This window comes from Artemia franciscana, unplaced genomic scaffold (assembly GCF_032884065.1).
Source record: "Artemia franciscana unplaced genomic scaffold, ASM3288406v1 Scaffold_1408, whole genome shotgun sequence".
Taxonomy (NCBI): domain Eukaryota; kingdom Metazoa; phylum Arthropoda; class Branchiopoda; order Anostraca; family Artemiidae; genus Artemia; species Artemia franciscana.
Window position 1 is genome coordinate 1 of NW_027062817.1, and position 72,089 is coordinate 72,089.

The 72,089-nt window shown below is 33.8% G+C and overlaps 1 protein-coding gene across 1 annotated transcript; it reads right to left on the reverse strand.

Annotated features, from left to right (window-relative positions):
* Positions 1-837: 837 nt before the first annotated feature.
* On the reverse strand, positions 838-29,189 carry LOC136042520 (uncharacterized; the record flags this gene model as incomplete). Its single annotated transcript, XM_065727483.1, has 6 exons — positions 29,106-29,189; positions 11,475-11,590; positions 7,148-7,310; positions 5,354-5,467; positions 3,524-3,718; positions 838-1,017 (listed from the first exon to the last, which is right to left on the reverse strand). Coding segments are annotated over exons 1-6 (771 nt in total), but the record flags the coding sequence as incomplete, so codon positions are not given.
* Between the last annotated feature and the right edge of the window lie 42,900 nt (positions 29,190-72,089).

Genomic DNA, 72,089 nt, shown 5'->3' on the forward strand with positions numbered 1-72,089 from the left:
ATTAAAAGATATATTAAAACTAATAAACTTAAACTAAATTATTAGTCTGGATAATGATCCAAATGATCCAAATTCCTGCTAATGCAGGAATTAATTCAAGAACGAGAAAGAGATCACAGTTCACAGGTAAATATTGTAATTTAATTATGACGTACTTGAATTACAAAAACAATCAGTATTTCCAGGTTATTCCTTTGTCCTTTACGTTATGATAACAACAGCACCGACTTTCAAGGTGTAATCATCTATACTGAACACATAGAGTGGGTGGGAGGGAAAAAGTGCGTCCCCTCAGCCAGTTCAGCTTACGGTGTGTTTTCAATAAAATGGGTTATTTGACCTTCTGCACCATATTGTTACCAAACTTTTGGTTTATCAAGATTTATTATCTTTGCTTAGGCATCATATTTGAATTATAAACCAAAGGAGATAGCAGCAGGTTAATGGTAATTCAGCTGTGCTATATCCAGGATTTTTGTTGGAGCGAGGGAAATACAAAACAAAACTTTCAAAAAGCCTCAAAAAATATTTAATATGCATTGTTGATGTTTTACGAGTCATAACAGTATTATGGGGGGGGGGGGTATGTTCATTTTAAAATAAACACACATTATTACGTATAGGAATGGGTTCGTCCCCTCCTCAATACCTAGATCTTTACGCTAAAGTTTTTTTTAGTACCTTAAAAAGAGCTATTTATTTTGATTGAACGGCATTTGTGATTCCTTTATTTAATTTATTTAATTACAAAAAACTCATAATTAATTCATGGACTGAAATTCATTCTATTCATTCTACCATTAATCATCATATTTTTTAAATCATAAAGAAGCTCACCTGTAACTTATTTTCTTCAAGCCACGATTTTATGGTCTTTATTTGATGAGTTAAGGAAATCATTGTCACAGATATATTTTCTAAATATTCTTCATTTTTGGACTTCTGCCTTATGACTTGTACACATTTATTTATTGTATCCACTTCTTTTGTCACACTCACTAGGTCCAATTTCAATTCCTGGAAAAAAATATAAAAGAATTGCCAAATTTGTCATAAAAAGTAGATATCAACATTTATATAAATGTATAACCAGTAGCATCAAATTCCAATCACTCTTGGCACCAGAAGAAGAAGAAGAAAAATAACTGTATTTCTATGATACAACAAACTACGAAGAAATATAGTCCCAGAAGCCATAGTAATTATGGTCAACTACATAATTTTCAGTCAACTGATATCAGATTACTTACAGTTCTTTATTTAAGTAAAATAAATAATAATAAATATATAAATAAGAAAATAGATAACTATAAATATAAATAAATATAAATAAATAAATAAAATAATAAAAAATATATAAATAAATAAATAATAGATAAAATAAATAAGCGTGCTCCTTCGTGAAAATACCTTAAAGGCAAAAATGCTTGTCCAATGAATGCTTGAATCTATGTGTGGTCTATTAGAAACGCCCATATCCCCAGTGGCAAAGGTACACTTGGGCTCAAATTTCCACAAACTTTTTTAATTTTTCAGGCTAAATTGTAGGATAATTATTAAGTATTTTAGAGATTCAAATATTTTATAATGTTAAAATATTAGATTAATCAAAGCTGTACACAAACTTTGAGCCAAATCGGATGAGAGGAAGGGCTCACAGTAAGCAACTAGGTTTTGAAAACAGAGTCAGTAAGTTAAGTAAAAAGTGGCAATATGCTTGGTTCATACAGAACAAGTTTACAAATACTCAAAAATTTAACTAGAAAATAATTCGATTCTTTCTAAATCAAGAAATATTTTAGTTTCATCTACTGTCTAACAAATGCTACAATATTTTACACATTCTACCCTCAATAGATGTTAAGCCTTTAAGTACAAAAAAAAGAAAATGAAATGTTTTAAACAATTACACCTAGGGGTTAAAAGACTGAATTAAAAGTGACGTGTCACTTATTAGTGAACAAGCGCGTTTGCCACCATGACTATCCTCACACCAGTCACACGTCCATAGTGACTCTGGATGTTCAAGTAAGCTTATGTAAAACATTAACTTTTAATCTAGATGTCATGAGTGTGGTCATTCATCAAGCCCTATTGCTAAATCTCTTTTGACACTATTGATTTTGAAATTTTACAAAGTCGTTTACAATATTTAGGTATTAGAGGATCTTTTTTGAATTAAATTGACAAATTTTTATTTGGAAAATCTGTTAAGAGTTATTTTAAATGATATCGTTACTAGTCAGTTCCCTGTTAAATATGATGTTCTACAGGGTTCAGTCTTGGGCCAGCTACTTTATTTATTGATTTCATGTTGACAACAAGAGGTTTTACATGCCGGATTCAAGTCTCACGCTCTTTGCCGGTGATACTGCTACTAGTTTCTCTAATCATAGTAAGGAGGCTCTATTGGAAAAGGTTAAGAGTGTTTGAACCGCTTTTATATGTGTTTAAGCCTTAACCCTTCTATGTTAATGTTAATAAAACGCATTTTATAGCGTACAGTACAATAGGAACACAACCCTATTTTTTGGAAAATTTAGCCTCGCGCAAAAACCGCACAACAAGATGAGTGATCGCAATATCTTGGATTTAACTTGGATTGTCGTTTGTCATGGAAATAAAACAGGGATTTGGATGCTTCGAAAGTTGCCAGAGCAGTTGGAATTATTAGAAGGCTGAAATATTCTCTGCCTAATAATTCTAGCTAACAATTCTTATTCAAATTTTATAAAACAAGGCAGCAAAACTAATCAGAGGATATGTAAAAGAGGATGATGACACGTGTTCATTTTTAAGAAGCAGAAGATTATAAAAGTAGGCCAAATAAGATATTATCAAGCCGCTATTTTTGTAGCAAATGTTCAAATGATGTATGTCCTGAACTATTTCACTCACTTCATACAAGTAATGTGAATGTACTTGGTTAAAGTACGAGAAACGCCAAGGATTTGGTTATAGTGCACCGTAGTAGTACACCGTGTGGTTTTACGATGCAATATTTAGGACCGTGTGCATGGAATTCTCTTCCGCCAAGCATTAGACCGGTTGAACACTAACAGCGTTTTAAAAGTAAATAAAAAGGTAAATTCTGGGTGGGCATGTTCAAGCCCCATAGTTCTCTTCTTTTCCTGTGCGGCTTTTCTTTTTCTTTTTTTTTTCTTTTTTTTTTTTTTTTTTTTTTTTTTTTTGACGACAGAGTTTGTTTTCTGGCTCTTTTTCATTTTTTTGTTGTTGTTGTTAGTACTTTGTTTTTGTAATTATTAGTTGTTACTATTCACTCAACCCCAGTTTGTTTATCGTGTCTAGTTTAGAAAGACTGCTGCTATTATTTATATGTCGAAGTATTATGGTTATAAATGAATATATTAATCTATTCATCTATTATTATAGCATGGTACTGAATTGTTTATTTTTTTTTCTGGCACAACGCTCAAAACTTTGTAAAAAGTTCTCTTAAATTTTGAGTTATTGCCAACTGCACAGTTTCTGCTCATTCAAACTACATGTAAAAGGCACTTACGTTCAGAAATTCTATCAGTGAAGATGGCTGTAGGCTCTTTTCTCTCATTCTATTTTCTGTTGTTTGCATCCAACTTTGGAATGACTCAACACCCAGCAAATATTCACCACGAACAGCTCGTCCTTGGCGTGCCTCTGATTCCTTTTCTTCTATTTTCACACGAATATTCTCAGAGAATGATTCCAGATCCCCGATCTACGGAAAGGTAAGACAAATAAATGTAAAACAAATGAAAAAGGTGGGGGCATGTACCTAGAAGTTGCTTCATTTGGTTATATTTTAAATCGTTACTAATTAAATCCACGTCACACTAACTCATAAGAATTCAGACTATATATTTGATCATCTTAATTAAAAAGGCAGGGTACAATACTTTTATCAAACAGGATTTCACCCCTCCCACCTTCCCACTGAGCACACTGGGTAAATTTATCTACTGAACATCACAGTATCTCAACTGATTCTCAGTTTTAAGAAGTTTATGGGTTTTCTAAAACAGTTTGAGCCTTGTCTTTTCGCTTCAAGACATTCTTGAAAATAAAACGTTCGAAAATAAAATCGTTTCCACTAGTTTTATAGACATGAAATGAAATTATATTGCCTAAAAGCCACAAAGTTTTTTTTGCCTTTGTATATTCACAATTTATAATGAAACTATAAGCATATAACAATAATAATAATTTATTTATAACCAAATGCACAAAACAATGTGAGGATCGTAGAGTAAAAAGAGAGAAAATGGAATAAACATCAGAAAAGAAAACAACTTCATTTAGAACACATAACACAGAAGTACAACAAAATCAACAGAACAAACGGGTGAGAACAAAGGTACAAAGGAACAACACAATAAGTACAACAAAATTAACCAGGAAAAATGTCAACAGAACAAACAGATGAGCCCATGATATGGGGTAAGCCGTCGAAATGCTTGTGCCGATAACTTATCACGATGCTCCTGTAGTTTTGCAGTTATGTCGGGAGCTTTGTATTTTTGGATTACTCTCCAATTTTGATACGATATATGTTTTGGATGATTTTGTTTCTGACCAGTTTTAGTCATTTTGTTATCTTATTTTTGGAATACAAAGATTAGATGGTGCCACAAAGTCTATGAATTCATTAAAATTCTTTTTATATGTACAGCTTAGATTAAAATTAATCCCTGGCATACCCAAAACAAAGTTTAACTTCTATTTCTCCTAAAACAAGGAAACAGTTTTGTTAATATTATAATCACTATTTTTTTTTTGTATTCGCTTGATAGATTGGTACCAGTCATTATTGTTTATTATCAAAAAATTGCTGTTTTTTCTTCACTTCCTAGGCTGTAGCTCTAATGTGAATCCAGCAGGGTAGCTCACCACCACCTTATGTATGGTCTAATGGGAAAACACATATGAAAAGCAGATTAGATGCAATGCATTGCTTCTTGGTAACATATTGAAATTATGAACGTTCTAATACTAGTTTAGCAATTTCAAGCGGCTATTTTTTTTCCAGTTGGTGATTTGGCAAAACTTGAATTTTCTTCTTCCAAACTTAGAAAATGTGAATTTAACTTAAAGGCTGATTTTATAAAACATCAAGCTACGTTTCAAGCTACTTCAAGCTGTGCTCCTTTCATTTTCGTTAATACACTGCGGCAGGTTTTGATTGTCCTTAGAACTAATGAACTGATTTCGTTTCAGTCCGATATAAACTAATTAATGACCTCCCATAAATCTTACTTGACCCGACCGTCAAGTATAAATGGGAGAGTGAGACCCCAATAGTACAAAAATCCAAACTATTCATAACAAAGAAATACTAGAGAAGAAATTTGAGTACCTTCCGAAAAACTTCTGACGGCATAATTTCCTCAAAACAGAAGTACTTTTGTGTCATTTGATCGACCAGTTCTTGAATATATTCCATAACTGGCAGCAGCTTTCCTGTGAATGCCTAGGGGATAAAAATAAACGTTGAAAATTCTGCCAATAAAAATAAAGGGAATAAAAGCTATGGCATAGTTGGTAGCTAATCAGGAATTGACTCAAGTATATGCAGCAGGAAGTACTACATGAAAACCAAGCTTAACCATTAAATTCCCAAAGAAACCCCGAATTTACTACCATAGCATATAAATTACGATTTAATTAGTAAAAAGAAAATACGTGACAATCGTCTACTGTTTTGTTCAGGAAAAAGAATTGTCGACTCCAATGCATTTATAACATTTAGTAACAATAAAAAGGTTATGGTCCTTTACACTAAGCATAGAAATACCGATTAATACAGATATCTAATGTATAAAAAATAGACAATGAAGGTTAATTCATTTGTTATTTCATTTCTTGTGTGTAAAAGGGCGTGAAGTACAACATACTATAACCACCAACGAAGGCAACTTCTTTCACAGAGAGCTCAACCTATTTTGGCGTTTAAATTTACCTTCATCGCGTATAAAATTACATGTTCAAAATTGGGTATAACCGATTATTTTATTTTCTAAACAGGACTGGCAAAGTCAACTCTAGTTAATATTTACTTACTGGGGTTGAAACTGACCATCCCCAGTAAATCTGGCCCCTCAGTTCTCGTAATCTCATAAGTGTGGGGACAAACCTAGAAATTTCAAGCAGATTTAAGTTCTTTTGTAAAAAGATCAGGAAAGGAACATAAGCTCTGGAAAAACGACGGTACAAAGACAGGCTAAGGCTAAGTCTAAGCCAGGGCATTCCATAGCCCTACTGCAGACAGGGTCGGTAGGCAAACAAGCTCGGCATATGCTGTGGAGATTTGTGCCATTACTTCATACTGTCACTTTGGAATGATGAGCTAAGTCTCGATTCAATTCAAAACAAGCTAAGACCTTACTTTGTGCTTCAACAAAATAGGCCTGTACTAGGACCTTAATCCATTTAAATTGAAAACTTTTTTTTTACTAATTTAACATAATATTTTCTCAGCAAAAATTTTCCTTTCAATTGCAATTCATTCGGAAAATCATCATCGAGTCAAACTATCAAAACATTGATTAGCTGCTTCTGAATTATTATGTCTTGTTGTGTTCAGTAAAGCACAAATGACGCAGGTTTCTTCAGTGTGGTTTCACGAAATCCTTCTTGAGACAGTGTCTGTCCGTTTAATGTTTAGCTTGACCATTTCTATTTCTGCCCCTTTTAGGTTTCGTTTAGTCATTCCCAGTAAACTATGTTCTTCAAAGTTTAGCTTATCACAGGAATTTAATTCTGTTCGTTTTGTGTTTTAATGTAGCTCATTAGTTCTGTTTAAGAAACAATTCTAAGGGTTCTTTTAAATTATTAGTAAGCATTAGACAAGCATATCTGATCACCTATGCTTTGCATGATTTTCAAGAACTCACCAACTCCCCCAGGAGAGAAAAATCAGAGACAAAAGAATTCAAGTAAATAAATGCTGGTTTAGCTCAGAGACGCAGGGAGTAAAAGCTCATCAAAGAAATTTCCTTACCCCTGAAATTTCAACATGTAAATGGGAAGTAAACGACAGGTGTTCATTCCAGTGGGTCAACAAAAGAATGACACCATTGCACCGTTAAAAGTTTGTTTTTCATAGTACTTTCTTCTTCTATAGAAAAGGTCTCTACGCGAAAAATTTTACCTCTATTTGACTATCTGCAATAGACAGTTTTGCATCGAAAGCGTTAAAACTGCAAACTTCAGTTAATAAGGATTCCATATCCGTGGAACTTCTTTCAAGATTTTCCAATACTTGAATTTCGGTTTCAAAATTGTATTTCTTAGGTTCTAATAGCTGATTAAGTCTGCAAAAAAGAGGAAATAAAACTTCCTACATAAAATAATTTGAACAGGATTTAGAATACTTTATCAAAAAAATAAAAAGAAGTCACAAAACTGCTATTTAACATTCCTGAAAGTTTAAAAACCTGTTAGAGGCCATTGGGCTATGGATTTCTAGTCTATTTACGAACTTGTTATTTTTGATAGAGTTTACTTATACTCTTTCGAAGGAATTCTTTTCGATTTAGTTTTATAGAAATGAAGTTTTTCAAAGAAAAGTGAATAGCCAAATTAAAATCCATGACGAACAAAAAGAAATTTATTTAATAATAACCCAATTTAAGACGGACAAAAATTATTTCAATAAATAAATAGTCAACGTTACATCGAAAAGTTGTATTTGACATTTTCAAACTTCTCAAATAAATGCAAAAATACCGTTTTCCAAGATGCTTTCAAAGGGAGGATAAGGGGGTGATGTATGTTTCACCACACTTCCATCTTCCAGATTCTCCCTTTGAGAGCTTGGTCTCGACTCTCCCTTTCACAGCTTAATAAAGGTTTGCCCAATTATTTCAAAAATTTGACCATAGCAGATTAGACCATTAGGCGTCAAAAAGAAACCAAAAACGAACAAAAATCACAATTTGGCACAAAATTTGAATGGTCTATTATAGTCAAAAATGTCAGATTAGGTATCAAAGACGCCATATTTTCCATTTCAAAATTATGATTATTGTAAAATGGTGTTGAAGAAAGCGTTATTAAGCGACAAAAGTACAATAATTAGAGCACTTTTTTCAAGAGGAGGCATTCCATTTAAATGAAGAAAAAAAAATTAAAATGTAATTAGTTTAGATTTTTTTATTTTAAGAAGATTCACATATTCTGAAGAAGGGGTTGCTTTTCCAAGAATTTATTACCAAATCGTATAGTAGATTGGAGTCAAGAATCTTATTTCGGTTAATAACTTTAAAAAGGCATAAGGTACTTTCGAATGTAAAAGAAAGACAAGAAAAAATAGAGAAAATACTAAAAGAAGAAAAAAAAAATAAAGAAAAAGAAAAATTTCAAAATCAAAGAATTTCTTTGGGGAAAAGAAATTCTCCGATTTTGAAATCACAAAATTCTTTTATCATCACAGGCCGTGAAAAATATGGTTTTCTATCATCGATATAGAAAGATTTGGAGAGTAACAGGGGAATAGTTGTATTTTTCACTGAAGAAAATGCATTTTTTCACTTCAGAGAAAACTAGAATTTCATTTCTTTTATAAAATATTTGACAGCTTGCAAAACTTTTGAACTGTGGAGCTCTTTGAAAACTATTCCTGCCGTGATGAGCTTCGACACAGATAAGAAAGAAAAAACGAAAGCAAAGAATTATTTTAGCACAAGTTGTGGTAAAACATCATTCAAAAACAATAAAAAAAAACTACATTAGATCAAACAGTTCGTGTAACGAACTGTAGTAAGGAGCGACCCGGCTCAATAGAAACCAAAACTCTAAAAAATGAAATTTTGATACCAATAGCTACATCAAAAGAATCGTATTTTAATGCTGATTTTAAATATATAAGTTTCATCAAGTTTAGTCTTACGCACCAAAAGTTACGAGCCTGAGAAATGTGGTGTTATTTTAGAAAATAGGGGGAAACACCCCCTAAAAGTCATAGAATCTTAACAAAAATTGCACCATAAGATTCAGCGTATCAGAGACACCTACTGTAGAAGTTTCAAGCTCCTATCTACAAAAATGTGGAATTTTGTATTTTTTGCCAGAAGATAGATCACGGATTCGTGTTTATTTGTTTGTTTGTTTGTTTGTTTTTTTTTTCCAGGGGTGATCGTATCAACCCAGTTGTCCTAGAATGTTGCGAGAGGGCTCATTCTAGAGGAAATAAAAAGTTCTAGTGCCCTTTTTAAGTGACCAAAAAATTGGAGGGCACCTAGGCCCCCTCCCACGCTAATTATTTTCCCAAAGTCAACAGATCAAAATTCTGGGATAGCCATTTTATTCAGCGTAGTTTAAAAACCTTATAACTATGTCTTTGGAGACGACTTACTCCTCCACAGTCCCCGTGGGAGGGGTACAAGTTACAAACTTTTACCAGTGCATAGTAATGGTTATTGGGAAGTGTACAGGTGTTGTATTCAGGAGGATTTTTTGGTTGGGAGGAGGGGTTGAGAAGAGGGGGATATACTGGGGGAACTTTCCATCGAAGAATTTGTCATGGGGGAAGAAAATTTCCATGAAGGGAGCAGAGGATTTACTAGCATTATTTAAAAAAAAACAATGAAAAAATTAATATGAAAAAGTTTTTTTTTCAGCTGGAAGTAAGGAGCAGCATTAAAACTTAAAACAAACAGAAACTATTTTCCATATGAGGGGCTCACCTCCTCCTAATACCTCGCTCTTTACGCTAAAATATTTTTAGTAATGTCAACTATTTATTCTACGGCTTTTGTGATTCAGGGGTCATTCTTAATGAATTGGGACAAAATTTAAGATTTAGCGTAAAGAGAGAGGTACTGACGAGGGGGCGAACCCTCTCATATGTGTAATAAAAACATGAGAATAAAAATTCTTTACGTAAGCTAGTTTATAAGTTACGTATATCTTTTACTAATAAAAAGATTGGTAAAAAATTAAAAGTTCTATTTGCCTTTTTTATTAACCAAAAAATTGGAGGGCAACTAGGCTTCCTCCCCCGCTCTTTTTTTCTCAAAATCATTCGATCGAAATTATGAGAAAGCCATTTAGCCAAAAAAAATAAATATGCAAATTTCGTTTTAATTATTTCTCTGCGGAAAGCCAAAATCAAAACATGCATTGATTCAAAAACGTTCAGAAATTAAATAAAAAAAAACAAGTTTTTTCAACTGAAAGTAAGGAGCGACATTAAAGCTTAAAACGAACAGAAATTACTTCGTATATGAAAGGGGCTGCTTCCTCATCAACACCCCGCTCTTTACGCTAAATTTTTTTACTGTTTTAAAATGAAGAGTTTAGAGAAAGAGTCAAACTTTAGCGTAAAGAGTGGGGCGTTGATGAGGAAGCAGCCCCTTTCATATACGAAGTAATTTCTGTTCGTTTTAAGCTTTAATGTTGCTCCTTACTTTCAGTTGAAAAAACTTGTTGTTTTTTTTATTTAATTATCAATAAAGTTTAGCTGTAAATAGTTGGTCTTAAATTGACAGAGATAGCAACAGAAAACAAAATGACAAAAAAATTAGCCGTAATAATAGAAAAAAATTTAACACTGATAAAAGAGTAATAACTGTTACAACCGTTGGAAAACTGAAAAATGGGTATTTTTACAGAAACCTTTTTGTAATTGTAACATGTATGATTTCGAAAATTTTATTTAATTGGAATATTTTTAAATTGAAAAAATGCTAATATAGGTCCTATTACACACGAAATGCTCGTTAGGCACTGAGGATTTACTTTCATTAAATATAGAAAGTTTGTGGCACACACGCATTACATTACTTTACAGTCATTGTTTCAAGGAAAAAAATGGAGCTCTGCACAGTTAAATAAAAGAATGAATAGTGGTTAGCTACAGTTCTAAACTGTATCTTTCTTTGCTTAATCCCACCAATTCATGCTTGAGAGGACTGTTTTGCTAAAGAACCAAACGCCCCCCCCCCTAAAAATAGCGATTGTAAAACCTAGACTGAAATGCATTTTCATGGATTGCATGGGTACAGACTATATTTTACTTAGATACCCTAAAACTAGGAACCCAATTATAAATTCAGAAGATATTAATTAGAAAGAAATTTTTTGTTACTCCAAATGTCTGGAGCGTAGATAACTCCTATTGAAAAGACATTTTTGGTTCATTTTAGAATAATTATTAGAAAGATACAACACAAACAAAAAGTGATATCAGGCTCATAAATGTCACCAAAGAGAGTAGAATTGGCCGAAACCCATCTTTTATTCTTTTTGTCTAATTTGTTCATCTACTATAGTTTGATTCTTTCTTCTTCTTGTTGAATTTCCACTTTTTCTCATTATTGCAAAATTAGCTTAATCTGACTCTTAGCTTTGGCATATAAATAGATACAAACAAATGAATAAATAGATAAAACATATCTTTGTTCTTTGATGCTAAAAAAATAATAATAGGCAATTGGCGATTGTCAGGCATTTAGCAATTGTAAAACAATACTTACTTCTTGTGTCGGTCATTTAAACCGTCTAAATCTCCTTTTGAAGATGGTGGCTCCATTTCAGACGAGGATTGAAGATGGTCAAATATGAGTTGCAACTTAAGCTGGATGTCCTTTTCCTGTAAGGAAAAAGACTATTAGCTCAGAGGCTCCATAAAGTTAGAGGTTCACCCTGACTTCCACTGGGCTATCAATTAGGAGATTGGGGAGTTTTAGCTTACAAATTGAACTAATAATACCAAATTCCTGCCAATAAACTTTCATAGATAAAACTGTAGGTCAATAGAGTAATAGATGATAATTTACAGCTATTTAAGCCGAAAATGTAGTAAACGAATTAACAGGCCATGAAGAAATCAAACAGTTCGTGGTAACGAACTGAGAGAAAGGAGCGACCTGGCTCAATAGTGACCGAAACTCTAAAAAGCAGAATTTTGATACCAATAGATATATCAAAAGAATTGGACTTTTATGCTGCTTTTAACTATACAAGTTTCATCAAGTTTAGTACTAACCAAAAAAGTTACGATTCTGAGAAAATTTGCCTTACTACTTTCTAGCTACAGTACTTACTACTGTAGAGGTTTCAAACTCCTAGCTGCAAAAATGTGGAATTTTGAATTTTTGCCAGAAGAAATATCATGGATGCGTGTTTATTTGTTTTTCGTTTTTTCACGGATAATTGTATCAATTCAGTGGTCCGAAAATATAGCGAGAGGGCTCATTATAACAGAAATTACAAGTTCCAGTACTATTTTTAAGTGACCAAAAAAATTGGAGGGCGACTAGGCCTCCTACAAAGCTCATTTTTACCCAAAGTATTTCAAATTTTGAGATAGCCATTTTGTTCGGCATAGCCAAAAAATCTAATAGCTATGTTTTGAGGACGCCTTAATCCCACACAGTCCCAGGGGGAAGCAATGCAAGATATGAACTTTGCCCATTGTTTACATATAGTATTGGTTATTGGGAAACATACAGAGGTTTTCAAGGGTTATTCTTTTGTATGTCAAGAAGGTCGGGAGGGGAGAGGGTTACGCGGTAAGGTCTCTAAATTGAGGAACTTTTCAAGGGGGGAGAGAATTTTCTATGAAGGGGGCTCTGGATTTCCCAAAACTATTTGAAAAATGATCAGAAATTAAATAATAAAAAAACAAGTTTGTTTAAACTGAAAGTAAGAAGCAACATTAAAAGTTAAAACGAACAAAAATTGTTACGTATATAAGGGGGTGCACCTTTTTTTAGTACTTTCAAAGAGCTATTATTCTAATTAAACAGCATTTGTGATTCAGGGATCATTGTTAATAAATTGGAACAAATTCAAACTTTAGTGTAAAAAGCGAGATATTGACGAAGGGGTGAACCCCCTCGTATACGTAATAAAAATACACGAATATATAAGTTGATTGCGTAAGTTAATTTTTAAGCTATGTATATTTATTACTAACAAAAAGTTCGTAGATGAAAATAAAAATTCTAGTGGTCTTTTTAAATTACCAAAAGAAGAGCCTTTCTCATTGTGTAGATTAAAAATCTTTATAATTTCTGGTTTATTATAGAACTGAAGCCATTCTGACCCCTATCATGAGAAGTCCTGATGCCCATTCAACGACACGGGCAAAAGGATCACAGTAGAAGATACTTTTCACATTGCATTAAGAAGATCCAATTGTGTATGTCTTTGTTAAACAAGGAAAAAGAATAACTGAATTACATGTTTACAAGAGTTATGGTTACAAATTTATAATTATAAATTTTATAATTATAATTAATATTTGTAAATTTATCTAATTGATATTAATTTATAAATTCTATGATTAATAATTATATAATTACAAAGCAAAATAAAAATAAATAAAATAATAGTTACCGAAATTATAATTATCCATTTATTGGATTTGTTGCACCCATAAAAGCTGCTAGTAGTTTACTCTGATGATTTATTGGGATTTTGCAAGGAGTTGAGAAGGGACAGTCCCAATCGTACACATAATATTTTCAAGTTATTTGTTAGGTATAATATGGATATTTTAGTCTATTAAAAAAACTTTGTTTATTTGTTGTCAAAATATAAAAACTTTAGCAACAATTTCTGATGCGACGAAAGATCAATATAAATTCTATATAAGAGTTCTATAATAAGATATATATATATATATATATATATATATATATATATATATATATATATATATATATATATATATATATATATATATATATATATATATATATATATATATATATATATATATATATATATATATATATATATATATATATATATATATATATATATATATATATATATATATATATATATATATATATATATATATATATATATATATATATATATATATATATATATATATATATATATATATATATATATATATATATATATATATATATATATATATATATATATATATACATAAGTTTATACTATATTTTCTATATAAGTTCTATATATTAGAAAGGTCTATATAAGTTTTATATAAGTTTTATATTAAGCTAAATATATAATTGTCAATCCCTTACAGATATATCTTATAATAAAAAAGAGGATAAGGTTTGACCGTGTGAGCCCAGTGGTGTGACACTATGGTTTCTCGTCGGATTACATTTAATCAGATATATATTAAATCATATATTAAATCAGATTAGATATATATTAAATAATATTAAATATACATATTAAATCAGTCTCACATTTTACTATCAAAACAACAGCTAGGAGCTCATATGGCGCTTGTGACGAGGTCGGAAGAGCCAAGAGCCAAGAACTCATATGGTATGAGCTATAGCGAAATTCCAAGAATCAATAGATTGCTTTATAAGGAAAATCAGAGGCTTGATGCCGGTCGGGATTTAAAATAAGAGCTCTGAGTCACGAGGTCCTTCTAAATATCAAAATTCATTAAGATCCGATCATCCACTCGCAAGTTAAAAATACCTCATTTTTTCTAATTTTTCCTCACTCTTGAGCCTCCCACATGTTCGAATCGGGGAAAACGACTTTATCAAGTCAATTTGTACAGCTCCCTGACACGCCTACCAATTTTCATCATCCTAGCACGTCCAGAAGCACCAAACTCGCCAAAGCACTGAACCCCACCATCTAACTCCCCAAAACAGAGCGGATCCAGTCCGGTTACGTCAGTCAAGTAACTACGACATTTACAAGAATTTTCCAAGATTTCTGGTTTTCCCCTCCAGCTACCCCTCCCAATGTCAACAGATCTGGTTGGGATTTGAAGTAAGAGCTCTGAAACATGAGTTCCTTCTAAATATCAAATTTCATTAAGATCCGGTCACCCGTTCTTAAGTTACAAATACATCAATTTTTCCAACTTTTCCAAATTAACAACCCTCAGCTCCCCCAAATGGAACAGATCCGTACCATTTATGTCAATCTCGTATCTATGACTTATGCTTATTCTTCCCATCAAGTTTCATCCCGATATCTCCACTCTAAGTGTTTTCTAAGATTTTTGGTTTCCAAGATTTCTGTTTCCCCCTTCCAGCCCTCTATGTCCCCGAATCCGATTCGAATTAAAAATGGAGCATTTGAGACATTAGATTCTTCTATATATTAAATTTCATTGCAATCCGATCACCCATTCGTAAGATACCTCGGTTTAACGTTTTCCGAAGAATTCCGAACGTAGAAATGAAACGTTTTCAAGAATTCCGGTTTCCCCTTCCAACTCCCTTTAATGTCACCAGATCTGGTTGGTATTTAAAATGAGAGTTTTGAAGCACAAGATCCTTCTAGATATCAAATTTCATTAAGATCTGATCACCCGTTCGTAAGTTACATATACCTCATTTTTTCTAATTTTTCCGAATTACTCCCCCCCCCCAACCCCACCAGAGAGAGTGGATCTGGTCCGGTCATGTCAGTCACCTATCTTGGACTGGTGCTTATTGTTTCCAACAAGTTTCATTCTGGTCTCTCCGCTTTAAGAGTTTTCCAAGGTGTTCGCCCCCCCCCCAATGATGCTGGGCCCAGTCGGGATAAAAATAAGATATCCAAGTTTTGAGATCCTTCTAAATACGAAATTTCATTAAGATACGATCACTCTTTCGCATGTTAAAAATACCTCATTTTTTCTATTTTTTTTTAGAATTAAACCCCCCCCCAACTCCCCTAAAGAGAGCAGATCCGTTCCGGTTATGTCAATCCCATATCTAGGACTTGTGCTTATTTTTCCCACCAGGTTTCATCCCGATCCCTCGGCTCTAAGCATTTTCCGAGGGATTAGGTTCCACCCCCGCCCAACATCCCTTTCACCGGATAAGGTTGAAATTTAATATAAGAGCTCTGATACATGATATCTTTCAAAACATCAAATTTCATTAAGATCGGATCAATCCTTCGTAAGTTAAAAAACCTCATTTTTCTAATTTTTCAGAATTAACCCCCCCCCCCACCCCAAAGAGAGCAGATCCGTCCCAGTTATGTCAATCACGTATCTAAAGCTTGTGATTATAATTCCCATCAACCCGATCCCTCCACTCTAAGCATTTTCCAAGATTTTAGATTCCCCCCTCAATTACCCCTAATGTCACGGGATCCAGTCAAAATTTAAAATAAGAGCTCTGAGACACGATATGTCCCTCACACGATCAATCCTTCATAAGTTGAAAATACCTCATTTTTCTAATTTGTTCAAAATTAACCCCCCCCCCCCAACTCCCCCAAAGAGAGGAGATCCGTCCCTCTTATGTCAATCATGTGTCTAGGACTTGTACTTATTTTTCCTACCATGTTTCATCCCGATCCCTCCACTCTAAGCGTTTTCCACGATTGTAGGTTCCCTCCAACTCCCCTCAATGCCACCGGATCCAGTCGGGATTTAAAATAAAAGCTCTGAGAGACGATATCCTTCCAAACTTCAAATTTCATTAAGATCCGATCACTCCTTCGTAAGTTAAAAATACCTCATTTTCTCCATTTTTTTCCAAATTATCCGCTCCCCCACTCACCCCCCCCCCCCGTATGGTCAAATCGGCAAAAAGACTATTTCTACTTTAATCTGCTCCGATCCCTGGAAATCAAACAGTTCGTGGTAACGAACTGTGAGAAAGGAGCGACCTGGCTCAATAGTGACCGAAACTCTAAAAAGCAGAATTTTGATACCAATAGATATATCAAAAGAATTGGACTTTTATGCTGCTTTTAACTATACAAGTTTCATCAAGTTTAGTACTAACCAAAAAAGTTACGATTCTGAGAAAATTTGCCTCACTACTTTCTAGCTACAGTACTTACTACTGTAGAGGTTTCAAACTCCTAGCTGCAAAAATGTGGAATTTTGAATTTTTGCCAGAAGAAATATCATGGATGCGTGTTTATTTGTTTTTCGTTTTTTCACGGATAATTGTATCAATTCAGTGGTCCGAAAATATTGCGAGAGGGCTCATTATAACAGAAATTACAAGTTCCAGTACTATTTTTAAGTGACCAAAAAAATTGGAGGGCGACTAGGCCTCCTACAAAGCTCATTTTTACCCAAAGTATTTCAAATTTTGAGATAGCCATTTTGTTCGGCATAGCCAAAAAAATCTAATAGCTATGTTTTGAGGACGCCTTAATCCCACACAGTCCCAGGGGGAAGCAATGCAAGATATGAACTTTGCCCATTGTTTACATATAGTATTGGTTATTGGGAAACATACAGAGGTTTTCAAGGGTTATTCTTTTGTATGTCAAGAAGGTCGGGAGGGGAGAGGGTTACGCGGTAAGGTCTCTAAATTGAGGAACTTTTCAAGGGGGGAGAGAATTTTCTATGAAGGGGGCTCTGGATTTCCCAAAACTATTTGAAAAATGATCAGAAATTAAATAATAAAAAAACAAGTTTGTTTCAACTGAAAGTAAGAAGCAACATTAAAAGTTAAAACGAACAAAAATTGTTACGTATATAAGGGGGTGCACCTTTTTTTAGTACTTTCAAAGAGCTATTATTCTAATTAAACAGCATTTGTGATTCAGGGATCATTGTTAATAAATTGGAACAAATTCAAACTTTAGTGTAAAAAGCGAGATATTGACGAAGGGGTGAACCCCCTCGTATACGTAATAAAAATACACGAATATATAAGTTGATTGCGTAAGTTAATTTTTAAGCTATGTATATTTATTACTAACAAAAAGTTCGTAGATGAAAATAAAAATTCTAGTGGTCTTTTTAAATTACCAAAAGAAGAGCCTTTCTCATTGTGTAGATTAAAAATCTTTATAATTTCTGGTTTATTATAGAACTGAAGCCATTCTGACCCCTATCATGAGAAGTCCTGATGCCCATTCAACGACACGGGCAAAAGGATCACAGTAGAAGATACTTTTCACATTGCATTAAGAAGATCCAATTGTGTATGTCTTTGTTAAACAAGGAAAAAGAATAACTGAATTACATGTTTACAAGAGTTATGGTTACAAATTTATAATTATAAATTTTATAATTATAATTAATATTTGTAAATTTATCTAATTGATATTAATTTATAAATTCTATGATTAATAATTATATAATTACAAAGTAAAATAAAAATAAATAAAATAATAGTTACCGAAATTATAATTATCCATTTATTGGATTTGTTGCACCCATAAAAGCTGCTAGTAGTTTACTCTGATGATTTATTGGGATTTTGCAAGGAGTTGAGAAGGGACAGTCCCAATCGTACACATAATATTTTCAAGTTATTTGTTAGGTATAATATGGATATTTTAGTCTATTAAAAAAACTTTGTTTATTTGTTGTCAAAATATAAAAACTTTAGCAACAATTTCTGATGCGACGAAAGATCAATATAAATTCTATATAAGAGTTCTATAATAAGATATATATATATATATATATATATATATATATATATATATATATATATATATATATATATATATATATATATGTATATATATATATATATATATATATATATATATATATATATATATATATATATATATATATATATATATATATATATATATATATATATATATATATATATATATAATATATAATATATATATATATATATATATATATATATATATATATATATATATATATATATATATATATATGTATATATATATATATATATATATATATATATATATATATATATATATATATATATATATATATATATATATATATATATATATATATATATATATAAAATACATAAGTTTATACTATATTTTCTATAAAGTTCTATATATTGGAAAGGTCTATATAAGTTTTATATAAGTTTTATATTAAGCTAAATATATAATTGTCAATCCCTTACAGATATATCTTATAATAAAAAAGAGGAGAAGGTTTGACCGTGTGAGCCCAGTGGTGTGACACTATGGTTTCTCGTCGGATTACATTTAATCAGATATATATTAAATCATATATTAAATCAGATTAGATATATATTAAATAATATTAAATATACATATTAAATCAGTCTCACATTTTACTATCAAAACAACAGCTAGGAGCTCATATGGCGCTTGTGACGAGGTCGGAAGAGCCAAGAGCCAAGAACTCATATGGTATGAGCTATAGCGAAATTCCAAGAATCAATAGATTGCTTTATAAGGAAAATCAGAGGCTTGATGCCGGTCGGGATTTAAAATAAGAGCTCTGAGTCACGAGGTCCTTCTAAATATCAAAATTCATTAAGATCCGATCATCCACTCGCAAGTTAAAAATACCTCATTTTTTCTAATTTTTCCTCACACTTGAGCCTCCCACATGTTCGAATCGGGGAAAACGACTTTATCAAGTCAATTTGTACAGCTCCCTGACACGCCTACCAATTTTCATCATCCTAGCACGTCCAGAAGCACCAAACTCGCCAAAGCACTGAACCCCACCATCTAACTCCCCAAAACAGAGCGGATCCAGTCCGGTTACGTCAGTCAAGTAACTACGACATTTACAAGAATTTTCCAAGATTTCTGGTTTTCCCCTCCAGCTACCCCTCCCAATGTCAACAGATCTGGTTGGGATTTGAAGTAAGAGCTCTGAAACATGAGTTCCTTCTAAATATCAAATTTCATTAAGATCCGGTCACCCGTTCTTAAGTTACAAATACATCAATTTTTCTAACTTTTCCAAATTAACAACCCTCAGCTCCCCCAAATGGAACAGATCCGTACCAGTTATGTCAATCTCGTATCTATGACTTATGCTTATTCTTCCCATCAAGTTTCATCCCGATATCTCCACTCTAAGTGTTTTCTAAGATTTTTGGTTTCCAAGATTTCTGTTTCCCCCTTCCAGCCCTCTATGTCCCCGAATCCGATTCGAATTAAAATGGAGCATTTGAGACATTAGATTCTTCTATATATTAAATTTCATTGCAATCCGATCACCCATTCGTAAGATACCTCGGTTTCACGTTTTCCGAAGAATTCCGAACGTAGAATTGAAACGTTTTCAAGAATTCCGGTTTCCCCTTCCAACTCCCTTTAATGTCACCAGATCTGGTTGGTATTTAAAATGAGAGTTTTGAAGCACAAGATCCTTCTAGATATCAAATTTCATTAAGATCTGATCACCCGTTCGTAAGTTACATATACCTCATTTTTTCTAATTTTTCCGAATTACTCCCCCCCCAAACCCCACCAGAGAGAGTGGATCTGGTCCGGTCATGTCAGTCACCTATCTTGGACTGGTGCTTATTGTTTCCAACAAGTTTCATTCTGGTCTCTCCGCTTTAAGAGTTTTCCAAGGTGTTCGCCCCCCCCCCCAATGATGCTGGGCCCAGTCGGGATAAAAATAAGATATCCAAGTTTTGAGATCCTTCTAAATACGAAATTTCATTAAGATACGATCACTCTTTCGCATGTTAAAAATACCTCATTTTTTCTATTTTTTTTAGAATTAAACCCCCCCCCCCAACTCCCCTAAAGAGAGCAGATCCGTTCCGGTTATGTCAATCCCATATCTAGGACTTGTGCTTATTTTTCCCACCAGGTTTCATCCCGATCCCTCGGCTCTAAGCATTTTCCGAGGGATTAGGTTCCACCCACGCCCAACATCCCTTTCACCGGATAAGGTTGAAATTTAATATAAGAGCTCTGATACATGATATCTTTCAAAACATCAAATTTCATTAAGATCGGATCAATCCTTCGTAAGTTAAAAAACCTCATTTTTCTAATTTTTCAGAATTAACCCCCCCCCCCACCCCAAAGAGAGCAGATCCGTCCCAGTTATGTCAATCACGTATCTAAGGCTTGTGATTATAATTCCCATCAACCCGATCCCTCCACTCTAAGCATTTTCCAAGATTTTAGATTCCCCCCTCAATTACCCCTAATGTCACGGGATCCAGTCGAAATTTAAAATAAGAGCTCTGAGACACGATATGTCCCTCACACGATCAATCCTTCATAAGTTGAAAATACCTCTTTTTTCTAATTTGTTCAAAATTAACCCCCCCCCCCCAACTCCCCCAAAGAGAGGAGATCCGTCCCTCTTATGTCAATCATGTGTCTAGGACTTGTACTTATTTTTCCTACCATGTTTCATCCCGATCCCTCCACTCTAAGCGTTTTCCACGATTGTAGGTTCCCTCCAACTCCCCTCAATGCCACCGGATCCAGTCGGGATTTAAAATAAAAGCTCTGAGAGACGATATCCTTCCAAACTTCAAATTTCATTAAGATCCGATCACTCCTTCGTAAGTTAAAAATACCTCATTTTCTCCATTTTTTTCCAAATTATCCGCTCCCCCACTCACCCCCCCCCCATATGGTCAAATCGGCAAAAAGACTATTTCTACTTTAATCTGCTCCGATCCCTGATATGCCTGCCAAGTTACATCTCACGGGAACTGCGGAGGAGCAAGTTGTCCTGGAAGACATAGTTATAAGGTTTTTCGACTACGCTGAATAAAATGGCTATCTCAGAATTTTGATCCGTTGACTTTGGGAAAGTAATTGGCGTGGAAGGGGGCCTAGGTACCCTACAATTTTTTTGGTCACTTAAAAAGTCCACTAGAACTTTTCATTTCCGTTGGAATGAGCCCTCTCGTAACATTTTAGGACCACTGGGTCCATACGATCACCCCCGAAAAAAAAAAACAAGCATCCGCGATTTTCTCTGGCTTGTTACTTTTGATGGGTATAACTATACTTGATGAAACTTGTATAATTAAAATCAACATCAAAATGTGATTCTTTTGATGTAGCTATTGGTATCAAAATTTGATTTTTTAGAATTTTGGTTACTATTGAGCCGGGTCGCTGCTTACTACAGTTCGTTACCACGAACTGTTTGATTGATATAATTCGTAATATCCCATTTGAGACAATTTATTCAATTGATGCATGTCCTAAATATTAACTTTACAGCTTATTCGTAGTGTTAGTACACCAAGCTTTATTAACAAGTGATGATAGAAACAAATTTAAAAAAAAAGTTTTTCTTTCTTCTATTTTCTTATTTTGTTTCGTTTTCTATATTCTTCCCCCCTCTAAATTTTGGGAATTGGCACTATTGTCAGCAGTGATTGGTCTCTACAGATGGCAGTAATTTCCAGATGTCGCACCTGTCAGAAAGCAAAACAACGACAACCATTATTGTATTTAAAAACCTGCAAAGGCGTGTAAGGCTGCATAAGTATAACCTGACAAGGATGTGACGACGTTGGCCTGGTCGAAGAAGAATTCAGATTTTTTATTATTTATTTATTTATTATTCTTTTCTTTTTGCTATTCGGTACCAATTTCAGCTCATGATTGTTAATTAAACTACTAGCCATGTAATTGAGTCAATAATATTTAAGAATTAAATTTTTTTATAAATGTATACCATTTCATAGAAATGATAAACTGACAAATAAATTGAAAAACTGAATCACAGACAAATTATTGAAATTTTATCGGCAAACTATTGACATTTTATCTGCCTGTGAAATAAATGTGGTTTGAAATCTCTGCCTGACAAATGAATGTTGTTTATGTTGGAAGAAAATTTATATTCCTGATGAAAAATGCAGTTGAAAAATCCACTAAGCATAGTTTTGTTACTTTTGTAAAAAAAAAAAGGAAATGAAACTCAAAAAATGATTTCTATAGTGCATATAGTACCATATTTTCTATTAACTGAAGATTGTTAAGATGTCAGCGTTTCATTCTGCCTCGAACGACACTATGAGTTTGCATCCCCCAAGTCATTCCGAGCAGCCAACTGCCTCAACAAAGAATGAGGAACAGAGAATTTGGGGTTTCAAAAATAAATCATATTTACCAGAAAGAAGGGGGCAGGGTCAAATAATACCTTTCCGTGTCAAATAGAAACAAAAACGTCTGCTGTAATTTGCTCTAAGTCAGCCTGATTTCTGCTCATTTTTAAGCCATTCAAAAATGCGTGTAATTAAGTGCAAAAAAAGAGTAAGCGTAAGCTGCCACAAGCTGCCTCTACCTTCATACTTCTTAAAATAAGGATATTTATATGTTTCAAGAGAATTCCTGTGAAATTTCTATTTTTTTACAGCTTGCTGTTTTAGTTTTAGCTTTGTTTTACATTCTTTTTGTTTTATGTATTGCTCAATATTTTCACTTATATGATAATTATCACATTTTCGACTGCTCCCTCATTAAAATATACATTTTTATGACAGAAAAGGAAAATAGTATACTAGAAATGGAAGAAAAAGTAAAAAAATAGTATTGTTTGACTTGAGTAGCTGTTGCTTCAGTCTTTAGAAATGATAATTAAAATAATCTGTCAACGAAATTTTATCAAATATAGAGCATGGGAGGAGGCTTAGCTTTTTACCTGAGTACTTTATCAAAATCAGTAAAATCCAACAAAACTCTTGTTCACGACATTCGGTGTAACTGAACTAGCTGAACCAGAGATCTTCATAATGGCAGCTGTAAGCTTTCAGACTTACCAGCATCAAATCGGGCAAGGATGGCTGACCCTAGCAATACCAATTCATTTTCTTCAGGCAATAGAACAGAAACCGAAAAACGGAAAGGAAGTCACACTAAAAGTGCCAAGGACATAAAATAAAAAATAATCTCCCCCCTTGATTCATTTAAGTGAGGATCAATTGCCGGGGTCGTTTTTTGTTTGAGAAAACCTTTAAAAAACACATCAAAATTTTTTAAAAATACACTTTTGTCACTTTAAGACAGGGTGGAAAAATCGGTTCAAACCCAGTAAACCCCCCCACCCTCCCCTACGGATACAGCTTTGAGATACAAGAATTAATTCTGGCTAAATATGACGTTGATAAAGCTGATGTTGAGCAGAAAAGTATTTCCAGGAAAATTCTTTATCTAAGTGAAAGAAAAAAAAAAGTTTATTCAACATAAAGTTCATTTTCTCATATAACTTTTGAGACAGAAACGGTAGATACTCACGTCCTTGTTACTTTTAAAACTTATTGAAAACCCAAATACTTTTTTTTTAACTGTATAAAGAAATATCCGAAAGTTTTTTTCTTGACCTAAATTTTGGATTCCAAGCTGTTTGTTTTATGCTTCTTCATAATTGTAAACTTTAATCCAGAACTAAAACTAAACAAAACAGCAGTCACTAAAATATTAAAATTCAAAAATATAACCAGCAAATGATATGTATATTCAAAAATTAAATGATTTAATGATAACATCACTCGTGAAACTATAGAGGGAGATGGTGACCATTGAAAAAGAAAACTCTAGTTACCTAATGACCGATATTCTTAGCCTGTATGTAAAGTGTTGAGTAGCAATGGAATGGAATATCTTGAAATCTGTTCATTAGCAACCTTTTATTTTATTCACTTTCAATATTTCATTTACAAATTATTTTTAAGCAGTTAACGTTAACTTTATTCAAAATAACGTTAAGTACTTTTGAACGCAAGATTTCATCTGTATTTAACTGGCATAGACGGAGAAATTGCTATATTAGATGAAAAAAAGATAGACACAGACACAAACCCCAAGTAGAATCACCCAGTTCGGTTAAACGAGTTTATGCGAGAATTTACTTCAGCTAGTTCAAACCGAAACCCAAGAAAGAAAAAACTTTACACAAACAAGGGAAACTGATCCCTATTGATCTCTTTTCATCTAACTAAGCAATTTTTGAAAAGCTGACGTACCTTGAAAGATGATAAATCTGATTCCAGGTGCCAATTAGCATTAATTTATCCAAATCATGGGATACAATGATGATTTGGCTATTCAATTATTCGGCCTAATAATTCCATGTTCTACGATGCCCTTGAAACTTATTTTTTCTATTTCGATGTGAAATAAATTTGTTTCTTTTTCTCTTACACTCTGGTGTTGTTCTTTACTTTTCCTTGAAATACTTCTCTGGGAACGTTCTTTTAAGGCTAAATTCTGTTCGTATATAACTATAATAAGTAGTATAATGCTTTAATTATAATTATATAAGTGATTCATTGTAAACTCTGTTCGTTCTAATAGTTTGTGGCTTTATTTATTTTGTTTTAGGTTGTTGATAATTTTAGGTTGTTCTACTGTTTTATTTAAATAAATTCTTTGTCGATATTTTTCTTTAAGTAATTGAGAACATTTTTAAAAACTAAAAATATTTTCATTTTTCAATAAAAATAAATTTATAATGTCTTAATTGCAGGAAAGAAAGGAAATCACCACTAAAAATGTGATTCAGAAAGAGAGGAGGGGCTTTCTCATTATTTAGGTTACAAGTCTTTGCAATTTCTGGTTTATTATAGAGCTGAAGCCATTCTGACCCCTATCATGAGAAGTCCTGATGCCCAATCACATACAAGGGCAATAAGACCAGAGTAAAAAATACTTTTCAGTTTGCCTTAAGAAGATCTAATCATGTATTTCTTTGTCAACCAAGAAAACAGAAAAAGTTATTTACCCTAATGATTTATTGGGATTTGCAAGGAGATGAAGAGTGGCAATACCCGTCATATAAGAAATATGTTATAACTTACTTTTAGGTTTAATATGAATATTTTGGTTTATTAAAAAAAAACTCAGTTTATTTGATGTCAAAAGTTCCAAATTTTAGCAATAAATCCTGTTGCACCGAAAGAACAATATAAGTTTTATATTAGCTTAAAGTGATTAGAGGGAAACCAGCCACTTTCTTAGAACATATTTTGAAATCTAGTTTTTGTATATATTTTGCCCCTGTCTATATTTTAGATCTAGCCCCTGATTATATCTAGCTCTGATTATATCTCTTTAATCTAGTCCCTGTGTATATTTTATCTAGCTTTTGATGTGTTTCTTTTGTTCACTATAGTTTAAAGTATCAATAAATTTTTATCCAATGATAGTGTAGCCATAAGAACCCTTGGGGTAGGGGAACAAATTGTAAAAGTGAACAATAAAATATTGTAAACCACATCTTCTGCATGTTTTTTTTCTTTTTAACATTGGGAGAAAGTTCCTAAATTTTTTTTTAAAATCATTTTTATTTGTCTTATATTCTCTGTTGCTTTTTAATATTGCACTCGGACAAAGTCTCCAAGCGATAGGGGAGGGGGGAAAATACGCCTATCACTACAAATTTAGAATTGTCAAACCTAAAGGTATTAATAAAGTGATAAGACGATTACCGCAAGAGTGGTTTTCAATCTGCACTGGTGCATTGAAGGAATCGATAGAAGAGGCTTGGCTCAACTATATAGTCTTTGAAACCACAATATATTGAAGACTAACTTCACTTTATGTTCGTTCAATATTAACGGTACTAAGGATAAAGACGTTTCTTTGGATCAGAAATTAGAAAGTTTTGATGTTTTATTCCTCCAGGAACATCTCCTACCTTTAGTGAGCTTAAACTCCCTACGGAGAAGTAATGACCACTTAGTTTTTTCTAAAACTGCACGCAAAACCTCTGGCAGACCATCAGGTAACCTAGCATGTTTAATAAAAAAGACGATGTTTTTAACACCCCCTTTATGTTATCAGGAGAGTGATTGTTATATAGCTATTCGTCTTGCCAACCTTGTCCTCATTAATGTTTATCTCCCCTGCGACCAGAAATCCCTCAGAAGTCTAACTAAATTTACAAAATCTTGCGCATTAATGAAAAGTCTTCTGAATGGCATTGAGAGTAATGGACTGGACTGGTTATTAATCGGTGATATGAACTGTAATATTAACTCTTCATCAGTGCAGGACTGAGCTTCTTTTCGATTCCCTACTGAATAGTTACAAAATTTCGAAAAAAGATGCCTCCCATTCCTATATCCATAATAGTGGCTCACTTTCGGACATTGACCATTGTATCGTTTCTTCTCGTCTCATCTGTGGCAAAGTCCATGTTGATAAGGATGAGCCTGATTATGACCATCTACCCCCATCCCTCCCTGTTACCCTTAATGCTACTACTGAAAAGAACCTTCGTTCTAATTCTAGAAAATGGATTTCTAAAAGAGAATGGAACAAAGCTGACTGGCCTCTTTATTTTTCTACGCTCGTTAGACTTCTATCAACGTTTAAAGTCCCTTTTAATCTGTTGTATACAGGTGTTGGATCCCCACAAGCCAGAATTCAGCTTAATATTTAAAATAGCCACATTGTATCGTGCTTAAAGAGGTCTGAAGAGGTAGCTGTTCCCCTATATCGCTTTCGAGCCCAAACAAGAAGTTGAATTTGGAAGAATAACCCAGAGCTCAAAACTATACAAAATCGGGCTAAATTGTGGCTAAAAATGTGGATAGCTTGCAGCCGCTCTTTAAGGGGTAATTTTTCAAAATTAAAGAAAGAACAAAGGTTGATTTTAAGCGCTATTTTTGAAGAATCAGGTATAATGGTGCCGAATTTCCTCAGATTCTTAGCCAGTGGAAAAAAGTGATTAATGTCGCGAAGTTCGATAGATCGCCTGCGGTCGACCGAATCCCTAATGTATCATTGATCAATCATTATAGTAAGATTTTCGATACAGTGATATATGCGGTTCATTTTCGTTTTGCCAAGATCTGTTCTAATCTGTTGCCTTAAAAGTCATGGAAAATCATTCAAGGTCATGTACTTCCCATTTGTGTTGACTGTGTCAAAAGAAGTGTAGAGAGACTTAAAACGAAATCTTATAATATAGACGGCATCAGTGCTCTTCATCTCAATACCGATTCGGAAGAATTAGCTTATCATTTGCAGTTACTTTTTCAGATGTGTTTATGCTCTTCTTTAGTCCCTGAGTCTTTTTTAGTTGGTAACATTACGTCAATTTTGAAACGTGGTAAGGATGCAACTAGTTGTGCTTCTTATAGGCCTATTACGGTTGCTTCTACTTTAAGTAAAGTATTTGAATATTTTTTGCTCCCTGATCTCCTGTCTAAAGTGATTATATTTCTAATCAGTTTGGCTTCAAGCCTTATATAGGACGACAACATGCTCATCGTGCTATAGTTTCGCTATTACTTGAAGCGCATAAAAATGATTTTGAGGTTCTTTTTTGTGCACTCGATGTTTCAAAAGCATTTGATTCAATATGCCATAGCCAACTTTGGTATTCTTTAATCCAACTTGGTGCTAATGTGTTTATTATATCAAATCTTCGTTTTTGGTATGCTAATTCATATGTTCAACTCAAATCAGGTGACACCTACGTTGATAATATCCCCATCCGTTCTGGTCTTAGACAAGGAGGAGTCTTATCCCCTTATCTTTTTAATGCTTGTCTTTATTTTGTTTTGCCACGTATTAATCCATCATACTTCTTAGGCCTAACTAATCTTTCGAATATTGCATATGCAGATGATTTAATTTTGATCAGCCGTACTAAATCTAGCCTAATTAAGTCGACCCAGCTTGTTTCTAAGTCTTTTGAGGAAATTGGCCTCAAACTTAATACTGAAAAATGTGAATATTTAGTTTTTAATTCTAAGCATCAAAGTAGTGATCTTGCTTGTGGTTATTGTTCAGTTAAGCTTGTTTCTTCGATTCGGTGGCTTGGTATTAGTATTTGCTCATCTTTATCGGCTTTTTGATCTTGTGGGCTTAATGATATTAAAAGTAAACTTAAAATTGGTACGCAAAAATTGTCCCGAACCGAGGCAGATTTTCACGAAAGGCTTTATCCAGGCTTTATTCTACATATTGCAATCATTCTATATTGTTTCTTTCCGGTTTGTGCCTGTTTTTTAATAATCAAGATTTGCAAGGTATAAGAGTTCTGTATTTTCGTTATTGCAAATATTTATTGTATCTGCCGCGTTCTTATAGAAATCAGAAGATTATTAGAAGGTTTTGTGCCACTGATATTATTTTTGTTTATAAAAAACCCATGCTAGATTAGGTGCTGAGGCCTGTCAACGCTTGGGTCCTTACCACCCTTTTATTTAGACTGTATTGATTGTATTGTTTGTGTTATTTTGTTTTTCTTTCCTTAACGTTTTTACTCCGCTTAAATTGTCAAAACAAGCGGGTAACAAATAAATTATTAATTTTTATTAATATCAAGGACTAAAACAAGACTAAACGTAATGAAACTTGTATATTTGAAATCATCATAAAAATGTCATTCTTTTTATCAAGTTTCATTACGTTTAGTCTTGCCCATCAAAAGTTATGAACCTGAGAAAATTTGCCTTTTTTTCGAAAATAGGGGAAAACAGAAGCCTCTAGAAGCCATAAAATCTTAATGAAAATCACACCATCAGATTAACCGCATCAGAGAACCCTACTTTACAGGTTTCAAGCTTCTATATGCAAAAAGTTGGTTTCAAATTCAACACTCTAAAAACAAGGCTCATTTACTTCCGTCTTTAAGGTAAGCCTGTTGAAGTATACTTAAGATTTCATACATTGGTAAAGTACTTAAATAGGTAGTGGTATAATCAGCTAGCTATTTTGTTGCTTTAGATCAGGTTTAATTTGAAAAGTAAACTAGAGGGCATGGATTTTCCTGTGTTCTTTGAACTATTTTAAACTGTATTGGTATCTCACAACTGCGAAGAGATACGTTTGAGGAAAAGAAAGCTTTGGGAGGAGGGCTAGTTCCCCTCCTATTATTTTGATTCTTAAAACAAAACTAAAACTTTAATTTTTAAACGTTTTAGTTTAAAAATGTGTAGGTACCTGATTAAGAAACATTTCAAGAGTAAATCAAACAGAAATCAGCAAAATGGATTTTTTACCTACAGTCATGTGGACTCCAACTAATAGAGAGCCAAGCAACGATTTCCTTTCGAAACGCAAAAAATCATCTATGAAAACACCAAAAGTATAGCAAGTTCTACCAAAGATGAAATTACAAACGAACGAACTAAACATAATAATCCAGGCTTAACGTGTTTTTGTAATTAACAAAAAAATCTTAAAATAAATTTTTATTTTAACAAAGAACTTTTTCCATTATAAGAAACATGTAGACATAGCTACGTAAACTGCAGTAGTTTTTAGGAAAGTCTTATCAAAAACTTGATTTGTCAACTGAAACTATAATAATACCTGAAAATTTTAAATAAAATAATTTTATTTTACTCCAAACTACAAAAATATTTATGATGTCCTACCAATAATTTAAATTTTTGATTCAAACCAGAAAAATACCTGGAAATTTTAAAATTAGTTTGGTTTTTGTTTCGCTTGTTATAATTTAGGACAAACGCTAGTTCATAATAATTGAAATCTTAATTGATAGTTTATAACAAAGAACGAACTATAAAAATAATTGCAAAATATGTAAACTATAAGATATTTAGTTATTTTATAAACTGCATAAATATTTGTGTCTTCTAAGTAGAAGTTTTGGGTTGGTCTTTCAAACTACAAAATTTTCTACAAATTTGAACTAAGTTTTAATTTATTCCAGCTCATAAGTTACTCACTACACTAAAATCTATCCCTTAAAAAGTTTAATAACAGAAATCATGGTAAAAGAAGTTGAATATCAAGCATTAAAATCATTAAAAAATGATGCTGTTAGAGGAAGAGGAGGATGTGAAAGTACTTGCAAGGCTGGTGGGTGCTTTGGGAAAAATAATAAAAATTATGATTCATTTCAAAACTATGTTGAAAAGCTCAAATCATATCACAGAAATAAGAAAGAATACATCCATTTTGTGTGGTGATATAATGTCGTTCCCAAAAGTCAGGGTGATTGGCTCCTGTGCGTCTCTCATACGGTAAGGGGTCCTGAAGTTGACAATGGCACTCTTTCGGCTGTTAAAAGCCATACCATTTGACCAGCACCAATCCTTTACTTTATCAAGAAGACCTTGAGCTATAGAAGTGGCAGATGGCAGGTCCACTGCAGCAATGAAAAAGCACCAAAGTTTTATTTAAAAAAAAAACAAACAAGAAATCAGCAGTTGTTACAGCACACTTGTTCAATTGCTTCAAAACGGATTTGAAATTCAGATAGTATAGACATCAGCACAGTACCTGCATTGTGCAGAGGGAGATGATTATAAGAGAGCTATCAGAAGAGGATTGAGTCAAAGGAGATTTTGATGGATTTAATCCATAATCAGCTTGTAGCCCAGATAAAACGTAACCACTTTGATAATAAAATTTATAGTAAGTTGGATAAAAATAATTGTAAATTGTTATTCTTTTTTTTATCAGATCCTGTAAGTACTAATATAAGACTATTTAGGATTGGGAAAATTTATAGCCCAATTTGTAAAGCTTGTAATTTGTAGAGTGAGACTCTACATCACTTTCTAATTGAGTGTCTCTTTTTGCGAGAGACTTAGAAGGAATATGAGAAATTTATGTCCAAGAGAAAAGCTTGGCAGTCTCAATGTTAGTCTTGTTAAGCTCAAACTCAATGTCAAACTTGTCAAACTCAATGTTAAGCTTGGGATAGTGATAAATGATGATGTTATAAGACTGGAAATGATCATGCTGTTCTTGAATTCTATTCAAGAATTCTATGATAGACTGGATGATTTTAGCTAGAATATTACATTAGTTTGAAATAAAATAAAAAGGGAAAAACAGAAATTATGAAGTTTGTTTCAGATTACTCCATCAAGAAATAGAAGCTGGATCTAGAGGAGACGTTAATAATCAACAACAACAACAACAATTCAAAGTGTACATGTCATATATATTTTGTTTGAATGCCAATTCTGTTGAATATATATTCAAGTTGAATGACATATATATCTGATTGAATGCCAAGTAGCAACTGAAGCTATTGCTGTGACGCAAAGGGAAAATTCCCTTTTTGCGTGCTGTGATGTTTCTCATTTCTGAACTAAATTTTCTATACTTTGGAACTTCATGTAGAATTCAATGTGTGGAGATGCCAAAAATCTTGACCCTCTACTGTCTTAAAGTATTTTTAAACTTTAAAGCTATTTTTACAGTAAGAGTGGGCTTTTCTTATTTCTAATTGTAGACTAGGCTATTAAGATAGTATTGAGACAATAATTGGAACAAAGGTATTTAAACGTCTTTTCCACTAAAAATTCCACTAATAGTATTATTAGTAAAGACGGTAGGTATAAGGAAGATGTTAAAGTAGAATAGCCAAGGCCTTCGTCTTTTTCAAATTTCAAAAAAGTTTAAACTAAGATTAGAATATTAGAAGGCACAATGGGACAATGGCCAAGTAGGGTTCTAAAGTCTGGGTGCTCATAAAAACGGAGAAGGATTTGTTAGATGTTTTCCATTGAAATTATCTACGGATTAATCTGGGTACTTGTCTGACTGACCGTATTTTAAGTAGTGAGGCATACAAAAAATTTGGTTCAATCTCGCTTTCACGGGCTGTAATGAAAGAAAGATTGAGTTGGCTAGGAAACGTTCTCCAGATGAGGGACAACAAATTTCAAAATATCGCTCTTGTAAGGACACACAAAAAGCAGGTCCTACCAAATTTGGTGGGAGGATGCCGTAAGGAAAGATGTAGGGTAAGTTTGAACTTGTTGGGAGGGGGTAAAGAGAGCGTCTTTGCATAGATTGCGTTGGAGGAAGATTGGCTTGTTGTTTACGTTGATTTATGATTATTGAAACTAAGTACTTTTACTTGTTGGACTTCTTTTTTATATTTAAATATTCTTCTTTTAAATCTTCTTTTAAATATTTACATTATTATTCTCTGTCTTTATTATTATGTTTAAATCTAATAGTTAGTTGTACTGTATTATGCTTATTATTATTGTTATTATTATTTAATGTCATTATTATTTTTATACTCGTATTATTTATTAATGTTTATTATTATTAATTATTAATAACCTTCATAATTAATTTTTTTCTTTTAGTCTACGATAGTTAATGCTCAATGATTTGAAATTGAGGTTTTCTTTTTGTTTTCTTTAAAGGTCCATTTGCTCATGCACTTGCAGACGTAATTGGTTTTGCGAGGACAGTGATATTTGGCAGTATTCTTGGATTTGTATCATTTATTGGGGCTTCACAGGCAAACAATTTTTATGTATTCATTTTCACCTATGGTGTTATGGGAGGTGAGTAAGCAGTTTGGTAATTTCTAGCATGTTTCTAATTTTTGAATTGAATCTAAAAATAAACCTTTCATATATAAGAAAGATGAAATGTTATTAAATTTTAGAAGGTGACAATAACAAATTAAAGAATACTCTTTTTAACCTATGGTACTTATGTAAGATAAGTTAGCAGTTTGGCAATTTCTAGCATTTTTAAAGAAAATATTAATTTAAAATAAAAGAAAGATTTTATTTATAAGAAAGAAAAATGTATTCTTAATATTTTTAAAAGGGGAAAAAACAGAATTGTTTGCTTAATTTTTCTTCGTAAGAAGGATGGTTTAGGTAAAAGAAAATTGAGGCCATTTGATATCTTAAAAATTATTTTGCGAGCTTCAGTGTCGAATGACCGTTGGTAAGTAAACGGCTTTATGTGCCTTCAAGGTTTTCAGTCAAGGTGGGTAAGCTACAGGAAATTCCTAAAACTGTTAAATCAATCTAAAGATACCTCCTTTTTGCGGATTCTTATCTTTTTCCAAACAGGTTTGGTAGAATATTCTTAGGGACTACCCTTTCATGAACTTGGAGAGGAAGATTTTACTCATATCAATTGATAAACCAAAATTCATACTTTATAATAGCTTCGAACTAGCAACTAAAAACAAAGAAATCAAGCAGAGTGATAGGAAAATTGGAGGGCGACTAGGCCTCCTACAAAGCTCATTTTTACCCAAAGTATTTCAAATTTTGAGATAGCCATTTTGTTCGGCATAGCCAAAAAATCTAATAGCTATGTTTTGAGGACGCCTTAATCCTACACAGTCCCAGGGGGAAGCAATGCAAGATATGAACTTTGCCCATTGTTTACATATAGTATTGGTTATTGGGAAACATACAGAGGTTTTCAAGGGTTATTCTTTTGTATGTCAAGAAGGTCGGGAGGGGAGAGGGTTACGCGGTAAGGTCTCTAAATTGAGGAACTTTTCAAGGGGGAGAGAATTTTCTATGAAGGGGGCTCTGGATTTCCCAAAACTATTTGAAAAACGATCAGAAATTAAATAATAAAAAGACAAGTTTGTTTCAACTGAAAGTAAGAAGCAACATTAAAAGTTAAAACGAACAAAAATTGTTACGTATATAAGGGGGTGCACCTTTTTTTAGTACTTTCAAAGAGCTATTATTCTAATTAAACAGCATTTGTGATTCAGGGATCATTGTTAATAAATTGGAACAAATTTAAACTTTAGTGTAAAAAGAGAGATATTGACGAAGGGGTGAACCCCCTCGTATACGTAATAAAAATACACGAATATATAAGTTGATTGCGTAAGTTAATTTTTAAGCTATGTATATTTATTACTAACAAAAAGTTCGTAGATGAAAATAAAAATTCTAGTGGTCTTTTTAAATTACCAAAAGAAGAGCCTTTCTCATTGTGTAGATTAAAAATCTTTATAATTTCTGGTTTATTATAGAACTGAAGCCATTCTGACCCCTATCATGAGAAGTCCTGATGTCCATTCAACGACAAGGGCAAAAGGATCACAGTAGAAGATACTTTTCACATTGCATTAAGAAGATCCAATTGTGTATGTCTTTGTTAAACAAGGAAAAAGAATAACTGAATTACATGTTTACAAGAGTTATGGTTACAAATTTATAATTATAAATTTTATAATTATAATTAATATTTGTAAATTTATCTAATTGATATTAATTTATAAATTCTATGATTAATAATTATATAATTACAAAGTAAAATAAAAATAAATAAAATAATAGTTACCAAAATTATAATTATCCATTTATTGGATTTGTTGCACCCATAAAAGCTGCTAGTAGTTTACTCTGATGATTTATTGGGATTTTGCAAGGAGTTGAGAGGGGACAGTCCCAATCGTACACATAATATTTTCAAGTTATTTGTTAGGTATAATATGGATATTTTAGTCTATTAAAAAAACTTTGTTTATTTGTTGTCAAAATATAAAAACTTTAGCAACAATTTCTGATGCGGCGAAAGATCAATATAAATTCTATATAAGAGTTCTATAATAAGATATATATATATATATATATATATATATATATATATATATATATATATATATATATATATATATATATATATATATATATATATATATATATATATATATGTATATATATATATATATATATATATATATATATATATATATATATATATATATATATATATATATATATATATATATATATATATATATATATATATATATATATATATATATATATATATATATATATATATATATATATATATATATATATATATATATATATATATATATATATATATACTAGCTGTTGGGGTGGCGCTTCGCGCCACCCCAACACCTAGTTGGTGGGGGCGCTTCGCGCCCCCCCCCAAGCCCCCCCGCTTGCGTAAGTCGTTACGCGCCATATTAGTTACGCGCCATTGTAGTTGTGTCCCTATGTCCCACCTGTGAATCAACCATTCCCTGAGTCGCCATCGTCATTTATATATCCCCCTGTGCACCCCGGCGTCCCCTTTGTAGTTATGTCCCTGTGTCCCGGTCGTCGTCATTTATACTCCCTGTGTCCCGGTGCTTTGTTGATTGCTAATCGAACATTCCTTTTGTCCCGGTCGCTTTATCTTTGAGTGTCGTCATTTATTTAGATTGTTTCTCCTTTATTTTTCAGTTTTTTTCCTTTTTTTAGTTTTTTTTCTTTTTTAGTTCTTTTAGTTTTTACCTTTTTTAGGTTTTTTTAGTTTTTTAGATGAAACTTTTTTTTAGTTTTTTTCCTTTTTTTCTTTTTAGTTTTTTATTGGTTTTTACCTTTTTTTAGCTTTTTTAGTTTTTTTCGTTTTTTCTTTTTACTTTTTTTTTAGTTTTTATCTTTTTTATTTTTTTTATTTTTATTCTTAATTTTATTAGTTTTCTTTTTCTCTTCTATTTTTCAGTTTTTTCCTTTTTTTAAGTTTTTTTTTTTAGTTTTTAGTTTTTTTAGTTTTTTTTCCTTTTTTTCTTTTTAGTTTTTTATTGGTTTTTACCTTTTTTAATTTTTTTTCGTTTTTTCTTTTTACTTTTTTTAGTTTTTATCTTTTTTATTTTTTTTTTATTTTATTCTTAATTTTATTCATTTATATATCCCCCTGTGCGCCCCGGCGTCCCCTTTGTAGTTATGTCCCTGTGTCCCGGTCGTCGTCATTTATACTCCCTGTGTCCCGGTGCTTTGTTGATTGCTAATCGAACATTCCTTTTGTCTCGGTCGCTTTCTCTTTGAGTGTCGTCATTTATTTAGATTGTTTCTCCTTTATTTTTCAGTTTTTTTTCCTTTTTTTAGTTTTTTTTCTTTTTTAGTTCTTTTAGTTTTTACCTTTTTTAGTTTTTTTTAGTTTTTTAGATGAAAATTTTTTTTAGTTTTTTTTCTTTTTTTCTTTTTAGTTTTTTATTGGTTTTTACCTTTTTTTTAGCTTTTTTAGTTTTTTTCGTTTTTTCTTTTTACTTTTTTTTTAGTCTATCTTTTTTATTTTTTTTCATTTTTATTCTTAATTTTATTAGTTTTCTTTTTCTCTTCTATTTTTCAGTTTTTTCCTTTTTTTTAAGTTTTTTTTTAGTTTTTAGTTTTTTTAGTTTTTTTCCTTTTTTTCTTTTTAGTTTTTTATTGGTTTTTACCTTTTTTTTAGCTTTTTTAGTTTTTTTTCGTTTTTTCTTTTTACTTTTTTTTTAGTTTTTATCTTTTTTATTTTTTTTATTTTATTCTTAATTTTATTAGTTTTCTTTTTCTCTTCTATTTTTCAGTTTTTTCCTTTTTTTAAGTTTTTTTTTAGTTTTCAGTTTTTTTAGTTTTTTAGATTTTTTAGTTTTTTTAGTTTTTTAGCTTTTTTATTTTTTTATTAGTTTTTAGTTTTTTTTGTAGTTTTTGCCTTTTTTTAGTTTTTTCAGTTTTTTTTTTAGTTTTTAGTTTTTTACCTTTTTTGTGGATCGTCACCTGATCCACAGATCCACAGATCCACAGACAACTTAGTTAAACATGCGAATATACAACATTCTTCGCTGTCCCATTGTCTGTACATATAAATAGATTGTCAGGTTTACTGACTCTTGAACATGCAACATATAATTGTCCATGGGAAAAACAATCCGTATTCAGATCTATACCTCATTATTCTAATGATGTGTCCCTGTGTCCCGGTCGTCATTAATATTCCCTGTGTCCCGGTCGTCATTTGTGTCCCGGTATCCCAGTTTGTAATTTCTCTTTGAGTGTCGCGGTCTGTAATTTCTATTCGAACAATCCCTGTGTGATAACTTTCAGATTGCTCTGATTCCTCGGCACGCTTTCTTTTCTTACTTTCTCTATCAGCCTCAAGCCTGTTTCCCTGCTGTTCTTTTGATTCCTCGGCACGCCTTCTTTTTTTACTTTCTCTTTCAGAAGCAAGTCTGGTTTCGCGTTGCTCTGGTAGTTCCTCGACACGCCTTCGTTGACGTAAATTGCACATTCTTAATCTGGCCATTTCTCTTTGAACCGCAAGCCTGGTTTTGCTTTTTGGTAACATTCTACCTTTTTCAATGTTTTTCAATTTTTCAGTGTTCATTCTAACATTGATGTTAGAAAAAAATTTTACGTACCAAGCATGCAAACACTCGACAATTTATAATAAAACTCAAAATTATAAATATCTGTTATAAGGTTTTCGAATTACTTTAATCTATTGTCAAAATATATAGAAATATTTCTGCAATTACCAGTTTCTACATTTTTAGTTTCAGTTTGCTTTTCAGTTTAGTTTCATTTTTATATATATTTAAGATATAATCTGGCGTAACGGACAGACAACTTATTTTTATATATATAGAAGATAGATTTTTATATATATAGATACAGTTTCTTCTTTATTTTTTTTTCTTTTTTAGTTTTTTCTTTTTTTAGTTTCTTCTTTTTATTGATTTGTTTTCTTCAATTTCTCAATGTTCATTCTAACATTGACACTTGGAAAAATCTTTACGTGCCAAGCATGCTAAAGCTCCAACAATTTAAATTAAACCTCAAATTTGGGGTATCTGTTTTAAGGTTTTCGAATTACTTTAATCTATTGTCAAAATATATTGAAATATTTGTGCAATTCCCAGTTTTTTTTTTAGTTTTTTCTTTTTTTAGTTTTTAGCTTTTTTAGTTTTTTTTTAGTTTTTAATCTTTTTTATTTTTTTACGTTTTTTCTTTTTAGGTTTTTTCTTTTTTTTCTTTTTTTAATTTTTAATTTTTTTTTTTTAATTTTTTCTCTTAGTTTTTTTTTAGTTTTTTACCATTTATCTTTTTCGAATTACTTTTATCTATTGTCAAAATATTTCGAAATATTTATGCAATTTCCAGTTTTTACATTCCAGTTTGTTTTCTTTTATATATATAGAAGATATAATCTAGCGTAACGGACAGACAACTTATTTTTATATATATAGATAGATATATATATATATATATATATATATATATATATATATATATATATATATATATATATATATATATATAAAATACATAAGTTTATACTATATTTTCTATATAAGTTCTATATATTAGAAAGGTCTATATAAGTTTTATATAAGTTTTATATTAAGCTAAATATATAATTGTCAATCCCTTACAGATATCTATATATATAAAAATAAGTTGTCTGTGTGTGGATCTGTGGATCAGGTGACGTCATGTTTCGGCTGACGTCATGAAATTAGTTGCCATCATTTTTGCTTTGAAGGTGACGTCATTCAAGTTATATAAGACATATGTTCGCCGTCATGTTTCGGCTGACGTCATGAAATTAGTTGCCATCATTTTTGCTTTGAAGGCGTGACGTCATTCAAGTTATATAAGACGTATGTTCGCGTAGAATTCTATTAATGTTTAAGTTTATAATGACTGATGAAGATGCTCAAAGAGTCTATGCCAAAAAACTTGCTGCTGATAGAGAAAGTCAGAAAAGAAAGCGTGCCGAGGAACTACCAGAGCAACGCGAAAGCAGACTTGCTGCTAAAAGAGAAAGTGAAAAAAGAAGGCGTGCCGAGGAATCAAAAGACCAGCAGGGAAACAGGCTTGAGGCTGATAGAGAAAGAAAGAACAGAAAGCATGCCGAGGAACTACCAGAGCAACGCAGAAGCAGACTTGCTGCTAAAAGAGAAAGTGAAAAAAGAAGGCGTGCCGAGGAACTACTAGAGCAACGCAGAAGCAGACTTGCTGCTAAAAGAGAAAGTGAAAAAAGAAGGCGTGCCAAGGAATCAAAAGACCAGCAGGGAAACAGGCTTGCTGCTGATAGAGAAAGTAAGAAAAGAAAGCGTGCCGAGGAATCAGAGCAATCTGAAAGTTATCGCCTGGCATTCAGGTACAACCCAGTCGATGATTATAGCTTGAGTAGATGTGTTCAAATCGGGACAATGTGTAAAATTTGTCCCTATTGCAAGGCCTTGAAATTCAATGGTGAAACAATGGGAATGTGTTGCACCTCAGGAAAAGTTAAACTTCCTCTATTGGCTGCACCACCAGAGCCATTGAAGACTTTCCTTACTGGAACTACGTCAGAATCTAAGCGTTTTTTGTCAAAAATCAGACAATACAACTCATGTTTCCAAATGACGTCGTTTGGAGCCCAAATCGAAAATCCAGATCAATTTATGTCTACTTTCAAAGTAAAAGGGCAAATTTATCATAAAGCAGGGTCCCTTCTACCATTCTCAGGCGAGAATCATAAATTTTTACAATTGTACTTCATCAGTGATAGAAATTCTGAATTGAATGCACGTTGCGAAATTTCTCCCAACGTTGAAAGGACAATCGTTTCCCAATTGCAACATCTTTTCCACGAAAATAATAAGTTAGTGCGTCTGTTCAAAACAGCCATCGATTTGATGCCTACTGATACTCATAAAATTGTTATTTCCGCTGACAAAACGCCTCCTGGCCAACATGTGCGTAGATACAATGCTCCGACTATCGACGAAGTGGCAATCGTTATGGTCGGTGATCAGTTTTTACCTCGAGATATTATTCTACATAAGCGAAACGCTCAGTTGTTAAGAATTGCTGAAACTCATCGATGCTACGATGCCCTACAATATCCTATCATTTTTTGGGATGGAGCCGACGGCTATCACTTTAATATTAAATTGATGAATCCAGCCACTAACAAAGAAATGAATAAGAAATGCAGTGCAATGCATTATTATTCCTATAGACTAATGATTCGGCAGGATGAAGAAAATTATATTTTAAAATACCGTGAATTGTTTCACCAATTTGTCGTGGATATGTATGCTAAAATTGAATCAGAACGTTTGCTATATATCCGCCTGAATCAGACCAAGCTCCGCTCTGAACAATACATTCATTTGCGAGATGCAGTTATAAATGACGGTAATACCACAAACGTTGAAAGATTAACAATTTTACCTTCGTCATATGCTGGCAGTCCCCGTCATATGCATGAATATGCTCAAGATGCTATTGCGTATGTTCGTCTCTATGGTCGTCCAGATTTATTTATTACATTTACATGTAATCAATCTTGGGACGAGATACTGCAGCTTTTACTTCAAGGACAATCGGCGGTTCATAGGCATGACATTACGGCACGTGTCTTCCGGCAAAAGTTGAAATCACTGATAAACTACCTTGTAAAACATGAAGTGTTTGGGTCAGTGCGATGCTGGATGTACTCAGTGGAATGGCAAAAACGAGGTTTGCCACACGCACATATACTAATCTGGCTACATAAAAAATTACTTCAAACGAAATTGATGATGTGATTTCCGCTGAAATACCTGATAAAAATGTCGATAAGGGGTTACATGATATTATTGTAAAAAATATGATACATGGACCTTGCGGTGCACTGAACGAAAATTCACCATGCATGGCCAAAGGAAGGTGCACAAAGCAATATCCTCGACTTTTAGTACCCAAAACAATTACTGGCAATGATGGTTACCCACAATATAGAAGAAGATCTACTGAAGATGGCGGTAAAACAGCAATAATAAAGAAGCGTAACGGTACCACCATCGAAGTAGATAACCAGTGGGTTGTTCCATATTCCCCTTTATTATCAAAAACATTTAATGCACACATAAATGTTGAATACTGTAACTCCGTAAAGGCAATCAAATACATATGTAAATACGTCAACAAAGGCAGTGACATGGCAGTTTTTGGCTTGCAGTCCGAAATCAAAGATTTCGATGAAATCGTAGAATATCAGGCTGGAAGATACATAAGCAGTAATGAAACTGTTTGGCGAATTCTTTCATTTCCGATACATGAACGTAGTCCAGCTGTTGTTCACTTAGCGGTACATTTACAGAATGGTCAACGTGTTTATTTCACGGAAACCAACGTGCAACAAAGAGTCCTGAATCCACCGGATACAACATTAACAGCTTTTATTTCGCTTTGCAAAAATGATTCTTTTGCAAAAAAACTGCTGTATACTGAAGTGCCTTCGTATTACACGTGGAATACTAAAAATAAAGCATTTGAACGTCGAAAACAGGGTAAGTCAGTCGACGGCCAACCTACCATCTTCAAAGATACCACGATAGGAAGACTCTACACCGTTCACCCCAATCAACATGAACGCTTCTTTCTACGCCTGCTTTTGGTGAATGTACCCGGTCCGACATCCTTTGAGTATTTGAGGACTGTAAATGGTACTATACATGACACTTACCGTAGTGCATGCCAAGCTCTGAATTTATTGGAGAATGACCAACACTGGGATAACTGCATCAATGACGCGTGCGAAACGTCAACCCCAAGTCAAATTCGTGCATTGTTTGGCATCATTTTAACAACTTGCTCTCCATCAGCTCCTACAGATTTATGGGAAAAATATAAGTCAAAAATGTCCGAAGATATACTTCATCGAAAACAGTTAGAGACGTCAGACATGACTTTTGATTTTACACCAGAAATTTATAACTACACTTTAGTTGTTATAGAAAATTTTTGCATAAGTATGGCAAACAAACCTCTTCAGGGTTTGGGAATGCCTTCACCTAACCGTATCGCTGCTGTTTCGACATGTGTAGAATTGGATCGTGAACAAAGTTACAGTACGAGTGATCTATTGTCGTATGTACAAAATAACATTTCCAAGTTAACGTCGGAACAAAAAGACATTTATGATACGATAATGCATTGTGTCGATAACAACGTTGGAGAAATTTTCTTTTTGGATGCGCCAGGAGGTACTGGTAAAACGTATGTGATAAAACTGATTCTGGCATCAATTCGATCTAAAAATGATATAGCGTTGGCAATTGCGTCGTCCGGAATAGCCGCAACATTGCTGCCTGGTGGAAGAACTGCTCATTCCGCTTTGAAATTGCCTCTGAACTTGCATTCTACAGAAACTCCCACGTGCAATATTTCCAAATCATCTGGGATGGGTAAAGTATTGCAGCAATGCAAACTTATTATTTGGGATGAGTGCACAATGGCACACAAAAAATCGCTCGAGGCTCTGGATCAATGCTTGAAAGATTTGCGAGGGAAGTCGAAACCCTTTGGCAGCACCTTAATATTGCTTGCGGGAGATTTCAGGCAAACATTACCTATAATACCTAGATCAACTCCTGCAGACGAAATGAATGCTTGCCTGAAAAATTCTAATTAATGGGCACACGTAAAAACATTAAAATTAACTACAAATATGCGTGTCCGATTGCAAAACTATGACTCTGGTCAAACATTTTCAGATCAATTGCTGGCAATGGGAAACGGAAAGCTCCCAGTAGACTCAATTTCAGGACGTATACAACTACCTGCTGATTTCTGTAATTTAGTGACGTCCAAAAAAGAATTGATTGAAAAAGTATTTCCGAATATTCTAAAAAATTATAAAAATAATAAATGGCTAAGTGAAAGAGCGATTCTCGCACCCAGATCGCACCCATAGACGTCCACGAAATCAACAATATTGTTTTGACCAAGATTCAAGACCAGGCAGTCCTTTACAAGTCAGTCGACACAGTTTTGGAACCAAATGAAGCGGTTAATTATCCATCTGAATTTTTAAATTCCATAGATCTTTCAGGGTTTCCACCACACGTGCTAGACTAAAAATAGGCGTACCAATAATACTTTTAAGAAATATAAACCCACCAGAGCTTTGCAATGGCACTCGACTTGCCGTAAAAAAAACAATGGAAAACCTAATAGAGGCCACAATCCTGACAGGGCCTTTTGAGGGTGAGGCTGTTCTTATTCCTCGCATTCCCATGATTCCAACAGATCTGCCTTTTCAATTTAAAAGATTGCAATTCCCAATTCGATTAGCATTTGCAATCACCATTAACAAAGCTCAAGGTCAATCATTAGAAAAATGTGGTATTGATCTTAATACTGATTGTTTTTCCCATGGACAATTGTACGTTGCATGTTCGAGGGTCGGTAAACCTGACAATCTATTTATATGCAGCGAGAATTGGACAGCGAAGAATGTTGTATATTCGCAAGTTTTGCGCAGTTAATTTGTATTTCGGAACCAAATGAAGCGGTTAATTATCCATCTGAATTTTTAAATTCCATAGATCCTTCAGGGTGTCCACCACACCTGCTACAACTAAAAATAGGCGTACCAATAATACTTTTAAGAAATATCAACCCACCAAAGCTTTGCAATGGCACGCAACTTGCCGTAAAAAAAAAAACAATGGAAAACCTAATAGATGCCACAATCTTGACAGGGCCTTATGAGGGTGAGGCTGTTCTTATTCCTCGCATTCCCATGATTCCAACGGATCTACTTTTTCAATTTTAAAGATTGCAATTCCCAATTCGATTAGCATTTGCAACCACCATCAACAAAGCTCAAGGGCAATCACTAGAAAAATGCGGTATAGATCTTAATACAGATTGCTTTACCAATGTACAATTATATGTTGCATCTTTGAGGGTCGGTAAACCTGACAATCTATTTATACGCACAGACAATGGGACAGAGAAGACTGTTGTATATTCACAAGTTTTACGTAGTTAATTTGTATTGTATCTATCTATTTATCTATCTATATAAAAACGAGTTGTGTGTATGCATGTTTGTTTGTTTGTAAAAAGAGCGTTTGCATATGAAGTCATTATTAGTACATAAGGCTTTGTATATGGACAGACAATGGGAAAGCCAAGAATGTTGTATATTCGCAATTTTTACGTAGTTTGAAACACATATATAAATCTATCTATATTCACAGGTGGGACACAGGGACACAACTACAATGGCGCGTAACTACAATGGCGCGTAACTAATATGGCGCATAACGACTTACGCGCGCGGGGGGCCTTGGGGGGGCACGAAGCGCCCCACCAACTAGGTGTTAGGGTGGCGCGAAGCGCCACCCCAACAGCTAGTATCTTATAATAAAAAAGAGGAGAAGGTTTGACCGTGTGAGCCCAGTGGTGTGACACTATGGTTTCTCGTCGGATTACATTTAATCAGATATATATTAAATCATATATTAAATCAGATTAGATATATATTAAATAATATTAAATATACATATTAAACCAGTCTCACATTTTACTATCAAAACAACAGCTAGGAGCTCATATTGCGCTTGTGACGAGGTCGGAAGAGCCAAGAGCCAAGAACTCATATGGTATGAGCTATAGCGAAATTCCAAGAATCAATAGATTGCTTTATAAGGAAAATCAGAGGCTTGATGCCGGTCGGGATTTAAAATAAGAGCTCTGAGTCACGAGGTCCTTCTAAATATCAAAATTCATTAAGATCCGATCATCCACTCGCAAGTTAAAAATACCTCATTTTTTCTAATTTTTCCTCACTCTTGAGCCTCCCACATGTTCGAATCGGGAAAACGACTTTATCAAGTCAATTTGTACAGCTCCCTGACACGCCTACCAATTTTCATCATCCTAGCACGTCCAGAAGCACCAAACTCGCCAAAGCACTGAACCCCACCATCTAACTCCCCAAAACAGAGCGGATCCAGTCCGGTTACGTCAGTCAAGTAACTACGACATTTACAAGAATTTTCCAAGATTTCTGGTTTTCCCCTCCAGCTACCCCTCCCAATGTCAACAGATCTGGTTGGGATTTGAAGTAAGAGCTCTGAAACATGAGTTCCTTCTAAATATCAAATTTCATTAAGATCCGGTCACCCGTTCTTAAGTTACAAATACATCAATTTTTCTAACTTTTCCAAATTAACAACCCTCAGCTCCCCCAAATGGAACAGATCCGTACCAGTTATGTCAATCTCGTATCTATGACTTGTGCTTGTTCTTCCCATCAAGTTTCATCCCGATATCTCCACTCTAAGTGTTTTCTAAGATTTTTGGTTTCCAAGATTTCTGTTTCCCCCTTCCAGCCCTCTATGTCCCCGAATCCGATTCGAATTAAAAATGGAGCATTTGAGACATTAGATTCTTCTATATATTAAATTTCATTGCAATCCGATCACCCATTCGTAAGATACCTCGGTTTCACGTTTTCCGAAGAATTCCGAACGTAGAATTGAAACGTTTTCAAGAATTCCGGTTTCCCCTTCCAACTCCCTTTAATGTCACCAGATCTGGTTGGTATTTAAAATGAGAGTTTTGAAGCACAAGATCCTTCTAGATATCAAATTTCATTAAGATCTGATCACCCGTTCGTAAGTTACATATACCTCATTTTTTCTAATTTTTCCGAATTACTCCCCCCCCCCAACCCCACCAGAGAGAGTCGATCTGGTCCGGTCATGTCAGTCACCTATCTTGGACTGGTGCTTATTGTTTCCAACAAGTTTCATTCTGGTCTCTCCGCTTTAAGAGTTTTCCAAGGTGTTCGCCCCCCCCCCCAATGATGCTGGGCCCAGTCGGGATAAAAATAAGATATCCAAGTTTTGAGATCCTTCTAAATACGAAATTTCATTAAGATACGATCACTCTTTCGCATGTTAAAAATACCTCATTTTTTCTATTTTTTTTTAGAATTAAACCCCCCCCCCCCCAACTCCCCTAAAGAGAGCAGATCCGTTCCGGTTATGTCAATCCCATATCTAGGACTTGTGCTTATTTTTCCCACCAGGTTTCATCCCGATCCCTCGGCTCTAAGCATTTTCCGAGGGATTAGGTTCCACCCCCGCCCAACATCCCTTTCACCGGATAAGGTTGAAATTTAATATAAGAGCTCTGATACATGATATCTTTCAAAACATCAAATTTCATTAAGATCGGATCAATCCTTCGTAAGTTAAAAAACCTCATTTTTCTAATTTTTCAGAATTAACCCCCCCCCACCCCAAAGAGAGCAGATCCGTCCCAGTTATGTCAATCACGTATCTAAGGCTTGTGATTATAATTCCCATCAACCCGATCCCTCCACTCTAAGCATTTTCCAAGATTTTAGATTCCCCCCTCAATTACCCCTAATGTCACGGGATCCAGTCGAAATTTAAAATAAGAGCTCTGAGACACGATATGTCCCTCACACGATCAATCCTTCATAAGTTGAAAATACCTCATTTTTCTAATTTGTTCAAAATTAACCCCCCCCTCAACTCCCCCAAAGAGAGGAGATCCGTCCCTCTTATGTCAATTATGTGTCTAGGACTTGTACTTATTTTTCCTACCATGTTTCATCCCGATCCCTCCACTCTAAGCGTTTTCCACGATTGTAGGTTCCCTCCAACTCCCCTCAATGCCACCGGATCCAGTCGGGATTTAAAATAAAAGCTCTGAGAGACGATATCCTTCCAAACTTCAAATTTCATTAAGATCCGATCACTCCTTCGTAAGTTAAAAATACCTCATTTTCTCCATTTTTTTCCAAATTATCCGCTCCCCCACTCACCCCCCCCCCCCCAGATGGTCAAATCGGCAAAAAGACTATTTCTACTTTAATCTGCTCCGATCCCTGATATGCCTGCCAAGTTACATCTCACGGGAACTGCGGAGGAGCAAGTTGTCCTGGAAGACATAGTTATAAGGTTTTTCGACTACGCTGAATAAAATGGCTATCTCAGAATTTTGATCCGTTGACTTTGGGAAAGTAATTGGCGTGGAAGGGGGCCTAGGTACCCTACAATTTTTTTGGTCACTTAAAAAGTCCACTAGAACTTTTCATTTCCGTTGGAATGAGCCCTCTCGTAACATTCTAGGACCACTGGGTCCATACGATCACCCCCGAAAAAAAAAACAAGCATCCGCGATTTTCTCTGGCTTGTTACTTTTGATGGGTATAACTATACTTGATGAAACTTGTATAATTAAAATCAACATTAAAATGTGATTCTTTTGATGTAGCTATTGGTATCAAAATTTGATATTTTAGAATTTTGGTTACTATTGAGCCGGGTCGCTGCTTACTACAGTTCGTTACCACGAACTGTTTGATTGATATAATTCGTAATATCCCATTTGAGACAATTTATTCAATTGATGCATGTCCTAAATATTAACTTTACAGCTTATTCGTAGTGTTAGTACACCAAGCTTTATTAACAAGTGATGATAGAAACAAATTTAAAAAAAAAGTTTTTCTTTCTTCTATTTTCTTATTTTGTTTCGTTTTCTATATTCTTCCCCCCTCTAAATTTTGGGAATTGGCACTATTGTCAGCAGTGATTGGTCTCTACAGATGGCAGTAATTTCCAGATGTCGCACCTGTCAGAAAGCAAAACAACGACAACCATTATTGTATTTAAAAACCTGCAAAGGCGTGTAAGGCTGCATAAGTATAACCTGACAAGGATGTGACGACGTTGGCCTGGTCGAAGAAGAATTCAGATTTTTTATTATTTATTTATTTATTATTCTTTTCTTTTTGCTATTCGGTACCAATTTCAGCTCATGATTGTTAATTAAACTACTAGCCATGTAATTGAGTCAATAATATTTAAGAATTAAATTTTTTTATAAATGTATACCATTTCATAGAAATGATAAACTGACAAATAAATTGAAAAACTGAATCACAGACAAATTATTGAAATTTTATCGGCAAACTATTGACATTTTATCTGCCTGTGGAATAAATGTGGTTTGAAATCTCTGCCTGACAAATGAATGTTGTTTATGTTGGAAGAAAATCTATATTCCTGATGAAAAATGCAGTTGAAAAATCCACTAAGCATAGTTTTGTTACTTTTGTAAAAAAAAAAGGAAATGAAACTCAAAAAATTATTTCTATAGTGCATATAGTACCATATTTTCTATTAACTGAAGATTGTTAAGATGTCAGCGTTTCATTCTGCCTCGAACGACACTACGAGTTTGCATCCCCCAAGTCATTCCGAGCAGCCAACTGCCTCAACAAAGAATGAGGAACAGAGAATTTGGGGTTTCAAAAATAAATCATATTTACCAGAAAGAAGGGGGCAGGGTCAAATAATACCTTTCCGTGTCAAATAGAAACAAAAACGTCTGCTGTAATTTGCTCTAAGTCAGCCTGATTTCTGCTCATTTTTAAGCCATTCAAAAATGCGTGTAATTAAGTGCAAAAAAAGAGTAAGCGTAAGCTGCCACAAGCTGCCTCTACCTTCATACTTCTTAAAATAAGGATATTTATATGTTTCAAGAGAATTCCTGTGAAATTTCTATTTTTTTACAGCTTGCTGTTTTAGTTTTAGCTTTGTTTTACATTCTTTTTGTTTTATGTATTGCTCAATATTTTCACTTATATGATAATTATCACATTTTCGACTGCTCCCTCATTAAAATATACATTTTTATGACAGAAAAGGAAAATAGTATACTAGAAATGGAAGAAAAAGTAAAAAAATAGTATTGTTTGACTTGAGTAGCTGTTGCTTCAGTCTTTAGAAATGATAATTAAAATAATCTGTCAACGAAATCTTATCAAATATAGAGCATGGGAGGAGGCTTAGCTTTTTACCTGAGTACTTTATCAAAATCAGTAAAATCCAACAAAACTCTTCTTCACGACATTCGGTGTAACTGAACTAGCTGAACCAGAGATCTTCATAATGGCAGCTGTAAGCTTTCAGACTTACCAGCATCAAATCGGGCAAGGATGGCTGACCCTAGCAATACCAATTCATTTTCTTCAGGCAATAGAACAGAAACCGAAAAACGGAAAGGAAGTCACACTAAAAGTGCCAAGGACATAAAATAAAAAATAATCTCCCCCCTTGATTCATTTAAGTGAGGATCAATTGCCGGGGTCGTTTTTTGTTTGAGAAAACCTTTAAAAAACACATCAAAATTTTTTAAAAATACACTTTTGTCACTTTAAGACAGGGTGGAAAAATCGGTTCAAACCCAGTAAACCCCCCCACCCTCCCCTACGGATACAGCTTTGAGATACAATAATTAATTCTGGCTAAATATGACGTTGATAAAGCTGATGTTGAGCAGAAAAGTATTTCCAGGAAAATTCTTTATCTAAGTGAAAAAAAAAAAAAGTTTATTCAACATAAAGTTCATTTTCTCATATAACTTTTGAGACAGAAACGGTAGATACTCACGTCCTTGTTACTTTTAAAACATATTGAAAACCCAAATACTTTTTTTTTAACTGTATAAAGAAATATCCGAAAGTTTTTTTCTTGACCTAAATTTTGGATTCCAAGCTGTTTGTTTTATGCTTCTTCATAATTGTAAACTTTAATCCAGAACTAAAACTAAACAAAACAGCAGTCACTAAAATATTAAAATTCAAAAATATAACCAGCAAATGATATGTATATTCAAAAATTAAATGATTTAATGATAACATCACTCGTGAAACTATAGAGGGAGATGGTGACCATTGAAAAAGAAAACTCTAGTTACCTAATGACCGATATTCTTAGCCTGTATGTAAAGTGTTGAGTAGCAATGGAATGGAATATCTTGAAATCTGTTCATTAGCAACCTTTTATTTTATTCACTTTCAATATTTCATTTACAAATTATTTTTAAGCAGTTAACGTTAACTTTATTCAAAATAACGTTAAGTACTTTTGAACGCAAGATTTCATCTGTATTTAACTGGCATAGACGGAGAAATTGCTATATTAGATGAAAAAAAGATAGACACAGACACAAACCCCAAGTAGAATCACCCAGTTCGGTTAAACGAGTTTATGCGAGAATTTACTTCAGCTAGTTCAAACCGAAACCCAAGAAAGAAAAAACTTTACACAAACAAGGGAAACTGATCCCTATTGATCTCTTTTCATCTAACTAAGCAATTTTTGAAAAGCTGACGTACCTTGAAAGATGATAAATCTGATTCCAGGTGCCAATTAGCATTAATTTATCCAAATCATGGGATACAATGATGATTTGGCTATTCAATTATTCGGCCTAATAATTCCATGTTCTACGATGCCCTTGAAACTTATTTTTTCTATTTCGATGTGAAATAAATTTGTTTCTTTTTCTCTTACACTCTGGTGTTGTTCTTTACTTTTCCTTGAAATACTTCTCTGGGAACGTTCTTTTAAGGCTAAATTCTGTTCGTATATAACTATAATAAGTAGTATAATGCTTTAATTATAATTATATAAGTGATTCATTGTAAACTCTGTTCGTTCTAATAGTTTGTGGCTTTATTTATTTTGTTTTAGGTTGTTGATAATTTTAGGTTGTTCTACTGTTTTATTTAAATAAATACTTTGTCGATATTTTTCTTTAAGTAATTGAGAACATTTTTAAAAACTAAAAATACTTTCATTTTTCAATAAAAATAAATTTATAATGTCTTAATTGCAGGAAAGAAAGGAAATCACCACTAAAAATGTGATTCAGAAAGAGAGGAGGGGCTTTCTCATTATTTAGGTTACAAGTCTTTGCAATTTCTGGTTTATTATAGAACTGAAGCCATTCTGACCCCTATCATGAGAAGTCCTGATGCCCAATCACATACAAGGGCAATAAGACCAGAGTAAAAAATACTTTTCAGTTTGCCTTAAGAAGATCTAATCATGTATTTCTTTGTCAACCAAGAAAACAGAAAAAGTTATTTACCCTAATGATTTATTGGGATTTGCAAGGAGATGAAGAGTGGCAATACCCGTCATATAAGAAATTTGTTATAACTTACTTTTAGGTTTAATATGAATATTTTGGTTTATTAAAAAAAAACTCAGTTTATTTGATGTTAAAAGTTCCAAATTTTAGCAATAAATCCTGTTGCACCGAAAGAACAATATACGTTTTATATTAGCTTAAAGTGATTAGAGGGAAACCAGCCACTTTCTTAGAACATATTTTGAAATCTAGTTTTTGTATATATTTTGCCCCTGTCTATATTTTAGATCTAGCCCCTGATTATATCTAGCTCTGATTATATCTCTTTAATCTAGTCCCTGTGTATATTTTATCTAGCTTTTGATGTGTTTCTTTTGTTCACTATAGTTTAAAGTATCAATAAATTTTTATCCAATGATAGTGTAGCCATAAGAACCCTTGGGGTAGGGGAACAAATTGTAAAAGTGAACAATAAAATATTGTAAACCACATCTTCTGCATGTTTTTTTTCTTTTTAACATTGGGAGAAAGTTCCTAAATTTTTTTTTAAAATCATTTTTATTTGTCTTATATTCTCTGTTGCTTTTTAATATTGCACTCGGACAAAGTCTCCAAGCGATAGGGGAGGGGGGAAAATACGCCTATCACTACAAATTTAGAATTGTCAAACCTAAAGGTATTAATAAAGTGATAAGACGATTACCGCAAGAGTGGTTTTCAATCTGCACTGGTGCATTGAAGGAATCGATAGAAGAGGCTTGGCTCAACTATATAGTCTTTGAAACCACAATATATTGAAGACTAACTTCACTTTATGTTCGTTCAATATTAACGGTACTAAGGATAAAGACGTTTCTTTGGATCAGAAATTAGAAAGTTTTGATGTTTTATTCCTCCAGGAACATCTCCTACCTTTAGTGAGCTTAAACTCCCTACGGAGAAGTAATGACCACTTAGTTTTTTCTAAAACTGCACGCAAAACCTCTGGCAGACCATCAGGTAACCTAGCATGTTTAATAAAAAAGACGATGTTTTTAACACCCCCTTTATGTTATCAGGAGAGTGATTGTTATATAGCTATTCGTCTTGCCAACCTTGTCCTCATTAATGTTTATCTCCCCTGCGACCAGAAATCCCTCAGAAGTTTAACTAAATTTACAAAATCTTGCGCATTAATGAAAAGTCTTCTGAATGGCATTGAGAGTAATGGACTGGACTGGTTATTAATCGGTGATATGAACTGTAATATTAACTCTTCATCAGTGCGGACTGAGCTTCTTTTCGATTCCCTACTGAATAGTTACAAAATTTCGAAAAAAGATGCCTCCCATTCCTATATCCATAATAGTGGCTCACTTTCGGACATTGACCATTGTATCGTTTCTTCTCGTCTCATCTGTGGCAAAGTCCATGTTGATAAGGATGAGCCTGATTATGACCATCTACCCCCATCCCTCCCTGTTACCCTTAATGCTACTACTGAAAAGAACCTTCGTTCTAATTCTAGAAAATGGATTTCTAAAAGAGAATGGAACAAAGCTGACTGGCCTCTTTATTTTTCTACGCTCGTTAGACTTCTATCAACGTTTAAAGTCCCTTTTAATCTGTTGTATACAGGTGTTGGATCCCCACAAGCCAGAATTCAGCTTAATATTTAAAATAGCCACATTGTATCGTGCTTAAAGAGGTCTGAAGAGGTAGCTGTTCCCCTATGTCGCTTTCGAGCCCAAACAAGAAGTTGAATTTGGAAGAATAACCCAGAGCTCAAAACTATACAAAATCGGGCTAAATTGTGGCTAAAAATGTGGATAGCTTGCAGCCGCTCTTTAAGGGGTAATTTTTCAAAATTAAAGAAAGAACAAAGGTTGATTTTAAGCGCTATTTTTGAAGAATCAGGTATAATGGTGCCGAATTTCCTCAGATTCTTAGCCAGTGGAAAAAAGTGATTAATGTCGCGAAGTTCGATAGATCGCCTGCGGTCGACCGAATCCCTAATGTATCATTGATCAATCATTATAGTAAGATTTTCGATACAGTGATATATGCGGTTCATTTTCGTTTTGCCAAGATCTGTTCTAATCTGTTGCCTTAAAAGTCATGGAAAATCATTCAAGGTCATGTACCTCCCATTTGTGTTGACTGTGTCAAAAGAAGTGTAGAGAGACTTAAAACGAAATCTTATAATATAGACGGCATCAGTGCTCTTCATCTCAATACCGATTCGGAAGAATTAGCTTATCATTTGCAGTTACTTTTTCAGATGTGTTTATGCTCTTCTTTAGTCCCTGAGTCTTTTTTAGTTGGTAACATTACGTCAATTTTGAAACGTGGTAAGGATGCAACTAGTTGTGCTTCTTATAGGCCTATTACGGTTGCTTCTACTTTAAGTAAAGTATTTGAATATTTTTTGCTCCCTGATCTCCTGTCTAAAGTGATTATATTTCTAATCAGTTTGGCTTCAAGCCTTATATAGGACGACAACATGCTCATCGTGCTATAGTTTCGCTATTACTTGAAGCGCATAAAAATGATTTTGAGGTTCTTTTTTGTGCACTCGATGTTTCAAAAGCATTTGATTCAATATGCCATAGCCAACTTTGGTATTCTTTAATCCAACTTGGTGCTAATGTGTTTATTATATCAAATCTTCGTTTTTGGTATGCTAATTCATATGTTCAACTCAAATCAGGTGACACCTACGTTGATAATATCCCCATCCGTTCTGGTCTTAGACAAGGAGGAGTCTTATCCCCTTATCTTTTTAATGCTTGTCTTTATTTTGTTTTGCCACGTATTAATCCATCATACTTCTTAGGCCTAACTAATCTTTCGAATATTGCATATGCAGATGATTTAATTTTGATCAGCCGTACTAAATCTAGCCTAATTAAGTCGACCCAGCTTGTTTCTAAGTCTTTTGAGGAAATTGGCCTCAAACTTAATACTGAAAAATGTGAATATTTAGTTTTTAATTCTAAGCATCAAAGTAGTGATCTTGCTTGTGGTTATTGTTCAGTTAAGCTTGTTTCTTCGATTCGGTGGCTTGGTATTAGTATTTGCTCATCTTTATCGGCTTTTTGATCTTGTGGGCTTAATGATATTAAAAGTAAACTTAAAATTGGTACGCAAAAATTGTCCCGAACCGAGGCAGATTTTCACGAAAGGCTTTATCCAGGCTTTATTCTACATATTGCAATCATTCTATATTGTTTCTTTCCGGTTTGTGCCCGTTTTTTAATAATCAAGATTTGCAAGGTATAAGAGTTCTGTATTTTCGTTATTGCAAATATTTATTGTATCTGCCGCGTTCTTATAGAAATCAGAAGATTATTAGAAGGTTTTGTGCCACTGATATTATTTTTGTTTATAAAAAACCCATGCTAGATTAGGTGCTGAGGCCTGTCAACGCTTGGGTCCTTACCACCCTTTTATTTAGACTGTATTGATTGTATTGTTTGTGTTATTTTGTTTTTCTTTCCTTAACGTTTTTACTCCGCTTAAATTGTCAAAACAAGCGGGTAACAAATAAATTATTAATTTTTATTAATATCAAGGACTAAAACAAGACTAAACGTAATGAAACTTGTATATTTGAAATCATCATAAAAATGTCATTCTTTTTATCAAGTTTCATTACGTTTAGTCTTGCCCATCAAAAGTTATGAACCTGAGAAAATTTGCCTTTTTTTCGAAAATAGGGGAAAACAGAAGCCCCTAGAAGCCATAAAATCTTAATGAAAATCACACCATCAGATTAACCGCATCAGAGAACCCTACTTTACAGGTTTCAAGCTTCTATATGCAAAAAGTTGGTTTCAAATTCAACACTCTAAAAACAAGGCTCATTTACTTCCGTCTTTAAGGTAAGCCTGTTGAAGTATACTTAAGATTTCATACATTGGTAAAGTACTTAAATAGGTAGTGGTATAATCAGCTAGCTATTTTGTTGCTTTAGATCAGGTTTAATTTGAAAAGTAAACTAGAGGGCATGGATTTTCCTGTGTTCTTTGAACTATTTTAAACTGTATTGGTATCTCACAACTGCGAAGAGATACGTTTGAGGAAAAGAAAGCTTTGGGAGGAGGGCTAGTTCCCCTCCTATTATTTTGATTCTTAAAACAAAACTAAAACTTTAATTTTTAAACGTTTTAGTTTAAAAATGTGTAGGTACCTGATTAAGAAACATTTCAAGAGTAAATCAAACAGAAATCAGCAAAATGGATTTTTTACCTACAGTCATGTGGACTCCAACTAATAGAGAGCCAAGCAACGATTTCCTTTCGAAACGCAAAAAATCATCTATGAAAACACCAAAAGTATAGCAAGTTCTACCAAAGATGAAATTACAAACGAACGAACTAAACATAATAATCCAGGCTTAACGTGTTTTTGTAATTAACAAAAAAATCTTAAAATAAATTTTTATTTTAACAAAGAACTTTTTCCATTATAAGAAACATGTAGACATAGCTACGTAAACTGCAGTAGTTTTTAGGAAAGTCTTATCAAAAACTTGATTTGTCAACTGAAACTATAATAATACCTGAAAATTTTAAATAAAATAATTTTATTTTACTCCAAACTACAAAAATATTTATGATGTCCTACCAATAATTTAAATTTTTGATTCAAACCAGAAAAATACCTGGAAATTTTAAAATTAGTTTGGTTTTTGTTTCGCTTGTTATAATTTAGGACAAACGCTAGTTCATAATACTTGAAATCTTAATTGATAGTTTATAACAAAGAACGAACTATAAAATAATTGCAAAATATGTAAACTATAAGATATTTAGTTATTTTATAAACTGCATAAATATTTGTGTCTTCTAAGTAGAAGTTTTGGGTTGGTCTTTCAAACTACAAAATTTTCTACAAATTTGAACTAAGTTTTAATTTATTCCAGCTCATAAGTTACTCACTACACTAAAATCTATCCCTTAAAAAGTTTAATAACAGAAATCATGGTAAAAGAAGTTGAATATCAAACATTAAAATCATTAAAAAATGATGCTGTTAGAGGAAGAGGAGGATGTGAAAGTACTTGCAAGGCTGGTGGGTGCTTTGGGAAAAATAATAAAAATTATGATTCATTTCAAAACTATGTTGAAAAGCTCAAATCATATCACAGAAATAAGAAAGAATACATCCATTTTGTGTGGTGATATAATGTCGTTCCCAAAAGTCAGGGTGATTGGCTCCTGTGCGTCTCTCATACGGTAAGGGGTCCTGAAGTTGACAATGGCACTCTTTCGGCTGTTAAAAGCCATACCATTTGACCAGCACCAATCCTTTACTTTATCAAGAAGACCTTGAGCTATAGAAGTGGCAGATGGCAGGTCCACTGCAGCAATGAAAAAGTTACTGTCATCAGCAAAAAGAACAGGGTGAACATGGGGATGAAGACATTCAACAAGATCATAATTGTAAATTAGAAACAAAAGTGGTCCAAGCACAGAGCCTTGTGGGACACCTTTCAATACAGGCAAAGTAGAGGAAGAAGTACGGTTAACCAAAACATACTAAGATCTCTCAGAGAGGTAGGACCTAAGCAATTCTAGTGGGACTCCATGTACTCCAAATAAAAGTAGTTTAGACAGAAGAACATTGTGGTCAACCATATCAAAGGCCTTTGGAAAGTCAAGAAATAGACCCAAAACACACAAGCCCTTGTCCAGATTAACACGCACAAACTCAGTTGCATCAGAAAGTGCATGCAAGGTAGAGAATGAGGGACGAAAACCATACTGATGGTTAGTGATGAGAGAATTTCCAGCAGCCGAATTAGTACTAAATACAAATGAAGAGAATCGACGATACACAACTGTTTCAACAACCTTTGAGATGACGGGAAGAACAGAAATAGGTCTGTAATTTAAAATTAGAGAAGAATCACCTTTTTTATGGAAAGGTACAACAGTAGCAACTTTAAATAAATGAGGGAAAATACCAGAAGTAAGAGAGAGGTTAATTATGTGTGAGATGGGATGAGAAACAAACTGACTGATTTTTTTAAGGATTTTATTGCTCAAACCAAAACTATCAACTGAACAACTGCTTGGAAGTTGAGAAATAATACTAAAAATCTCTATAGTACTACATGGGGAAAGGAAAAAAGACTTCTCTGTCAAAGGAAAACAACTTACTCTACTCGGGGGTGGAATGAGAACTGAGGAAAGTGTGGTGAAATACGAATTGAAGGCACTCGCTATTGATTTTTTTTGTCCAGAACAGATCCATCAGCTTTCCTTAAAGATATGGGGAAGATTGTTTGAGTTTCTTGCGGGAGAAAGCTTCATTAATTACAGTCCAAACCTTGCGCAAATTCCCCTTACACTCATTAATTCGATTCGAAAAATACAGCTTTTTGTCTAAGCGAACTGAAGAAGTGAGCACATTTTTGCAATATTTATACTTCAGAAGATCTTCCTGTGTCTTACTTTTACATGCAGCCTTGAACAAAGACGCCTTCATATGGGTTGCATTGATCATACCTCTAGACATCCATGGGCATTTAGGAGTAAAATTCTTTGGCCTCTTTCTAAGAGGAAAATGCTTATCCAACAGAGTTCCCATACGAAACAAGAATAATCTAGTTGCACAATCAGCATCATTAACTTCAAGAACACTAGACCAAGCATTACTCTGAAGACTATGTATTAAATTAGAAATTTCTTTATCTGTAAAATCCCTAAAGGAAGACTCGCCTTTCTCATCCACAGTAATATCTTTTTTAGGCACAGATAACAAAATTCAAGCTTTAGCATAAAGAGCGATGTATTGACGAGGAGGAGACCCCCTCACATCTATCTATATATATAAAAAAAGTTGTTTGTTTGTGTGTGTCTGTTGACTGACGTCATGTTTGTGTGTCGACTGATGTCATGTTTGTCGACTGACGTCATTATAAGGATTGAGCTGTATGTCGTCATGAAGTTGTTTGTCGTCATGTTTGTTATGACGAGGCTTAGTATATGACGTCATTATAAGTATTTAAGAAGATCGTTCAAAGAGAAATTTTTAATTGTAAAATGACAGAAGAACCTACAATGGCAACAGCCGAGGAAGCTGCTCAAAGAGTCTATGCCAAAAGACTTGCGGCTAATAGAGAAAGTATGAAAAGAAAGCGTGCTGAGGAATCACAACAACAGCGTGAAAACCGGCTTCCGACTGATAGAGAAAGTAAGAAAAGAAAGCGTGTCGAGGAACCAGAAAGTATGAAAAAAAGCGTGCCGAGGAATCACAAGAACAGCGTGAAAAGAGGCTTGCGGCTAATAGAGCAAGTATGAAAAGAAAGCATGCCGAGGAACCACAACAAAAGCGTGAAAACAGGCTTGCGTCTCAAAGAGAAATCACCAAAAGAAAGCGTGCCGAGGAATCACAACAACAGCGTGAAAACAGGCTTGCGTCTCAAAGAGAAATCAGCAAAAGAAAGCGTGCCGAGGAATCACAAGAGCAACCTGAAAATTTTCGCCTGGCATTCAGGTACAGCCTAATCGATGATTATACCTTGAGTAGATGTGTTCAAATCGGGACTATGTCTAAAATGTGTCCCTATTGCAAGGCCTTGAAATTTAATGGTGAAACAATGGGAATGTGTTGTACCTCAGGAAAAGTTAAACTTCCTCTACTGGCTGCACCACCAGAGCCATTGAAGAATTTGCTTACTGGAACTACGTCAGAATCTAAGCGATTTTCTTATTAAAGATCATAGACTAATGATTCGGCAGGATGAAGACAATTATATTTTAAAATGCCGTCAATTGTTTCACCAATACATCGTTGATATGTATGCAAAAATTGAATCAGAACGTTTGCTATTTATCCGTATGAATCAGACCAAGCTCCGCTCTGAACAATACATTTATTTGCCAGATGCAGTTGTTAATGACGGTAATACCACAAACGTTGGAAGATTAACGATTTTACCTTCGTCACATGCTGGCAGTCCCAGTCATATGCATGAATATGCTCAAGATGCTATTGCGTATTTTCGTCTCTATGGTCTTCCGGATTTATTCATTACATTTACATGTAATCAATCTTAGGACGAGATACGGCAGCTTATACTTCAAGGACAATTGGCGGTTCATAGACAAGGCATTACGGCCCATGTCTTCCGGCAAAAGTTGAAATCACTGATCTACACAGCAAAACTTAAAGTATTTGGGTCAGTACGATGCTGGATGTACTCAGTGGAAAGGCAAAAACGAGGATTGCCACACGCACATATTTTAATCTGGCTACATGATAAAATTACTTCTAATGAAATTGACGATGTGATTTCCGCTGAAATTCCTGATGAAAATGTCAATAAGGGCTTATATGATATTGTTGTAAAAAATATGATACATGGACCATGCGGTGCACTCAATGAAAAATCACCATGCATGGCCAAAGGAAGGTGCACAAAGCAATATCCTCGACTTTTAGTAAACAAAGCAATTACTGGCAATGATGGTTACCCAAAATATAGAAGAAGATCTACTTAAGATGGCGGTAAAGCAGCAATAATAAAGAAGCATAACGGTACCACCATCAAAGTAGATAATCAGTGGGTTGTTCCATATTCACCTTTATTGTCAAAAATATTTAATGTATACATAAACGTTGAATGCTGTAACTCCGTAGAGGCAATCAGATACATATTTAAATACGTCACCAAAGGCAGTGACATGCCAGTTTTTGGCTTGCAGTCCGAAATCAATGATATCGATGAAATCGTACAATATCAAGCTGGAAGACAACTTTAGCAGTAATGAAGCTGTTTGGCAAATTCTTTCATTTCTGATACATGAACGAAGTCCAACTGTTGTTCACTTAGCGGTAAATTTACAGAATGGACAACGTGTTTGTTTTTCGGAATCCGGCGTGCGACAAAGAGCCCTCAATCCACCACATACAACGTTAACTGCTTTCTTTTGGTTATGTCAAAATGATTCTTTTGCAAAAAAAACTACTGAATACTGAAGTGCCTTCGTATTACACGTGGAATGCTAAAAATAAAGTATTTTAACTTCGAAAACAGAGCAAGTCAGTCGACGGCCAAACTACCATCTGCAAAAATACTACGATAGGAAGACTCTACACCATTCACCCCAATCAACATGAATGCTTCTTTCTCCGCCTGCTTTTGGCGAAAGTACCCGGTCCGACGTCCTTTGAGTATTTGAGAACTGTAAACGGTATTATAAACACTTACTGTAGTGCATGTCAAGCTCTGAATTTATTGGAGAATGACCAACACTTGAATAACTGCATCAAAGACGCGTGCAAAACATCAACTCCAAGTCAAATTCGTGCATTGTTCGGAATCATACTAACAACTTGCTCTACTTCAGCTCCTACAGAATTATGGGGAAAATATAAATCGAAAATGGCCGAGGATATACTCCATCGAAAACGGCTAGAGACATCAGATATGACTTATGATTTTACATCAGAAATTTATAACTAAACTTTAGTTATTATTGAAGATTTGTGCGTATGTAAGGCAAACCAATCTCTTCAGGGTTTGGGAATGCCTTCACCTAATAGTAACGCTGCTGTTTCAACATGTGTAGAATTGGATCTTGAACAAAGTTACAGCACGAGTGATCTATTGTCGTATATACAAAATAACATTTCTATGTTAACATCGGAGCAAAAGAAAATTTATCATGAGATAATGCATTGTGTCGTTAACAACGTTGGAGAAATCTCTTTTTTGGATGCGCCAGGAGGTACTTGTAAATCATCTATCTATATATATAAAAATAAGTTGTTTGTGATAAAATTGATTCTGGCATATATATATACTAGCTGTTCGGGTGGTGCTTCGCGCCACCTCAACACCTAGTTGGTGGGGGCGATTCGTGCCCCCAAGCCCCCCCGTGTGCGTAAGCCGTTACGTGCCATTGTAGTTGTGTCCCTGTGTCCCACCTGTGAATATAGATAGATATATAGATATTTTTTACTACGTAAAACTTGCAAATATACAACATTCTTGGCTGTCCCATTGTCTGTGCATATAAATAAATTGTCAGGTTTACCGACTCTTGAACTTGAAACATATAATTGTCCATGGGAAAAACAATCTGTATTTAGATCTATACCTCATTATTTTAATGATTACCCTTGAGCTTTGTTGATGGTGATTGCTAATCTAACATTTCCTCACAGACACAGGGAATATAAATGACTACCGGGACTCTCAAAGAGAAATTACAGACCGGGACACAAATGACGACCGGGACACCGGGACAGAGGGAATATAAATGACGACAGGGACACTCAAAGAGAGATTACAGACCGGGATACCGGGAAAAAATGACGACCGGGACACAGGGATACAACTACAACGGGGACACCGGGAGGCACAGGGGGATATATAAATGATAATGGGGACAGAGGGAATGTTCGATTAGCAATCACCATCAACAAAGCTCAAGCGCAATCGTTAGAAAAATGCGGTATAGATCTGAATACGGATTGTATTTCCATGGACAATTATATGTTGCATGTTCAAGAGTCGGTAAACGTGACATTCTTTTATATGAACAGACAATGGGACAGCGAAGAATTTTGTATATTCGCAAGTTTCACGTAGTTAAAACATATATATATATCCATCTATTTTCACAGGTGGGAGACAGGGACACAACTACAAAGGCGCGTAACTAATATGGCACGTAACGACTTACGCGCTTGATATATATATATATATACTAGCTGTTGGGGTGGCGCTTCGCGCCACCCCAACACCTAGTTGGTGGGGGCGCTTCGCGCCCCCCCCAAGCCCCCCCGCGCGCGTAAGTCGTTACGCGCCATAATAGTTACGCGCCATTGTAGTTGTGTCCCTATGTCCCACCTGTGAATATAGATATATATATATATATGGTTTTAACTACGTAAAACTTGCGAATATACAACATTCTTTGCTGTCCCATTGTCTTTGCATATAAATAGATTGTCAGGTTATCCCCCTGTTTCCCCCGGTGTCCCCGTTGTAGTTGTGTCCCTGTGTCCCGGTCGTCATTTATATTTCCTGTGTCCCGGGTCCCGGTCATCATTTGTATCCCGGTGTCCCGGTCTGTATATACATTCGTTTTTTAGTTTTGTTTTTCTCCTTTATTTTTTTCCTTTTTTTTTCTTTTTTAGCTTATTTAGATTTTTAGATTTTTTAGTTTTTTTTATTAGTTTTTAGTTTTTATTTCTTTTTAGTTTTTTTGTCCCGGTCGTCATTTATATCCCCCTGTTTCCCCCGGTGTCCTCGTTGTAGTTGTGTCCCTGTGTCCCGGTCGTTATTTATATTCCCTGTGTCCCGGTCGTCATTTGTATCCCGGTGTACCGGTCTGTATATACATTCGTTTTTTAGTTTTGTTTTTCTCCTTTATTTTTTTCCTTTTTTTTTCTTTTTTAGTTTATTTAGATTTTTAGATTTTTTAGTTTTTTTATTAGTTTTTAGTTTTTTTTTCTTTTTAGTTTTTTTGTAGTTTTTACCTTCTTTTTAGTTTTGTTAATTTTTTTTTTTACTTGTGTCCTGGTCGTCATTTATACTCCCTGTGTCCCGGTGCTTTGTTGATTGCTAATCGAACATTCCTTTTGTCCTGGTCGCTTTCTCTTTGAGTGTCGTCATTTATTAGTTTTTTCCTTTTTTTTTAGTTTTTTATTGGTTTTTACCTTTATTTTAGCTTATTTTTCAGTTTTTTCCTTTTTTTTAGTTTTTTTTTATTTTTTATTTTTTTTAGTTTTTTACTTTTTTTTAGTTTTTTTAGTTTTTTTAGTTTTTTAGCTTTTTTACTTTTTTTATTAGTTTTTAGTTTTTTTTTGTAGTTTTTGCCTTTTTTTAGTTTTTTCAGTTTTTTTTTTAGTTTTTTATTGGTTTTTACCTTTATAGTTTTTTTAGTTTTTTAGCTTTTTTATTTTTTTTATTAGTTTTTAGTTTTTTTTGTAGTTTTTGCCTTTTTTTAGTTTTTTCAGTTTTGACGTCACCTAATCCAGTTTTTTCAGGTGACGTAACCTGACACATCCATCCATCCATCCACAGACAGACAGACAACTTATTTTTATATATATAATATAATATATCTATATATATAAAAATAAGTTGTGGATGGATGTGTGGATGGATGTGTCAGGTGACGTCACCTGAAAAAACTGGATCAGGTGACGTCAAAACTGAAAAAACTAAAAAAGGCAAAAACTACAAAAAAAACTAAAAACTAATAAAAAAAATAAAAAAGCTAAAAAACTAAAAAAACTAAAAAAAGGCAAAAACTACAAAAAAAAACTAAAAAAAAACTGAAAAAACTAAAAAAAGGCAAAAACTACAAAAAAAAACTAAAAACTAATAAAAAAAGTAAAAAAGCTAAAAAACTAAAAAAACTAAAAAAACTAAAAAAAGGTAAAAAACTAAAAAAAATAAAAAATAAAAAAAAACTAAAAAAAAGGAAAAAACTGAAAAATAAGCTAAAATAAAGGTAAAAACCAATAAAAAACTAAAAAAAAAAAAGGAAAAAACTAATAAATGACGACACTCAAAGAGAAAAAAAGGCAAAAACTAATAAATGACGACACTCAAAGAGAAAAAAAGGCAAAAACTACAAAAAAAACTAAAAACTAATAAAAAAAATAAAAAAGCTAAAAAACTAAAAAAAACTAAAAAAAGGCAAAAACTACAAAAAAAACTAAAAACTAATAAAAAAGCTAAAAAACTAAAAAAACTAAAAAAAAGGCAAAAACTACAAAAAAACTAAAAACTAATAAAAAAAATAAAAAAGCTAAAAAACTAAAAAAACTAAAAAAACTAAAAAAAGGTAAAAAACTAAAAAAACTAAAAACTAAAAAAAACTAAAAAAGGTAAAAACTAAAAGAACTAAAAAAGAAAAAAATAAATGACGACACTCAAAGAGAAAGCGACCAGGACAAAAGGAATGTTCGATTAGCAATCAACAAAGCACCGGGACACAGGGAGTATAAAAAAAAGAAAAAAAAAGGAAAAAAATAAAGGAGAAAAACAAAACTAAAAAACGAATGTATATACAGACCGGTACACCGGGATACAAATGACGACCGGGACACAGGGAATATAAATGACGACCGGGACACAGGGACACAACTACAACGGGGACACCGGGGGAAACAGGGGGATATAAATGACGACCGGGACAAAAAAACTAAAAAGAAAAAAAAACTAAAAACTAATAAAAAAACTAAAAAATCTAAAAATCTAAATAAGCTAAAAAAGAAAAAAAAAGGAAAAAAATAAAGGAGAAAAACAAAACTAAAAAACGAATGTATATACAGACCGGGACACCGGGATACAAATGACGACCGGGACCCGGGACACAGGGAATATAAATGACGACCGGGACACAGGGACACAACTACAACGGGGACACCGGGGGAAACAGGGGGATGTAAATGACGACCGGGACACCGGGACAGGGAATGGTCGATTAGCAATCACCATCAACAAAGCTCAAGGGCAATCATTAGAATCATGAGGTATAGATCTGAATACAGATTGTTTTCCCATGGACCATTATATGTTGCATGTTCAAGAGTCGGTAAACCTGACAATCTATTTATATGCAAAGACAATGGGACAGCAAAGAATGTTGTATATTCGCAAGTTTTACGTAGTTAAAACCATATATATATATCTATCTATATTCACAGGTGGGACATAGGGACACAACTCTCTATATATATAAAAATAAGTTGTGGATGGATGTGTGGATGGATGTGTCAGGTGACGTCACCTGAAAAAACTGGATCAGGTGACGTCAAAACTGAAAAAACTAAAAAAGGCAAAAACTACAAAAAAAACTAAAAACTAATAAAAAAAATAAAAAAGCTAAAAAACTAAAAAAACTAAAAAAAGGCAAAAACTACAAAAAAAAACTAAAAAAAAACTGAAAAAACTAAAAAAAGGCAAAAACTACAAAAAAAAACTAAAAACTAATAAAAAAAGTAAAAAAGCTAAAAAACTAAAAAAACTAAAAAAACTAAAAAAAGGTAAAAAACTAAAAAAAATAAAAAATAAAAAAAAACTAAAAAAAAGGAAAAAACTGAAAAATAAGCTAAAATAAAGGTAAAAACCAATAAAAAACTAAAAAAAAAAAGGAAAAAAACTAATAAATGACGACACTCAAAGAGAAAAAAAGGCAAAAACTAATAAATGACGACACTCAAAGAGAAAAAAAGGCAAAAACTACAAAAAAAACTAAAAACTAATAAAAAAAATAAAAAAGCTAAAAAACTAAAAAAAACTAAAAAAAGGCAAAAACTACAAAAAAAACTAAAAACTAATAAAAAAGCTAAAAAACTAAAAAAACTAAAAAAAAGGCAAAAACTACAAAAAAACTAAAAACTAATAAAAAAAATAAAAAAGCTAAAAAACTAAAAAAACTAAAAAAACTAAAAAAAGGTAAAAAACTAAAAAAACTAAAAACTAAAAAAAACTAAAAAAGGTAAAAACTAAAAGAACTAAAAAAGAAAAAAATAAATGACGACACTCAAAGAGAAAGCGACCAGGACAAAAGGAATGTTCGATTAGCAATCAACAAAGCACCGGGACACAGGGAGTATAAAAAAAAGAAAAAAAAAGGAAAAAAATAAAGGAGAAAAACAAAACTAAAAAACGAATGTATATACAGACCGGTACACCGGGATACAAATGACGACCGGGACACAGGGAATATAAATGACGACCGGGACACAGGGACACAACTACAACGGGGACACCGGGGGAAACAGGGGGATATAAATGACGACCGGGACAAAAAAACTAAAAAGAAAAAAAAACTAAAAACTAATAAAAAAACTAAAAAATCTAAAAATCTAAATAAGCTAAAAAAGAAAAAAAAAGGAAAAAAATAAAGGAGAAAAACAAAACTAAAAAACGAATGTATATACAGACCGGGACACCGGGATACAAATGACGACCGGGACCCGGGACACAGGGAATATAAATGACGACCGGGACACAGGGACACAACTACAACGGGGACACCGGGGGAAACAGGGGGATGTAAATGACGACCGGGACACCGGGACAGGGAATGGTCGATTAGCAATCACCATCAACAAAGCTCAAGGGCAATCATTAGAATCATGAGGTATAGATCTGAATACAGATTGTTTTCCCATGGACCATTATATGTTGCATGTTCAAGAGTCGGTAAACCTGACAATCTATTTATATGCAAAGACAATGGGACAGCAAAGAATGTTGTATATTCGCAAGTTTTACGTAGTTAAAACCATATATATATATCTATCTATATTCACAGGTGGGACATAGGGACACAACTACAATGGCGCGTAACTATTATGGCGCGTAACGACTTACGCGCGCGGGGGGGCTTGGGGGGGGCGCGAAGCGCCCCCACCAACTAGGTGTTGGGGTGGCGCGAAGCGCCACCCCAACAGCTAGTATATATATATATATATATATATATATATATATATATATATATATATATATATATATATATATATATATATATATATATATATATATATATATATATATATGTTTTTAGCTACTTAAAACTTGCGAATATACAATATTCTTCGCTGTCCCATTGTCTCTACATATAAATAGATTGTCAGGTTTACCGACTCTTGAACATGCAACATATAATTGTCCGTGGGAAAAACATTCCGTATTCAGATCTATACCTCATTATTCTAATGATTGCCCTTGAGCTTTGTTGATGGTGATTGCTAACCGAACCTGGAACATAACGCTTTACCAATTCAGCTACTTCGGCTTGAATACATTCGTTTTTGAATTGGTATATGATGAAATATTTCAGACGTCATATGCGGACAGTGACGTCAGTCGACAGACAGACAAACAACTTATTTTTATATATTTAGAAGATAGAAGATAGATATATATAGATATATTTACAAATTATGTACGTAAAACTTTCGAATATACAACATTCTTCACTGTCCCATTGTCGGTGTATATAAATAGATTGTCAGGTTTACTGACCCTCAAACATGCAACGTATAATTGTCCATGGGAAAAAAAAATCTGTATTAAGATCTATACCGCATTTTTCTAATGATTGCCCTTGAGCTTTGTTGATGGTGATTGAAAATGCTAATTGAATTGGGAATTGCAATCTTTTAAATTGAAAAGGCAGAACCGTTGGAATCATGGGAATGCGAGGAATAAGAACAGCCGCACCCTCAAAAGGCCATGTCAAGATTGTTGCCTCTTACGTTTTCTATTGTTTGTTTTTTACGGCAAGTCGTTTGCCATTGCAAAGCTTTGGTGGGTTGATATTTCGTAACAATATTATTGGCACGCCTATTTTTAGTTCTAGCACGTGTGGTGGAGACCCTGGTAGATCTAGAGAATTTAAAAATTCAGATGGTTCCATTTGGTTCCAGAACTGTGTCGACTGACTTGAAAAGGACTGCCTGGTCTCGAATCTTGGTCAAAATAATATTGTTGATTTCGTGGACGTCTATATTTTTGGCAGCCAGAATTGCTCGTTCACTTAGCCATGTATGATTTTTATAATTGGTTAGAATATTCGGAAATACTTTTTCAACCAATTCATTTTTGGACGTCACTAAATTACAGAATTCCGCGGGTAGTTGTATACGTCCTGAAAATGAGTCTACTGGGAGCTTTCCGTTTCCAATTGCCAGCAATTGATCTGAAAATGTTTGACCAGAGTCATCGTTTTGCAATAGGACACGCATATTTGTAGTTAATTTTAATGTCTTTACGTGTGCCCATAAATTAGAATTTTTCAGGCAAGCATTCATTTCGTCTGTAGGGATTGATCTAGGTATTATAGGTAATGTTTGCCTGAAATCTCCCGCAAGCAATATTAATGTGCTGGCAAAGGGTTTCAAATTTCCTCTCAAATCTCGCAATGATTGCTCCAGAGTCTCGACCAATTTTTTGTGTGCCATTGTGCACTCGTCCCAAATAATAAGTTTGCATTGCTGCAATACTTTACCCATCCCAGATGATTTGGAAATATTGCACGTGGGAGTTTCTGTAGAATGCAAATTCAGAGGCAATTTCAAAGCGGAATGAGCAGTTCTTCCACCAGGCAGCAACGTTGCAGCTATTCCGGATGACAAAATTGCCAAGGCTATATCATCTTTTGATCGAATTGATGCCAGAATCAGTTTTATCACAAACGTTTTACCAGTACCACCTAGTGCATCCAAAAAAAAGATTTCTCCAACGTTGTTATCGACACAATGCATTATCGTACCATAAATACCTTTTTGCTCAAACGTTAACTTAGAAATATTGTTTTGTACATACGACAACAGATCACTCGTGTTGTAAATTTGTTCACGATCCAATTCTACACATGTCGAAACAGCAGCGGTACGATTAGACGATTAGGTGAAGGCATTCCCAAACCCTGAAGAGGTTTGTTTGCCATACCTAAGCACAAATCTTCAATAATAATTAAAGTGTAGTTATAAATTTCTGATGTAAAATCAAAAGTCATATATGACGTCTCTAACCGTTTTCGATGGAGTATATCTTCGGACATTTTCGATTTAAATTTCTCCTATAACTCAGTAGAAGCTGAAGAAGAGCAAGTTGTTAGTATGATTCCAAACAATGCACGAATTTGACTTGGAGTTGACGTTCCGCACGCGTCATTGTTGCAGTTATCCCAGTGTTGTTAATTCTCCAATAAATTTAGAGCTTGGCATGCACTACGGTAAGCGTCAAGCATAGTACCGTTTACATTTCTCAAATACTCAAAGGACGTCGGATCGGGTACATTCACCAAAAGCAGGCATAGAAAGAAGCATTCATGTTGATTGGGGTGAATGGTGTAGAGTCTTCCTATTGTGGTATCTTTGAAGATGGTAGGTTGGCCTTCGACTGACTTACCCTGTTTTCGACGTTCAAATGATTTATTTTTAGTATTCCACATGTAATACGAAGGCACTTCAGTATACAGCAGTTATTTTTGCAAAAGAATCATTTTGGCCTAACGAAAACAAAGCAGTTAACGTTGTATCCGGTGGATTCAGGGCTGTTTGTTGCACGTTGGATTCTGAAAAATAGGCACGGTGACCATTCTGTAAATGTACCGCTAAGTGAGAAACAGCTGGACTTCGTTCATGTATCGGAAATGAAAGAATTCGCCAAACAGCTTAATAACTGCTTATGTATCTTCCAGCCTGATATTGTACGATTTCATCGATATCACTGATTTCGGACTGCAAGCCAAAAACTGCCATGTCACTGCCTTTGTTGACGTATTTACGTATGTATTTGATTGCCTTCACAGAGTTACAATATTCAACGTTTATGTGTGCATTAAATGGTTTTGATAATAAAGTGGAATATGAAACAACCCACTAGTTATCTACTTCGATGGTGGTACCGTTACATTTCTTTATTGTGGCTATCTTACCACCACCTTCAGTAGATCTTCTTCTATATTGTGGGTAACCATCATTGTCAGTAATTGTGTTGGGTACTAAAAGTCGAGGATATTGCTTTGTGCATCTTCCTTTGGCCATGCATGGTGATTTTTCGTTCAGTGCACCGCAAGGTTCATGTATCATATTGTTTACCACAATACAATATAATCCCTTATGGAACTTTTCATCAGGTATTTCAGTGGAAATCCCATCATCAATTTCATTACAAGTAATTTTTATCCTGTAGCCAGATTAGTATATGTGCGTGTGGCAATCCTCATTTTTGCCATTCCACTGAGTACATCCAGCATCGCACTGACCCAAACACTTTAAGTTTTACTATGTAGTTTATCAGTGATTTAAAATTTTGCCGGAAGACATGTCTATGAACCGCCGATTATCCTTGAAGTAAAAGCAGCTGTATCTTGTCCCAAAATTGATTACATGTAAATGTAATAAATAAATCTGGACGACCATAGAGACGAACATTCGCAATAGCATCTTGAGCATATTCATGCATATGACGGGGACTGCCAGTATATGACGAAGGTAAAATCGTTAATCTTCCAATGTTGGTGGTATTACTGTCATTTACAACAGCATCTCGCAAATGAATGTATTGTTCAGAGCAGAGCTTGGTCTTATTCAGACGGATAAATAGCAAACGTTCTGATTCAATCTTTGTACACATATCAACGATGTATTGGTGAAACAATTGACGGCATTTTAAAATATAATTATCTTCATTGTGACGAATCATTAGTCTATAGGAATGATAATATATTGCGCTGCATTTCTTATCTGTTTGTTTATTAGTGGATGGATCTATTAATTTATTTTTGAAGTGATAACAGTCGGCTCCATCCCAAAAAATGATAGGATATTGTAAGGCATCGTAGCATCGATGAGTTTCAGCAATTTTTACCAACTGAAAGTTTCGCTTATGAAGAATAATATCTCGAGGCAAAAACTGATCACCAACCATAACGATTGTCACTTCATCGATAGTTGGAGCATTGTATTTACGCATATATTCGCCAGTAGGCATTTTGTCAGTGGAAATAATAATTTTATGCGTATCAGTAGACATCAAATCGATAACTGTTCTGAACAGATGCACTAAATCATTATTTCCGTGGAAAAGAAGTTGCAATTCGGAAACGATAGTCCTTTCAACGTCGGGAAACATTTTGCAACATGCATTCAATTCAGAATTGCTATCACTGATGAAGTAGAGTTGTAAAAATTTATGATTCTCACCTGAGAATGGTAGAAGGGACCCTGCTCTATGATAAATTTGCCCTTTTACTTTGAAGGTATGCATAAATTGATCTTGATTTTCGATTTGGGCACCAAACGACGTCATTTGGAAACATGAGTTATATTTTCTGATATTTGATAAAAAAAAAAAAAAACACTTAGATTCTGACGTAGTTCCAGTAAGCAAAGTCTTCAATGGCTCTGGGGGTGCAGCCAGTTGAGGAAGTTTAACTTTTCCTGAGGCGCAACACATTCCCATTGTTTCACCATTAAACTTCAAGGCCTTGCAGTAGGGACAAATTTTAGACATAGTCGCGATTTGAACAGATCTACTATAATCATCGACTGGGCTGTACCTGAATGTCATGCGAAAATTTTCACGTTGCTCTTGTGATTTCTCGGCACGCTTTCTTTTTGCATTATCTCTTGAAGCCGCAAACCTGTTTTCACGTTGCTCTTATGACTCCTCGACATGCCTTCTTTTTTCACTTTCTCTTTTAGTAGCAAGTCTGGTTTCGTGCTGCTCTGGTAGTTCTTCGACACGCCTTCGTTGACGTAAATTGCATATTCCTAATCTGGTATTATCTCTTGAAGCCGCAAGCCTGTTTTCATGTTGCTCTTGTGATTCCTCGACACGCTTTCTCTTTTAACTTTCTCTTTAAACAGCAAGTCTGGTTTTGCGTTGCTCTGGTAGTTCCCTGACACGCCTTCGTTGACGTAAATTGCGCATTCCTAATATGTTCCTTTCTGTTTGAACCGCAAGCCTGTTTTTGCTTTTTGGTAACATTCTATAACATTGACAGTTGGAAAAATCTTCACGTGCCAAGCTTGCTAAAGCTCAACAATTTATAATAAACCTCAAAATTTTAAGTATGTGTTTTAAGGTTTTCAAATTACTTTAATCTATTGTCAAAATATTTCGAAATATTTATGCAATTCCCAGTTTTTACATTTTAGTTTTTTTTTTCTTTATTTTTCAGACGTCATATGCAAGCCCTCAACACAAAAATACATACAACTTATTTTTATATATATAGAAGATATAATCTGGCGTAACAGACATAGTGTAACAGACATAAGACACATACAACTTATTTTTATATATATAGAAGATATGAGGAGTTCGCCTCCTCGTCAGTACATCGCTCTTTATACTAAAGCTTGAATTTTGTCAAAAACCTTTAAGAATTACCCCAGAATCACAAAGGCAGTAAAATAAATAGTTGAAACTACTAAAAATGCTTTAGTGTAAAGAGCAAGGTACTGTGAAGGAGACGAATCACTTTATGTACGTAATATTTATGTCCATTATAGGTTTTAATGCTGCTCATTACTTCTAGTTGAATTTTTTTCTCATTGTTTTTTTAAGTAATGCTAGAAAATCCTGCCCCCCTTCATAGAAATATTCTTCCCTCATGACAAATAACCTGATGTAGTACAGTGGATTGATGTTCTTCCTTGGGAATATGGGGCCCAGGGTTCAATCCCCGCTGCAGCAAGGTTGGGCGATAAGCTTCCTACTTGTCCCCGTAAAAAACACCCAGCAACTGAAACGTCGATTCAACGCCCTATGTGCCAGCA